The sequence below is a fragment of the Lissotriton helveticus genome, chromosome 12 (assembly GCF_964261635.1).
Source record: "Lissotriton helveticus chromosome 12, aLisHel1.1, whole genome shotgun sequence".
NCBI lineage: Eukaryota > Metazoa > Chordata > Amphibia > Caudata > Salamandridae > Lissotriton > Lissotriton helveticus.
This window is the reverse complement of record NC_136073.1, coordinates 482,153,977-482,226,065: the sequence shown is the minus strand read 5'-3', so window position 1 is coordinate 482,226,065 and position 72,089 is coordinate 482,153,977.

Sequence of the window (72,089 nt, the reverse complement as noted above, 5' to 3'; positions counted from 1 at the left end):
TGTAGTAATATTTTTTTTACTACACATATTTCTTATGACTGTTTTTCGACTCTTACCCGGTGCTTTCTTGGTGACTTGACAAATCTTTTTGTTAGAGGACTGCTGCATTATTCCATGGTCCTGCTGTCTTTGACGTTTTGCAGCCTTTCTTACTCTTTCTTTGCTAGGCATCCTAAAATCTTGAAATAATCTGCAGTTGAATCTGTGGTAAAATATAATAAAAAATGTTATTAACCACTATTACCCAACAGTAAATTAATAACAGTCATCAAAAACTTAACACACTACTTAAGTATATAATATACTGAAGCCTATCTCCAATTTTTCACTGAACAGGACTCATCTCTTCTTAACCTTGGATAAACCTCACCTACTCTGTGTCCCCTGCACATAATTAAATGTAAAGGGGCAGATTTATATTAACTAGCACATCCCCAGGGATGCACCAGTTAACGTGCACCGCTGCTCTGCCACCCACGGTGTGCCGCATTTACAATCAGATAGGACAAAGCTACATCAAAACCCTGCGCCTGCTTGAAGCAGGCATAGATCTTGACGCAGTTAGGCTGAAAGCTAAAGCAACAACTAAGTGTCGTGTGCAGAAGTTACAAAAAAGGAAAAATGGCGTTTAAACCAGTAATGAGACCATGCTAACGTAATACAGAGTAAAAATATCCAGGATCTACATCAGTTTGGGGTTCACGAACCTGGCAGGTACAAGGCACTGAGGCTTTCCACCGTGCATGTCTCATCCCAAAACATATGTGGTTTGTGAATGAAACAATTTCCCAGACCAAATGCTTTGGATTGGCTACTTCTAAAAAATTAAACACCCCTACTATCCCGGAGTTAGAGGAATATGATGGTTGGAGTAATTTTACTCGTTGTCTATTAAAGATTTACAGGCCCTACTCCGTAATTCTTCCTTTAACATTTCCAGTATAAATCCAAAAGGTTGACTGCTTTGGCAACGTGCCTTATCCACGGTTTAATAACGCTGCCTTTTGCTTTATATAAGTTTTCAAATTGTATGAAATATATACCAATAGGTCGTTATTAACCTTTAGGTAGTGGTTTTCTTCATGAAGTCTGGTCGCTTCCATACACATACAGATTTTCAAAGATGATCAAGAACTTTATCTGAATGGAGAGGAATGCACTGAGACGCCAGATCATTCACTAATGTGTAGGCACATACAGTTACACGGTTCATGCAACAAACACCGACCAAATATAGCTTGCGTGTTGCAAGGCACACCAGTTCCTGCTATCATCCCCACGTTCAAGTTCTTGGAAAATGGTAGTTATTTGATGCTCAATAATGAAGATTGTTCTGGGTTAATTAAAAGTATTCATTTTATCGTAACAGTAAATGAACGGGTTATTTGCTGCAGAAATGTTCTATTTCCTCCCACACATGAACATAGGGAGTTTTCAATCTGGCCAAAAATACCAACCTTGGCAGCACATTTCAACGGCATGGCAAGAATAAGAGCTATTTTGTCTCAGAGAGAGGTGGCCTTGAGTTCGGCCCGTGAAACTTTCGTGCTTCACACAGCGAACACCCGTACAGAGGTGCAGACCCTTTTAAATACAGATTCGCCTTTCCATTTCAGCAAGATGGTTCGGACTATCTCTAACGCGTCCTCCACAAAGGGCCTGGCGCACTTTTTTAAAATTGTTACCAGTGGTCTCGTGACTTCATTTGAGAAAATCTTTGGAGTCATCCCTGCTTTCTTACATTCTATTTTTTCCACTCTGCTTCGTGGATTCCCATTTTCACTTGCATTACCAGCGGACGCTCTTGTGCTTTTTTACATTTTTAAATATGGATGTCCCTCCTGTGCAAGCTCCCGCCCTGCAGCTGCTGACACTGTTCCGCAATCGCATGCTAGAATATTATGGCACAATGCCGTTGGCGATATTAAGCACGGCATATGGATTATCTTTTCTATGCTGATGTGATTCCTTCAAATCTAAGACACTAAAGTATCGGCACGCCCTAAACCAACACAAAGAGACCTTCTTAGCAAATAATATATTATGTGTATTAGGGAGGGTGAGATATAAGCAGCCGTGGGCCGTGGAGGGAGTTACGGTGGGGCAGGGATGCGGGGAGGGGGAGGGGCAGGGTGGAGCCCTCTCCACCCTGCCCCTCCCCCTCCCCGCCTCCCTGCCCACCGTAACTCCCTCCACGGCCCGCGGCTGCTTATAAGTGTTGCTAACTCTTATTCATTTACAGCATGTTAACATACTGTCACCATTCGCTTTTTATGTACTATTGACTATGCTGGTAATTTTGCTACTGATAATATGTGTACTTGTATAATCTAAGATACTACGCCTGAGAAGACGGCATTAGTAAATAAACATTTCAAATACACATGTGTTCTTCTTAACTCCATGTTCTCGTTTCTAAGAAATATATAACGACCAACTGTTCATGAGTTCCACGTATCCTGAGGTACTATAAGTTCATATTCTGGATTGTCTAAACATTGAGAGTTTGTTATATCCAATGTGACACTGTACCTAGCTTGCTAAGGGGTTTTGATTACTAAGGTGAGTTTTGGGACACCCTAATTCGCCGAGGTTCCAATCCTCTGTCCACAGTTCTGTGTCAGAACAGAAACCCTGCGACAGGGGCACCCCTCAACCTTACTGGAGCTTCATCACACTTGCGATACAACTCCAGCAATGCGCCAACTTTACGGCACAAATACGTCACGCATCTGTGCTGTTTTTGCCCCATGATGCGCCGCATTGTAAATGCAGCACACCATAGGTGACGGAACAGCGGCACAGAATGACTAACACATCCCTGGTGATGCGCCAGTCATCATAAATCTATCCCTATGCTTCTTATCTTGTTAGAGATAAACCGCCATATGTATCATCAAAGTTTTTTGCATTTCCTAAATAGCGAACTTTAAGGAATAAATAGCGATTCTTTACCATTCCTAGTTTGCGATGACCTATTTGCTAATTACAAATTACCCATTCATTTCCATGCAGCAGGAGGCCCATAGGAATGAAGGTGCAATTTGCGATTAGCAATTACCTCATCGCAAATTACGAATTTTTCCGACGGTGCAGGGGTGTCTCAAGAACACCCTGCTGCACCCCTGAAAAAGAAATTTGGGGTCATATGGCGCACATAAATTTTGAAAACATTCCTTTACCTCAAAAACGATTTTCAACTCATAATTTGAAAACACTGCACATGGGGAAATGACTTAAAATGTCCTTAAGACACATAAAAGCATTTTTTGATTGCCTTTGCAGCATGTTTCAGTCACCTTTAACATGCCTATGTAACGGAAACATTCAAAATCTAAATTTGCCATGCACAGGTGGGAGCATATTTACAAGCAATTTGCTCCACAGACAAACTTCTTACATTGAAATGGGAAAAATAACATCAGAGACTCTCAATTACCTTATAAAGAAGCAGACACCATTATGTCCTTCTCATCAATATTAAAACCATTGCTTTTTCTCAAAAACGATTTACAAGTCATAATTTGAAAAAACTCCACAGCTCCTATGCACATAAAAGCACTGTCAGTACTAATACTTCACATTTTCTCCAATTACAATTTCTCAAAGAAACAAAATCTATTTGTGAAACACTTGAGACAAAGCAACATTTGAAAAACACAACTTTCTTCATAATTTTCTCCTTAAAGCACACTATTTTCTATCTAAATTAAAGAAATCTTTTCTCACCTTAGCAAATACTTTGAGTTTCAAAACAGTCTCAGAAACACACCAATTTGTCTTCAGCAGAGCAAAAGGTATGCACTCCAGAGTCTGCAGCTATCAAAAGCACAGAAATGCTGTAATTCCTCACACATATCTCTCATGTCACCCAATCAAAACTCTTCCCTCACTTTTTTCAAAGCAAAACCCTTCCCCCCTCTGCCCCCTCTCTGCTTTTTCTGCATAGCAACCACCTCTTGCAAGACCTCTCACACAACAATGTTGCAATTGAACTCTGAACTCTCAGTGCACCTGCATATCCAGAGCATTCTTTCATTTAATGATTTTTTCTTCGCCACTCAAAATACATCTTTCAACGAACTCATCCATGCACACTAACTTTCTGTTTTCAGCAATCAAAATCCACCAATCACTCTTACTGCTTCATTAACACAGAAACTCCTCAGTTTTTTTCATTTTACACTCTCATTTTTTCAACTGCCATTTCATTGCCACACTTCATCTGACTGCAGCAGAACCTTCTCTCACCATGTTTTCTGTCTGGATTGTTGGACATAGTTACATCTATTGGGCTCAAACGTACGCTGAAAACAGGAATTTACCTAACCTCAATTTACAAGATGTGGAAATTAAGTGGTTTGGCCACAGAGGATTAAAATGTCACCAATTGATACCATTGGTGAAAACCTTTATGCATTTGCCAAAACCTGACCTGTTAATTGTGCACTGTGGAGGTAATGATTTGGGCACTTTGACTGGGGTAGGTCTGGAAATGCTTTTAAAGGACACCTTTGAGCAATTGATGGCACTTTTTCCTCAGACTGCCTTGGTATATTCAAATATATGCCAAAGACAGAAATGGAGGTGGTCGAACCAATTTTGTCCACAAATTGAGAAGTCGAGGAAGCATGTAAACAAATCTGTTTCAGCTTACATGAGAGACCATGGAATGGGCTCCCTGTACAACAATAACTTGCGTTACTACATGCAAGATATCTACAGAGGAGATGGAGTTCACTTCTCAGATGAGGGCAACAGAGTTTTCACTCTGAATTTAAGAATGTGCATTGGTACCTACTTATAAGTACCTAAATGTACCATAAACCCAAAAGCTCTTTTCAGAGCTACCCTACATCTGATCACTCACAATTATTATTTTACTCTAACTTTTTTCACTAATTTTCAAGAAAGTACGCTCCCCAGAACGCTTCCCGGTTCGCGAACCGGGCGCACTCCACGCAAAAAAACTAAAAAAACGGTATATTTTTTTTTGCCCTGCGAGACCCCTTCAAAGCCTCCACATCAAACCTAGGGGGTCAGGGACGATCTACTATGCCCCCTTATGGTCATTTGCCCCTTCGCTTTGGCCTCCTCTTGTCTCTCGATCCTACCGAGAGACAAGATGGCGGCCGCTACGGACTGTTTGGAATGTTTACAGACGCCGAAAAACCAATCAGCTTCGCAAACCTCCGTAACGCGAAAAGTACGCGAAGCGGAGCGCTGTTACAGATATATATCTTTTTTTGAACGTTAATTTCTCAAAATCCACTGGAGCACATATATTGAGACCTAGCAAAGGCACATCGGGCTACCAGTCCCTACAATTTTGCCAAGTTTCGTGCAAATCCATTCAGCCGTTCGATTATTATTATTTTATTTTTTTTTGCCCCGCGGGGCCCTTTTAAAACCTCCACATCAAACCTAGGGGGTCAGCGAGGATCTACTATTCCCCCTTATGGTCATTTGCCCCTTCGCTTTCGCCTCCTCTTGTCTCTCGATCCTACAGAGAGACAAGATGGCGGCCGCTACGGACTGTTTGGAATGTTGACAGACGCCGGAGAACCAATCAGCTTCGCTTCACAAAGCTCCGTTGCGCGAAAAGTACGCGTCCTGGGACGCTGCCAGGTCCGCTGTTACAGATATATATCTTTTTTTAAACGTTAATTTCTCAAAATCCACTGGAGCACATATATTGAGACCTACAAAAGGCACATCGGGCTACCAGTCCCTACAATTTTGCCAAGTTTCGTGCAAATCCATTCAGCCGTTCGGGCTAAAAGTGAGGCCAACCGCCCTATGGAAATTAACATGGGAAAAACGTGTTTTGGGACCCCCCTTTTTTCTCGGCCCCCCCTTGACGAACCCCCCCAAAATTTTCAGGGGCTGCTCAGAAACAAAATGTGCCATTTTCCTGAAAATTTCAGCCAATTCCGTCCACAAACGCCAAAGTTATTAGACATAGAATTTTCAAAAATCCCATAGAGAAAAAATCCTAACTATATATACCTACTGGCGACCGCCAGTAGGTAATATATATATATATATATATGTTTATATATATATATACATATATATAATTTTTTTCATTCGAGTTGCTCCATTTTGCCGGGGGCCTCCAACGCTGCAGGGCGAGCTCTCAGGCAGGAATGGAGATCCTGATAGTAGTACCAACGAAAAACAAAGCAGAGCCCACAGCTTTGGCATCCTTACAGACTGACACTTTATTTGGTCTGATCGTGTGACAGCTTTAAAACAACTCTTATATCCCTACGCGTTTCGGCACCATGCGCCTTGATCACAGGTGAGTTGGTTTGGTACTTTATAATGTCCCAGTGGTCACATGGTCCTAGTTTCATACCACCATACCCAGAATGCACCATTATTCAGATTTGACAACTTGGCTTATATCTTGTTATGTTTTTGCTAAAATAGCTATCCACATTTGCCAGTGTCCATATTAACATCTTGATGCAGAGTGGAAAATACGAATAAAGAAGCATAGAGCACTTAGCTGCCACAGTATTGTGAATCCTTGTTTGAAAGTGAAAACACAATGCTGCCAGAGGGAGGGCAGCCCCTCCTTTGTCTCCCTTTCTCTAAACTCACACCAAATGCTCATGGAAGTCCTGTGACTGGCGTGGTTTCGAGCGCATCATGCCCCTCCATTTGAATACACTCGAGTTGCTCCATTTTGCCGGGGGCCTCCAACGCTGCAGGGCGGGATGTCAGGAAGGAATGGAGATCCTGATAGTAGTACCAACGAAAAACAAAGCAGAGCCCACAGCTTCGGCATCCTTACAGACTGACACTTTATTTGGTCTGATCGTGTGGCAGCTTTAAAACAACTCTTATATCCCTACGCGTTTTGGCACCATGGTGGCTTGGATGGCAACGCAGGCAGACGCCTATGTCCAAGAGCTCCGCAACCCCGTAACAAACAACGGCAAGCTAAACAGCGAAACTGCCCGGAATCCCAACAGAAAAGGTAGCGGCGGTCGTGGGAACACTTGGGGCACAAGAAGAGATGAAGCAGAACAATAGAGACGGCAGGGCGGAACCGAAAGAAGGCAAAGAGTGCTGGCAGCGGCGAGGTGAACAGCACAGCTAAGATGGCGGCGTAAGCAGGGGGAGATTACGTATAGACCACCACACGCTGCAAAACAATCCTCCAAGCAACGCGCAGAAGGACAAAAGGATGAACAACGCTCTAAGCGGAAGGCAGCACCGGCAGGACAAGACGGGCCACAAAACGGTGATCGATAAGTCCGTGAGCCTAAGGTGCATACAATTCAGAAAAGGAGGTGGTGATGAACAGAGTGTCTGAATTAAGCAGACCACTCTTACCCAGTCCAAAGATCAGGGCTTGATCCATCACCGTTATTTAGCTCACTGCCCCATCCCAGCTCAGAACCTGGCTATATGCAAATTAGTCTGTCCCTGGCCCAGTGCATCATGGGACCAGGGCAGACCAAACTACCAAGCCAATTCTTCACCAGAAAGGAGACAAGCTTCCGGGGACCGGTTTCTGGCATTTCAGCCGGCGTCGGCCGGCTTGCTTGAATCCTTATGGAGCAGTGAGCAAGGGACTCATGTCTGAGTATACCCTGCCACACCTATAGTGGCCAAAAACGATTCAGAAAAGGAGGTGGTGATGAACAGAGTGTCTGAATTAAGCAGATCACTCTTACCCAGTCCAAAGATCAGGGCTTGATCCATCACCGTTATTTAGCTCACTGCCCCATCCCAGCTCAGAACCTGGCTATATGCAAATTAGTCTGTCCCTGGCCCAGTGCATCATGGGAACAGGGCAGACCAAACTACCAAGCCAATTCTTCACCAGAAAGGAGACAAGCTTCCGGGGACCGGTTTCTGGCATTTCAGCCGTCGTCGGCCCGGCTTGCTTGAATCCTGATGGAGCAGTGAGCAAGGGACTCATGTCTGAGTATACCCTGCCACACCTATAGTGGCCAAAAACGATTCAGAAAAGGAGGTGGTGATGAACAGAGTGTCTGAATTAAGCAGACCACTCTTACCCAGTCCAAAGATCAGGGCTTGATCCATCACCGTTATTTAGCTCACTGCCCCATCCCAGCTCAGAACCTGGCTATATGCAAATTAGTCTGTCCCTGGCCCAGTGCATCATGGGAACAGGGCAGGCCAAACTACCAAGCCAATTCTTCACCAGAAAGGAGACAAGCTTCCGGGGACCGGTTTCTGGCATTTCAGCCGTCGTCGGCCCGGCTTGCTTGAATCCTGATGGAGCAGTGAGCAAGGGACTCATGTCTGAGTATACCCTGCCACACCTATAGTGGCCAAAAACGATTCAGAAAAGGAGGTGGTGATGAACAGAGTGTCTGAATTAAGCAGACCACTCTTACCCAGTCCAAAGATCAGGGCTTGATCCATCACCGTTATTTAGCTCACTGCCCCATCCCAGCTCAGAACCTGGCTATATGCAAATTAGTCTGTCCCTGGCCCAGTGCATCATGGGAACAGGGCAGACCAAACTACCAAGCCAATTCTTCACCAGAAAGGAGACAAGCTTCCGGGGACCGGTTTCTGGCATTTCAGACGTCGTCGGCCCGGCTTGCTTGAATCCTGATGGAGCAGTGAGCAAGGGCCGACGATGGCTGAAATGCCAGAAACCGGTCCCCGGAAGCTTGTTTCCTTCCCAGTGTAAGAATTGGCTTGGTAGTTTGGTTTGCCCTGTTCCCATCATGCACTGGGACAGGAACAGACTAATTTGCATATAGCCAGGTTCTGAACTGGGATGGTGCAGTGAGCTAAAAAACGGTGTTGGATCTAGCCCTGATCTCTTGACTGGGTGAGAGTATTCTGCTTAATTCAGAAACTCTGTCCATCACCACCCCTTGTTGTTAAATATTTTGTCCACCCTAAGCGTGGAAGGGTATGCTCAGATGTGAGTCCCTTGCTCATTGCACCATCAGGATTCAAGCAAGCCGGGCCGACGACGGCTGAAATGCCAGAAACCGGTCCCCGGAAGCTTGTTTCCTTCCCAGTGTAAGAATTGGCTTGGTAGTTTGGTTTGCCCTGTTCCCATCATGCACTGGGACAGGAACAGACTAATTTGCATATAGCCAGGTTCTGAACTGGGATGGTGCAGTGAGCTAAAAAACGGTGTTGGATCTAGCCCTGATCTCTTGACTGGGTGAGAGTATTCTGCTTAATTCAGAAACTCTGTCCATCACCACCCCTTGTTGTTAAATATTTTGTCCACCCTAAGCGTGGAAGGGTATACTCAGATGTGAGTCCCTTGCTCATTGCACCATCAGGATTCAAGCAAGCCGGGCCGACGACGGCTGAAATGCCAGAAACCGGTCCCCGGAAGCTTGTTTCCTTCCCAATGTAAGAATTGGCTTGGTAGTTTGGTTTGCCCTGTTCCCATCATGCACTGGGACAGGAACAGACTAATTTGCATATAGCCAGGTTCTGAACTGGGATGGTGCAGTGAGCTAAAAAACGGTGTTGGATCTAGCCCTGATCTCTTGACTGGGTGAGAGTATTCTGCTTAATTCAGAAACTCTGTCCATCACCACCCCTTGTTGTTAAATATTTTGTCCACCCTAAGCGTGGAAGGGTATACTCAGATGTGAGTCCCTTGCTCATTGCACCATCAGGATTCAAGCAAGCCGGGCCGACGACGGCTGAAATGCCAGAAACCGGTCCCCGGAAGCTTGTTTCCTTCCCAGTGTAAGAATTGGCTTGGTAGTTTGGTTTGCCCTGTTCCCATCATGCACTGGGACAGGAACAGACTAATTTGCATATAGCCAGGTTCTGAACTGGGATGGTGCAGTGAGCTAAAAAACGGTGTTGGATCTAGCCCTGATCTTTTGACTGGGTGAGAGTATTCTGCTTAATTCAGAAACTCTGTCCATCACCACCCCTTGTTGTTAAATATTTTGTCCACCCTAAGCGTGGAAGGGTATACTCAGATGTGAGTCCCTTGCTCATTGCACCATCAGGATTCAAGCAAGCCGGGCCGACGACGGCTGAAATGCCAGAAACCGGTCCCCGGAAGCTTGTTTCCTTCCCAATGTAAGAATTGGCTTGGTAGTTTGGTTTGCCCTGTTCCCATCATGCACTGGGACAGGAACAGACTAATTTGCATATAGCCAGGTTCTGAACTGGGATGGTGCAGTGAGCTAAAAAACGGTGTTGGATCTAGCCCTGATCTCTTGACTGGGTGAGAGTATTCTGCTTAATTCATAAACTCTGTCCATCACCACCCCTTGTTGTTAAATAAGGTGCATACAAGGCGCGATACTGAAACCAAACCCCACTAAAAGGACCCAACGTAGCCATCTTGAGTTGGGCGTCACGACAGTGATCCGAAGAAGGAGAGCACAGAGAGGCAGAATAAGCGCTAGGAGTGGCGATCCAAACTCGGAACATCAAAGGTAGAGAACGGCACAAGGAGGTACTAGCGAGCTGGCCAAATCTACTCCGCGGCACAATAATCGAAAGAGACCCCGGAAGGCGGCCATCTTGGGAGGGGCAAGCTCGGCCCAAGCACCTGGGACACACCCACAGCAACACTGGGTGAAGGAGGCTCCAGAAGGAAGCCACAAGTTTTCGTCACGAAGGCTGCAAGACTAGGCGAGCCGGCGCTAAAATTGAACACACAGGAAAGCGGAAGGTGCAGGTAGCGGGTCGTGCTGGAACCACAAGCAGCAGGTGAGCACCCTAGCGAAGCACCAGCTAAGTGACCTGTGCCAACCCACCCAGCGGGTAGGTCCGAGCAAGCCACACAGCAAGCAACAACAGGAAAAAAAAAAAGCGAAACCGAAACTACACCCACTTCGGGAGACGGCCATCTTGAGACCTCACCAGAGGGGGGCCAGCTCCGTGCAAGCACAGCCAGGTCGCAGATTATGCTGGCTACGAGGCGGCGGCAATTAGTGGCATAACACGACAAACCCAGGCGCTCCTCTGGGCAGCCAACCCACTGCATAGACCTAGTAGCAGCATCCGCAACCCGCAATACACGCCGACAACCAAGCAAGCAAGAGACACGCCGCTAAACATAAACCCAAGGCGAAGTCGGCTGGATCGAGCGAGCCGATTCTGGCCCAATACAAACCAAGAGTGTATGACGGCGCGGAGCAGCATAGAACGCAGCCAAACAAGGGGTAAATAGACAAGACAACTAACGTAGAGGAAGCCAAGCGGTGACCATATAAGGCGGACGAAAAGAAGCAGCAGAAAACAAACCTAAGCATAGCCCTCCCAGAAGCGCATGCAGGAAGACCAAACAGGCAGCGGGTCGCTACAAAGCAGGAGCAGCAAACACACAAGACAACACACAGTAGAAGCGCACAAAGGGAGTCCTGGCGTCCAGTAAAACCAGAACAAGAACAATAAGGTGGCCCAGCAGGTTCACTTTCAGCGGAACTACTCTCCCATCTTCTGATATGGATCATCATCTTCCCAGAATAACGGACAGGGCAGATGATACTGCCCAAGCGTGATGGGAAAAAACTTGAGGGTGCACAACAGAGTACTCAGAAGTACATCAGAGCTCTAACATGTGCTGGGGTCCATAATTGCAGGGAAAGGTAACTAACAGCTGTCTGTGGGCAATAATGCTTACCTATAGTGAAAAGACAATCAATACCCAAATCATATGAAAGAACACTTCGCACTTATGTTAAGGCATGTACGAGTCAAAACACATGAAAAAGAATTAGAAGTATTATATGTGGCGTACCTAGTATACCTTGCTGGAACATAGGGGCATATTATCAAGAACGGGCGATAGAGTATCGCCGCTTTTATCGGCAGGAAACTGCCGATAAAGCGGCAATAATGGGCTTGATAATATGCTCTATGAATTCCTATCGAAGCCCATGTTAGATGTGAAGACATCTAACATGGGCTTCGATAGGAATTCATAGAGCATATTATCAAGCCCATTATCGCGGCTTTATCGGCAGTTTCCTGCCGATAAAAGCGGTGATAATGTATCGCCCGTCCTTGATAATATGCCCCATAGACATTTATAAAGATTACATTCACCTCTCTGAATTATAGTAGGGCTGGAAACAGATTGCAAGTGCACTTGTGCACTTCAACTAAAATCCTGCCAAGTACATTCAAATGGCCCACACTTTGAGACTCCACGCAAACTGGCTTTTAAAGGACCACTGTCGTTAAAAAAAAGTCTACGACTGTTTTAATTGTATATGCGTCGTACCACCATAGTGTGATGTTTTACTGTGCTTAGATACATTCGCACAAAAATCCTGCCGCATGAATGATTCAGTTCAATATAGTTCAGCCTGTTCTACTTTCTTCTGTTTATTTACACCCCTCCTCATCACGTGAAAGTTAGGATGCTTGTAAAGGATCGGTTACAGTTTTAGAGTCCATATATATTTTTAAGGTGTTTCATTTTGTCTTTGCAGTAAATAAGAAGCAGTAAATGGCCTTATTGAGTTTCTGGCAAACTGAAAAAATACTACGCACTGTTTTCAGTTTGTGGCAATTTTGAGGAAAACAATCTATCAAGTATCTGAGAAAGTAATTTACTTTACCAAAACATTCTTCACAATCAGCAGAAGCATAACATTTCTATTCTGCCAAGCATTCAAGGAATGACAAACATCAGGGCTGTATGGCTCGTCAGCAAAAATGTACACACTGTAGTGTTGGGAAGGGCCCTAGGCCCGCATGGTGAACAGCAGCAATGATAAGCACACAGACACCAGTTAGGGGTAGTGGGAATGGCCTCGAGCACGTGCGCTCGGTCCCTTTTATTAGCAGCGTCATGTGACACCATGACGTCTGTGGTGGGTGTGTGTAAAGTGGGTTACATCACTCCTGAACACTAGACCGTGTTCATGCTAGGACTCTACATCCCTCCCATTTTTTAATCGCAAAAACCCACATACGGAAATCAACCTGTGGGAAAAACAAACTGTATCAGGATGCAGTAAAGTGTTCAACTTCCGCTGAGTCCCTTTATCCGCCGCTACTTGGAATCACAGATGATGTTCAATCTGCCGCGGGGAACGTCAGTTCACAGTGGCACCGGTTTGGGGGTGCTCGATGGAACCAGTCTATTGACGACTCTGCGACAAGATTGTCCTCACAGTCCTTCTTTTGCTCACTTCCATGGCGACGGGTGCAGTTAGAGTTCTTGTCGTTCGCCGGGGAATGATGCACGATTTCCGGTCTCGGCCTTAGCTTCACTTGTAGTCTGTGTCCTACTTGGCAAAAGGCAGATCCGTTGCAAGGCATCCCTCTCACTAGGATGACCCCTCTCGTCGGTGTTCCCCTGCCACGGGATATCCTTGAGGTCCTCTCTCTCGGATTTGCGTTGGGCTGGATGTGCCACATCAGGTTGCTCCTGCGCCGCCGTCAGTGGGGGTATGTAGCAGACCATGTGCCTCACCTCAGATTCCGCAGCCTCGTCCCGAGGTAGCTGTTGGTTTCTGTCTTTGCTTGCGATGTCTTCGCCCTCCCCGGACCTTTCGGATGGGCGTCGGAGGACCGTCTCTCGTCGCGGGGACTGCGTCCCGGAGGCCTCTGCCCCTGAGTCACCACGGCTGGCATGTGTCCAGTGTCCGTGTGACCCCAAAGGTGGATGTCACAAACGGTCTCGCTTGCTCCTCTCCGCAGATCCTGGGTGTGCGGAAACATCGTCTGTCAGCTGGTCTTCTTTGCCACTGGTGTTCTTCCGGCCTCGTGTTCCTCGCACCGTTGTCCTGGCACTTGACGCCTCCCTTCTCTTCGGGAGTGTGAGTGGTCTTCCTGCACTCCTCTCTCTTTCCTAAGTTGGTTCACTGTGGGGACGTTGCTTCGCCCTGACTTCTCCTTCTACTCTTAACTGTGGCAACAGGCCACATGGATATACTTCCTTCCTTTTCACGCTGGCAGACGTGCCACTCAGATCTCTCCTTTTCTTCCTTCCTTTTCACAGTGGCAGACGTGCCACACAGATCTCTTCTTTTCTTTCTTCCTTTTCGCAGTGGCAGACGTGCCACTCAGATCTCTTCTTTTCTTCCTTCCTTTTCGCGGTGGCAGATGTGCCACACGGATCTCTTCTTTTCTTCCTTCCTTTTCGCGGTGGCAGATGTGCCACACGGATCTCTCCTTTTCTTCCTCCTGCATCGCGACATCACTTGGTCCGATCTTGTGTCTTCTCTCCTGACCTGGGTCCTCCATGCAGTGCGCGCACTCTGCATGTGTACCCCTGGTCTTGTCCCCGTCGGGGACACTTTCTCCTTCTTCCTCAGCAGCCAGAGTTGGAGTCGCGAACCTTCTTTTCTTGATGCTTTCTTTTCTTGATGCTTGTTGGTGACGTTCGGGGGTCCACGTCCGTAGACCTTTTCATGGTTGAACGTCCTGGACCGGTTGGTGGTCCACTTCTGCCGATGCCTGGCAGGTTGCTTTCGGTCGTCCTGTCGGACTTTGCGCTACAACAGTTCCTAGGGGACCTGTTGTGGGTCAGCACTTGATGGGCGATCATTCTGCGGATCGGCTCCTGGGAGGCGCCATGGATCTGTCGCGGGTCGGCACTTGATGGGCGATCGTTCTGCGGATCGGCTCCTTGGAGGCGCCATGTCGTGGGGTCGTCCGCGAAGATTGTTCTGCGCGATGGCGCTGCATACATCCTTCTTTCTGCTTGCGGCGGCTGTGCGTTGCCACGTGGCGCGTTGATTGCGCACTTACTGTTCAGGGTTCTGGGACGCCTGTTGCGTGACGTTGGGTACTTGCTGCTTTGGCTGTCGTCAGGTACTTGATGCTTCGGACCGTTGGCGGGAGTAGTTGATGCTGCGGTGAGCGCCTGTGGCCACAAGGCGTCGCTGCTCTCTCCGTCCTTTGATCGCGGTAGTCTTTTCCCTGGACGTTCTTCCAGTGCTTGGCAGTCTTTTCCTCCAGACGTCAGTGCTTGGATGCCTAGTGAGACGTTCGCGCCTCCTCCCACGTCGCGTTGGAAGTGGCAGCCGCCGACTCCTTGCTGGTGTGTGTGGGTGTCTTCTGCGCTGTTGCGCACTTTCTTGCTGCGGGAGTTCAGATGCTTTCCTTGGGGGCGCTACTCAGTCTGTTGCCCCTTTGCTGCTGCTGATTGAGCTTGCGTTGTGCAATGCTTGCTTTGTCCTTATGGATGCAGATGCACTTGTGCTTTTGGCCACTGGGTGGCAGTAACCTTCACTTTGGCACCAGCCTGCCTTGCCTAATACATTCTTCCCTGGTTGAGCACTCTCTTGTCTGTCCCTCAGTGCACACGGGGAGCTGGAGCTGCTGGGACCTGGTGAGTGTCTCTCATTCTGCATATTGTTCTGTTGGTGCAGAGAGGCACAGGCTCATTGTTTGGGCACATGCTGAGTGAGGCACTGTTATTCTAGATCATGGGGTCCATGCTCACATGCTTGCTGTGTGTGCCGGCACTTCCATGTGTGGTTCCTGGTATGCAGGAGAGCATGTGTGTGAGAGGTGAGGTACTGCTCCGTGTCTGTGCACAGGGGTAAGAGTCTTTAGAGTTTTGGTGTGGCACAGCGTATCGTTGGCGGCGCTGGCCGCTTACAGGCACTTTATTGTCTTGCCGGGGAAACGAGGAGGTGGGGGCACACTCCTGTTGCCGGCGCCTGTCCTGCCTTCACTTTCCTCAGCCCTCCCGGCCCGCGGCAGCTTTCTGCAGTCCTCACGCGGGCAGGGGGGTGTGTGCCGATGCTTCTCTGCTCTGGCGGGGGGGGGGGGGGGAGCGCGTCGCTCCAGTCACTCTTCCCTAGGCGGGGGGTGCTTGAGGCAGGCCGCGGGTAGGCTCCGCCGGCTCTGCCTTTTTAAATGCTGATGAGGCTCCGGTCTCCCGCCGCAGCAGCTTCACATTCCACACGCTGCGCGGCGGAGACCTGCCACGGACGTCGCAGGCCGCGGGTGGGCTCCGTTGGCTCTGCAGTTTCTTTCCTCTCGGGGGTGCCGTCGGCAGGCCGCGGGTGGGCTCCGCTGGCACGGCCTGTACTGTCTTTGTTGGGGAGCCACCGGCGGGCCGCGGGTGGGCTCCGCTGGCGCTGCAGAGTCTTCCTTTGGGGGGGCGCTACCGGCGGGCCGCGGGTGGGCTCCGCTGGCCCGGATCACGTTGCGAGGGGGGTCGGGAGGCGGTTAGCTACTCCGCTCCCTCCCCCTCGTTGTTTTTGGTGATTGCGGGTCCGGCCGCACTTTTTTTCACGCAGTCTGTAGTCTCTGTGCCCCGCCACTTCTAAGCACACACGCGGCGGGGGCGGGGGACGACTCGGGCAGGCCGCGGGTAGGCTCCGCTGGTCCTGCTTACACCTTAGCACAGTTCATGACGGGCACTTCGCCCCTGGGGCTCACCTTCGGCCGGCGGGCCAGATGCTCCGTCGCGGTCGTGGCGGGTAGGCTCCGCCCGGCCCGTGCACCTCTCCGGTGGGGGTTGCAGCCTCGCGGCCGTCGCAGGTGGGCACTGGGCGGTCCGCTCTTGCTTGGTGGCACTCGGTGGTGGCGGTCGACGCGGGTGGGCTCCGGTCGGCTTGCTGTGGGGCTCCCGGTCACTGCGGGGCTCCGACGTGCCCACCGGCTTCTCGGCGCGCTGCGCCCTGCTGCAGGGGATGCCCTCTAGGCGGGCAGCTCTCTTCCCCTTTTTCTTGTTTATTAGCTGTGGGTAGTGGCACGCATGGGCTGCACTACCGGCCTCGTCGCCATTGTAGTGTTGGGAAGGGCCCTAGGCCCGCATGGTGAACAGCAGCAATGATAAGCACACAGACACCAGTTAGGGGTAGTGGGAATGGCCTCGAGCATGTGCGCTCGGTCCCTTTTATTAGCAGCGTCATGTGACACCATGACGTCTGTGGTGGGTGTGTGTAAAGTGGGTTACATCACTCCTGAACACTAGACCGTGTTCATGCTAGGACTCTACACACGCGACACAGCCAACACAGGGGAGAAAACCGGAGATATCTCCCAATCTAGAGACTGTGTCAGTTTCCCATCGTGAAGATGTCATGTACTAGACTTCCTACATACAACGGAGACAGAAGAATACACAGTAAAGGGTGTTGCTTAAGACCGCAAGCATGAAAAACATTGTGCAGTGTTTATAAATTGTTTGAATAAGCTGCTTCAACTACTGAAAAATCTACTTTACATGACTATGGAAGTGTCTTCCCAGTGTGTTCTTGTGGTTTGAGAGTCTGCCTTTTATTGCAGTATTATCCTTCTTCCTGTATCTGGGACTCGTGTGTAACATGCACCCGTCACTTTCTCCTGTAACACACTGTTTTCTACCTCTTACATTTGTTTGTTTCGATACCTGCACAAGTGCCACCAGTGCCTACGTAACGTTTGTTCTTGTGCTGGAGTGTCCTCCACATTTTGCAGTATTATACCTCTATGTTTATTTTGTATGCTTTCTGTAACCTGCACACGTCACTTTTTCCTCCTGCAATACAACGTTTGCTACCTCTTGTATTTTGTTGGCTCACAATTGTCACTTTTGTAATGCACCGTTTGCTACCTCTTATATTTTGTTGGCTCACGATTGTCACTTGTGTAATGCACCGTTTGCTACCTCTTATATTTTGTTGGCTCACGATTGTCATTTTTGTAATGCACCGTTTGCTACCTCTTATATTTTGTTAGCGCACGATGTCATTTTTGCTTCATTTAATGTAACGTTTGCCTTTGTATTTTGCTCACGTGTAATGTTCTCATGTATCAGTTCTGTTCCTATTGTGAAGCGCTCTGACACCTTCGGGTAAAGTCCGCGCTATATAAAAATGCATAAATAAATAAATAAATAAATAAATAAAAAATGATGGTCACAGAGAACGAGTCGGGCGCTGTAATGGCCTTACCAGTATATTGATGGAACACCTCTTGTAAATAGCAGACTTTAAGACTCTGGAAACATATTGCTTAATGTTTGGGCCTCCAAAGATCAAAGACCCAGGCTGCACTCTTGACTCAGGACCCGATTCGCCAATGTATTTGCACACCTAAATTCAATCTAGCAGTGCAAAATGGTCAAAATAAAGGTGAATATTCTCAATGTTTGGACTGATCACAAGTTGCATGGTACTGGGATAATGGGAGAATTGCACCAGTGCCATGCAATTAAGAGTAAGACCCACAGGAATGAGAATTTACAGTCCGGGACCAGTTTTGCCAGGCGTAAAACACCACAGAATTCGCAATTCCTTGGGGTTTTAACGCATACATTTACCACTTGCTCTAAGCAAGTGGTAAATGTATGCATTGACCTGTGGGTGTGGTGGGGTGAACAAGTGGGTGGTGGCAGTTTTGCAGAAAAACAGAGTGAGGCATATTAGCAAGAACCTCGTTAAAATTATCGCTGTTTTTAACGACGATAATGGGCTTGCTAATATGCGTTATAGAATTCCAATAGAAACCCAGGTTAGATGTCCGGCACATCTAACCTGGGCTTCTATTGGAATTCTATAACGCATATTAGCAAGCCCATTATCGCCGTTTGAGCGGCAGTTTCCTGCCGCTAAGACACGATAATTTAAACGAGGTTCTTGCTAATATGCCCCAAGGTTCTTTGCCAGGGTGAATCATTGTATATATCTCCTGTCGAAGAAAGGAGGAATGAGACTTGGTGCTGCACACAAAGCCTCATCCCCTTCTTCCAGCCGGAATTAAAGGCCAGAAAAATCAAGTATGGCTCTCCCACACCTAGAAAAACAGGATGTGGAAAAACCTACCTACTTTGAACCAGGCACATCAAAATTCCTTGCAGAATTTTGCTCTGGCCGACTCATAATCGGGGGTGCAGAGTGACAGAATTAGGATTCATTGGAATCTTTAATATACAATAGTGCGTTAGCAAACGAGAACATTCCGCCAGTAAAGTGACATTTCCGCATTTGCCAGTATAGTTGTGGAGTGGGTTTGAGGTCGGTACCAGATACCTCCATCTGCAACTGGAGAACACCAATAAACTAGTAAGTATTCCTCAGAAATTTGTAGGCAGTTTCCCACCATGGACATACAAACAAACTTGCTCCTTTACTCCTGTCCAGTGTAGGCAAATATGACTTTCTAGCGCGAGGATGGAAGGATAATTCTAGGGAAGGTATTTATCCACAGGGAAAAATACTTTCCTTTTTAGAAAATATGTTACTACTAGTACCAATGCACATTTGCAATCCTTTTGCATATGTTGGAATTTTACCCGAGTAAAACTGCAGTGTGAATGAAGGCTCTCTATGCAGTCCTCTATGTATAGAAGGTCATCAAAAGTCCTGAATGCAACCATCCACCCAATCAAATGACAAAAAATCGTCAGAAATGCAGAGGGCCTCATTTCAAGTTTGGTGGAGCTGGATCACTGTTTGAAATAGGCTATGACCAGTAGCGACTCATGGTGGGAGTGTTGTGGGGTGGTGGGAGGGGGGGGCGGGGGATGTGCAGGGTGGGGGGTAATAAACTCCGGCATACGGCCCACTGGAGGTAAGTACATAAATAAATAAATAAACAAAACAAATTACAGTGCGCACGTTGCAATGCGCCCTGGCCCACCCCTGCCCCGCCGCCCCGCAACACTCCCACTACGAGCTGCTACTGGCTATGCCTCTGCCCCACCAAGTCTCAGATGCCCCTATCTATTTATATGCAGAGAAATCCCTATGTTTACATTGGTGGAGAGATGCTGGCTTCACCAGTGTAAACCTTTATCCCAGGGGTCTGTCCTACAAGGTTCTGCCAGGTCACACTGATGGTCATTGCACCCTGTTAGTCAGTCAGTCAAAATCTTTATTGGGTCAAAATATAAAAAATAAAAGCACATGATAAAACATCATTATTGCTAAAACATAGCACGATAACTGTTAGACATAAAACTTGCAATACAAATAACAAAACAACAAATAAACATTATAACTTAAAAACACAAATACATGCTCTAGTGGTAAAAGCAATATGAACCATATTAGTAAACTATCCCAATGATAGTCATAGGGATAAAGAATTACATTTGAGTACATTATTATCGGGAGGGTTAGATGCAAAGAATACTTCAGTACAGACAAGCAATTTTTAGTTAATTAAAAACTATCAGGTAGATTCATCAAGCAGTTTTGCGAGCGCAAACGGTGCGAATCGCAAAATTCGGCCGTTTGCGCCCGCAAAAATGGCATTTGAGATTCATCAATGGTTCTTGAACTCGCAATTTGAAAAATCGCAAATAATTGCGATTTATCAAATTGCGATCGCATTTAAGGAATCTCAATTTGAGATTCCTTAAATGCTATTCGTGAACTTTTTAAAAATTGCGAAATCGCTATTTTTGGCCGCTATTTACCGCGAAGTCTGACTTCGTGGTAAATAGCGAAAACTTAGAAAAATGCACTTTAGTGCATTTTTTCTAAGTTGTATGTTACACACACACATGTCCTTTGGACATGTGTGTGCGCAACATCAGTCTACATTTACATTTCAGGGGTGCTACAGGGTGTCCTTTGGACACCCCTGGCACCCTTGAAATTACATCCTTATTTGCAATTAGCAAATTGCTAATCGCAAATAAGGAATGACTCCCCATTCATTCCTATGAGCCTTTAGGCCCATAGGAATGAATGGGGAGTCATTCCTTATTTGCGATTAGCAATTTGCTAATCGCAAATAAGGAACCTGTAGAAATCGCAAATAAAATTGCGATTTCTACATGAATCCCGTTTTGCGAGTCTTTAATAGCGATTCCTTAATAATCGCTATTAAGGACTCGCAAAACAGGACAATGATGAATCTGGGGGTATGACTATTAAAATATGCACATTACAACCATGCGAGAATCAATGTTTAGTCATAATCAAGAGACATATTTCCTTCTCTGTTTTAAGGCAGAGGAGATAATGCTTATGACGGAAAAAAATATTGTGGGAGAATATAAACGTTGTAAAAGTGCAACCCTTCTAGATGTGTGTTAAAATTCATGTGAGGTAAAATAGATCGTAACAAACGAGTTCTTATAGTGCAATACAATGTGCAAAAACAGCATAAAGTGCTTTATAGATTGGTTAGAAAATGCGTCACATGGCAACAAGGAAGTGAGGCAACCCAAGTATCTGTCTCGGGGAAAGGCTACTAAAAACTAATTTGTACTTAATCTTAGACAATAAAGGTAAAAACTTAGCTCAAGGTTCTCTATCCAAGATAAGTTCAGTTCCGTACCTGTGGTGGTTGATATTGGCACATATTGGAGAATAGACACCACATCAAGAGACTTTATTATTCTGGCTTTCTCCCTATCGGAAAAGAACCTTTGTTTTACCAGGTCCTTAGCATGGGGGCCAAAACTGCCTGAGGTATTGAAAAGATGGCTTAGACCAAGATCTCCGAAAGTGTTCTCAACATAGGTATAGCCATCGTATTACTTAGGTTAACGCAGTCCTCTAAACCCTTGTTGAAGAAACGCATCTCAGGAGTAGCATACTTTCAACCATAATAAAATGGAAGCTAGACTTACTTCATCCACAAATACCCTAAACCCAGTTCATGGTGTGAGATAAAACTTGTGGTTTTAGGGGTTGCCAGGAGTATCCACAAAAACGTATTTTCAGCTGCCTGCAGAGTACCCAATCCTGCAGATCCTCATACTCCTTCTACATCGATCCCAGCTAGGAGACATGTACTCCTATATAACATGGACATCTCTTTAAGAGGCTTGTGGCCTAGTTCTCTGCTTTTTCACAAAGCTAAAAATCGATTCACAAGATGCCACCATCGTCTGTATTCTCTGAGTGATTAACCTATCCCAAGTCAAGTTGACAACAAACAAAATGCCCTAACAATTAAAGTTATATATCTTGGTAATGGGGGTCTCCCCAATAAAAAAAAACTTTTAGTGCAGGGATTTTTTGGACCGCAGGCCAAATTAAAGAATTATTTATGATTGACCTTTAAATTAAAATTTCTTATAAAATCATTAAAACCATCTGAAAGGACATGTAGTCCATTGGCTGTGCGTGCAATAAGGACCATTTTGTTTGAGTACAAAAGTATGGGAACCAGAAAAGGACCTATTTTGGGGACCTCTTTGACACACGAAACTAAAACTGACTCTCCAGCATTGATATAAAATAAGAGTTAAAATGGTGCCAATATACAACTCTGCCCTCCCCTTGGTGTGACCCGTATGGAATGGGTGCAATCACCAGTTTGAGTACAACGCGCTTTCCTAGTTGAGTCCCAATGGAGGCGCCTTAAAAGATCCAGTAGTGGAGGGTTAATACCTGCTTCTTCCATCAACTCACAAAGTTTTTCCCTGTCTCCTAGGGAAAAGGCACAGGAGAGGTCCATAAAGGCCATATGTATGACCCCTCTTCTGGCCTTGATGTATTTTTCTTGCCGTGGGGTAACTGTCACTCACTTACCCTGCCAATGTCCACTATGTCAGGCATGTTAGGCATAGGAAGGGAAAATTAGAAAAGGCCAGATGTGCAATGTTAGAAATGGGGTTTCTAGTTTGCATTGGTTTGCACCCTGTCCAAGCAGGGACCCTCACTCTAGTCAGGGTAAGGGGTCATAAAGGGTAAGGGGGTAACTCTGCTCACCCCCTTGGTAGCTTGGAACAAGCAGTCAGGCTTTTCTCAGAGGCAATATGTAAAGCATTTGTACCAACACACAGTAACACAGTGAACACACTGCAAATGGAGTTCACACCTGTTTAGAAAAATAGACAATATTTATCTGAATAAAACAAGAACAAACTGATAAAAATCTAACATAAACAAGTCAAACTATCATGTTTCAAAGATTAAGCAAGTTTAGTCCGTAGACATCAATGGATTTGTTCGTTTACGCACAAAGTACCATAGATGTGTTAAAATTCAAAGATGGTGCAAGGCACTGGAGGTGAGGTGCCGAAAAAGCAAAGTGATGCACCCGTTCCTTACTACACGGGAGAGGTGATTCGCTGGTTCCTTACTGCTGGGCGGGCAGGTGATGCATCAGTTCTTTACTGGCAGGGGATGTGATGCATTGGTTCCTTACTGGCAGGGGAGGTGATGCGTTGGTTTCCTGACACACAGCCTTGGTTCCTTACTGTGGTGGGGTGTCGATGAAGAGTCGGTGTAGATGGACGATTCATTGAAAATCCAGATGCGGTGTGTCGATGTGACTCTGGCAATGCAGGCGCACCTACACCATACAAAAATATCTAGGAGTCAAAGGAAAAAGCTTTAAACACAGAAGACCCTATAAACGTGACACAGACAGGGTAGCATGCACCAAATTGGCTGGTAACACCACGTGTTGAGGTGAATTTCAGTGTACGTGATTCCTCTGTAGGGAAACACACAACCAAGGGTAGGTGAACATTTTCCCATCATGCAGGCGCTCCATCAATTTCACAGCCGCGATTCTTCATCTGCGAGCAGGCACTGCATCAGAGTCGCAGTGGGTGCCACGGATGTCGGTGTCATGGTACTGTGGATTCACGCAGCAGCAATTTTTCTGACATGCTGCAACGGTGAGCTGAGGCCTGTGGTGAAAGCCACCGTCGATACTTCTAGCGGGAACCACGATTCGGTGCAGGTAGTGATGATGCTGCGATCTTTTGCAGTGATGCTTTGAGAAAACAGGTGCTGGGAGTCAATGCATGGATTTTTTCTTTAAAATCACCAGGTTACACTTCCATGGGTCCAGGAACTGGATTTGGCACCACTTTGAAAGTCAGGACTATCAGCAGAAGCGCCCAGGCCCTGACATGTGAATACTTTGATGGCCTTGAGACCACTTTACAGGAGGCAAACACGCACAAGCTCTTGAATCACCTCGGAAGCAGGATACAGAAAGCGATGTCCACTCCTTTCACTCCCAGGACAGACGCAGCAAGCAGCAGGCCAGCACAACAAAGCAACAGGAAGAGTGGTAGTCCCTCCGACAACATCCAGCTCTTCTTCCTGGCCGAATGTCCTCAGTCCAGAAGTGTTCTGATTTTGGAGTGTCAGAGATCCAATACGTATACCCTTTTCTGCTTTTGAAGTACGCAAACTTCAAAAGAAAGTCTTTGTAGTGCACAGGACCCTGCCTTTCTCTAACCGGGCTCCAGACCTGGCTCCATGTGAGGACATGTACAGCTCTATTCAGGTGTCCGTGACAACTCCTGCCACCATTCTAGCTCAGGTAGGCCCATCAGCCTAATAATGGGCCATCAGGATATGCAGGGCACACCTAAGCTCCCTTTGTGTTACTGTCTAGAGTGAATGCACAAGAGACCAACTGCCAGACAACCCAAAAAAGGCCCACTTTCTAAAGGTGGCATTTTGAAAAACGCGATTTAAAAACCAACTTCACCAAAAGATGTATTTTTAAAATGTGAGTTCAGAGACCTCAAATGTGAGTGGCACAATCAGAGCTACAGGCCCACTAGTAGCATTTTATTTACAGGCCCTGGGCACACCTGGGGCACTGTACTAGAGACTTAAGAGTAAATCAAATATGCCGATCATGGATAAGCCGATCACCTATACATTTTAGACAGAGATCATATGCACTTTAGCACTGGTTAGCAGTGGTTAAATGTCCAGAGTCTTAAAACCAACAAAAACAAGTGAGAAAAAATAGGAGGATGAAGGCTAAATGTTTGGGAATAACCCTGCAAAAAGGGGCAGGTCCAACATGCAGGGAGAAATCTTCCTGTGAGTCTAAACAGTTGTTTTCTATTTAGAGAGAACAAGCTCCAACTATGGGAGTTTGCTTTTTCTCAACAAAATGTTTACAGAACAGACACCTTAAACCTGATGCCTGCTTGGCAAACCATCAGTCCAGTGAAGGGAGCTGCTGTAGATCTCTTGGCCTCTGCCACCAGCCGTTGCTTCCCCGGCAGGCCAGAAGCCATCTGCTAGGATCTAAATGATCCCCCGAATCTCCCCAGTCTCCTAGAAAGTGCTCATGTACTCCATGTACTTACCTACCTTCTTGCAAAAGCATCTGATTAAGGAATATCAATGTCACATACCCTGGCATTGGTCAGCCAGCTCACAATTGCCACGACCAATAATAATACATAATGGAGGGTACAAAAGAAGTTGCTCCTGATAAATACCTTTCATTGCACCTTTTGAGACTGAATGTATTTCTAGACTGATGGGGTCCTTTTGTGTGAATGCATGTGTCACATGCCGGTTTTAAAGCACAAAGTGATCAATGCTGGCATGGCAGCCTCAGGAGTGTTTCCTGGGTAGAAGTCTATGAGCAAAAGCAGCTGGTATGCACTCTGTAATCTAACTGTTCTTGTACACAATTAAATTATATAATTATTCAACAATTAACAAAATGCGTGCTCTAGGCGAAAAAGGTCCTGCTCGACCTTTTGTACTGAAAATAGAGGAAATATCCAGATATTGATCTGGAAAACCTGGAGCACTGCTCAACACACTCCACTGAGTGTAACTCACTGTATGCGAAATTCAGCTGGGGTGTTACTTAACAATTTATACAATTGAACAAAGTGATCAACAATTCAATAACACATATTGATTGAAGAGTCTTCAGACGAGATATGGATGCTTGGTTCTTTTAATTGTTTGTCGGAATTTGTTGGCTGTCACAAAATCCACAATGTTGGCATCATCAAATCAATTTAAAGCATTCCCAATGCATTTCAGGCTGTGTGTGCCCTTCATGGATGTTCCGAGTGTTAACGTCTTGCCGATACACTTCTTCAGAGCCGATTTCACCGAGAGGTTTTCTTCGCCTAGGCGTTTTTCTACTCCTGGCAGTCCTATGAGTGTTGACGGCTCACTCGACATACTATTCTTCACCCAGCCCCCCTGTATTTGCAGCCCGGGCTGCATCTGTTGACCGAAAATAGCTTCACGCTACAATTTTAAAGACCCCTGATGAAGGGCACACCCAGCCTGAAATGCATTGGGAATGCTTTAAATTGATTTGATGATGCCAACATTGTGGATTTTGTGACAGCCAACAAATTCCGACAAACAATTAAAAGAACCAAGCATCCATATCTCGTCTGAAGACTCTTCAATCAATATGTGTTATTGAATTGTTGATCACTTTGTTCAATTGTATAAATTGTTAAGTAACACCCCAGCTGAATTTCGCATACAGTGAGTTACACTCAGTGGAGTGTGTTGAGCAGTGCTCCAGGTTTTCCTGGGTAAAAGTGACATTTGGGCTGGTGTGTAAGATGAGGTAAGTAAATAAGTCGCCTAGTTCTTGCAAATAGGAGTGACACATGTTTCTCTTAAGGTTTGGTGGGCAGGTGGGCAGTGTTTTCAATCGCTGATGTGACCATTTCTGCCGGGTGGGGCAGTGGCATGCACTTGAGTAGGCCAGTTGTGACAGGATGGTCCAGCTGTGTGGATCGGGGTCCATGCACCTTGTTACCAACCTTATGTTTGGGGGTGTATTGACACAGGCCAGTGCATGCAGTGATCATGGTGGTTCAGTAGACAGGCCAAAATGACATATTATTTAATGTAGCAAATAATGTGCATGCTTTAAGCCCTACACTACATTTTCTAGTGCACTTTCTTTCGATTTATAGTATTCACATTGCTTTTGCTAAATAACAAAAGTCAAAGGTCTCACTTCATATTGCCTTCCTACTGCCGCCACACCCTTCCCTAAGCGCCATTGCCTGAGATCAGCATGGAGGTCTGAAAACTCTGCAAGAACATGTGGAATTTTCGGTCTGTGTCCCTTTTAGGAAGCATCTGTGTGGTACTCCTTTGGAATGCACACGAGTTGGATCAATCAACAGAGACCCAATACGTAAAATGGTGACTAACGAACATGAAAGGCTGAAATGTAATCCCTGCTTCAGCAGCTGATTTAGTTGTGTCAATCTGGGAAAATCGTTTTCTCTTTCTTCGCCTCACTTACCTTACCTGCCAACTTAAGGTTGTATAGAAACAGACTTTGCCCTTTATGAGTAACTATGAAAACTAGAATCTTAGGCTTACATTTATTTTAGACTTAAATTAATTAAATCATTGGAGTTAGTCCTCCGCCCAAAAAATCAGATTTTCAAAGTTCTTCTCTTATTTTTTCAAACCCTCTGGGAAGCAACTTTCTTGCTTAAGGTTAGTGCTAAAGGTTGGGTGTGGAGTATTGAATCAGCCCCTGAAACTAGGACACATGGTAAACAACTCACCATACTATACTATCTCCTAACATAACACATCATTACGTAACATAACCTAATACTACATGACACAACAAAACATAACAAAAATATATCATAATCTGATAATATCAGACCGGTGCCCTGTCGTACGTAGTTTACAGCAGCCTTAAAGTCTCACTCTTTCTCTCAACTTGCTCTGTCGTTCCGGATGTGCAGGCAGTGTGCACAGTAGCGCCTAGAGACTTGGAAATGCAGAATGCGCTATATTAGTGGTAGTTACTGTTTAAATGCGGCCAATCAATCAATCGTAAGTGTCGTCATGATCATACCATTAGACACAAAGCACCATGTTCCCATTTCATGTCACTTATGGAAGGAACTGAAATAGGACGGGCCTGAACCCTGCTTCTGTCAGCACCAGGCCGGCCTCGTCCCTCGCTCCAGAGGGGAATGCGTTCACAAGCGCCCTTTGTCTTCACACTTATCTATCTGCGAGCCACGCTCCCCATCCTGGGAGCCATGCCGTTCTCAGCGAAGTCACATCAAATGAGCCAGAACAACAAACCCCAAGTGAACAGTGATTTATTGTGAATTCGTGACATTTTTATAGTTCTCAAACCAATAACACAAGAAGAAAGAGCAGCCTGTGAGCCCCTGGCAGTGATATGTCTTCAAGGTCGGTGGAGCACAGAAACCTATTGGTTACTGATAACATGACTTCATACACACTCTCCCTCACACAGCTGCTGCGAGGGGGCGGTGAGCAGGTGCCTGATTAAGTTTGTTTAGTTGGTGTTTGAGTTTGGCAAAAAGAATCCTTCCTTTTAATTTTTCTCCCAAAATAATCTTCCACTTGAACACATTGGTCAAACATGGATCAAGTATTCTGTTTATTAAAACAATGTTACAGTTTACAGAGAAATAAACTGCACATGCAGACGGGTCTTGTGTCAGAGATTGGACATGGAGTGTTAATATTCTTTCAAACTTTGAAATAAGGACGCGCTGATTGAATCTGTAACTGCTAAGTAGAATTTAAGTGTGCGTTCTCGGTGCTTTGAATTATTCTGCAGTCATTTTTTCCATACTCTTAGTCATCGATAAAGAGGTTCTTGCTATTACTGTAAATTAAATGCACTTTAAATGATTATCTCTTACATTTGTCATAACAAGAATTTACATTTATGTCTTTCCTGCTCCTTAAGTGGGAATAGAGAAGCCATATAAATGTGCTAATTTATTGTGTACTATTTATTATATGGAGATAGTTTCTTGTCTAATCACAAGTCATTAAAATCAAATATTATTAGCAATAACCAGGGGGAAAAAAGGCTGGTGTTAGAAAAGCTGAAAATGAGCTAATAAAGGAATACGTTTGTTGTTCGGTAGAATGATTATTCCCTTTGAAGTATAATGTTTGGATAGAAACATTACAAAATCTAAGATGACAATATTATATGCCAATATAAACAATCAAATGTCGAATATACAGATTAAAGGTTATCGTCACCCATACAGATTGCATGTGGGCGGCCTTTGAGTCTGTTGTGTATTTTGTCTATCTATCAAAAGTTTAAAAAGGTTATTGCTTGTACTTTATATATGGACTAATGTTCTCCAAACTGTACATTAATAAGGATATTCCACGTGACCAATACTTTCCATGAACATATAGAGGTACGAGTCCAAAGGCAACATGCCTTGAGAAAGGCAAGGTGCTCTAAGATGACTTGCAAAGTACTTTTGTACGTGCAGTTGGGAGTATTGTATCACGTAACAAGTGGGCAGAGTGTTGCTGGCTGGGTAGACGCTGGCACATGAGCCTTGCCCCTTTCTCTCCTGTCTGAGAGAGCATTCAAGTGTTGGCGAAGGCAGCTGTGGTGAACAGACTTCCTTTCTCCCGTGGGGGAGGCCGCAGAAGAGCGAGTCGAGGAGACCTCTCCCCACAGCTGTAGAAAAGCAGGGTCTGTGTCGTCACCATTGAAGTGTAATATGTAACTACAAGCAATCAATGGAGTATTTCTTTTATTACAGGCATGCTGTAATATCATGGCGCATCTGTAATAAGAAAGAGATAGACACTCGTTTTTGAGGAGATGAGCAATTCCCATTAATAAAACTCAGGCACATGCATCAATGTTGGCTTTTGCGCTTTGTTAATTGCGATTTTTAAGGAATCGCAATTAAGGAATCACAAAAGACTATGCATGTAGAAATCGCTTAAAAAATAGTGACTTCTAAACATTCCTTAATTGTGACTTGCAAATTGCGACTCGCAATTAAGGAATACCTCCCCATTCATTAATGAATTGGAAGACATTCTCAATTTGTGATTCCCAATTAGAGAATCGCAAATTGAGAATGCAATTTCAAGGGTGCCAGGGTGTCAAAAGGGCACCCTGTTGCACCCCCCTGAAATTGATCTGTGCACATATGCTGTGCACACACATGCCCTAAGGGCATGTGTGTGCGCTACATGAAACTTTGAAAAATGCACAAGAGTGCATTTTTCAAAGTTTTTGCAAAATACCATGAAGTACAACTTCATGGTAATGTTTACTTTAATGAATTGCATTTAAGGAATCTCAATTTGCGATTCCTTAAATGCAATTGCAATTTAAGTAATCGCAATTTAGAGATTACTTAAATTGCGATTTTTGCATTTTGGATGATGCATCCCAAATGCAAAAATACCGGTTGCAAAGGGGCAGATTCTGAGAATCTGCCCGTTTGCGACCGGTTTTTCTTTTGATGCATGTGGCTGAATTAATTGGTTGTTTCACATGTTCAATCTGAATTGTCCTATGTAATGCTAGAAAGCGGTTCTTTGGATAGTAGAAACAGACAGGAGAGTAAAGAAAAATGTGGCACTTTGAACCTGCAGCACTTTGAGGAACTGGATGTTACTCCATTGCAACATGCACAGCAAATTCAGTGACCCGGTTAAGTGCAGAAGAGCACATGGTTATTGCGAACCATCTACATAAGTCTTCAAGTCCACACTTACATGCCTGAATGGAGACAAACAGCAATTAGTAAACGTGTACCTGGGTTGTTAACACAGCTTTTGGTCCATCTCTTGGCGTCCTTCATTGATACATTGTGTTTGCCGAGATTTCGAGATTATCCATGAAAGTTGGTTGAACATGCTTTTAAAGGAAATCCTCCCAGTGAGGAATGTACTGGAAATAGCACCCCACGGATCAAGCATGCAACTCACCTCAAGGTGGCCAATTAAAGCTAGAAATACAACATTTCTAACTTAGCACTTAACGTTGGTAGGTAGAATTTACTTTGTGTAGATTAAAACAATCTTTAGCCGTAAAACAACAACAGTAGTAAACTGATGAGTCCATACAGGATGAGTCTCTACACAGAAGGATAAACAAATTAATCTTAACTATTTGCTAGAATGTAAAATTAATTAGGACAAATCTATGATTAAAAATATTTGTAAAACTATTTCAAGCCAATAATAATCAATGCAGAGTATTATTAATGCACTTAAATATACACCTAAAACACTGACGAGTATGGACTATTGATGTATTAGTATCAGATTTAATACAGAATGAAATGCCTTTGTATGTCGTAGAAATGTATATGAAATGGTCTTAGTCTTGCACAATGAAGTGGAAGGTATGAAAAGAGTCACTAGAATCCTAACTGAATACAGTCACACATTTGCTGACACATGCTACTGGATCAGAGGGTAGTAAAGCTGGTTCTACTATGTCCCTCCATTGCCCAGGCCTGGCTGCTTGAGCAGAACAGATGAGGACCAATTTGGGTGCCCACGGGATGCAGCAAGTGTGCCCTATCTACCCCCACTAGCTTGTTAGGAATTAGGGTGGAGAAAGAGGGATAGGTATTTGGCAGGGCCATAGAAGTGACCCTAAACTTGCCCCTCGCCATGGTGTGCAGGGCATCTCAGAGACACTTCTGACTACGAACCTGCCCCCCCTTTTTGGGAGGGGCACAGGGCGGTCCACCGATTAGAAGTCTCCATGATTGCGCTTACAGAAGAACCCTCCCGCAAAAAAGACACAACTTATGAATAGCCACTACAGTTTTAAGTTAACCAATGTTCCTAAAGAGTAAATGCTTTGAGAGCAGGGATTCACTATGTAACAGAGTTTTACATTGGTTGAGAGCTAACTATAGGTGCAAGTCTATTATAATGCAGGATATATTGGGCATCCGCAAAAAGTACTTGGAGCCCGGCCTCAGTGACACCGTAGAGATTGCAGTGCGCTCTAGAGAAACCTTAGACAGGTTACTGTCAATTGAAGCAAGCGCTATCCACATTACCAGTACAGGAACCCAACTAGCCTTTTGTAACAGTAAAGGTCATGCTGGTGGGGATAAGGATGGTAAGGGACTGGCCTTTGAGCGAGGTAGATTCACTGTGTTGTCCAGGTTTCCCAGTTGCTTCAATGTTCTCTGTTCCTGCTTCAGACAAACCAGGCATTTGTTGATCCTGGTGGTAATGAGTTTCAAACAGATCCTGAGATTGAACAATTGGGAACCTCCAGTTACTCGCAGATCCTTTCTTGGAATCTTGCTGGGATACGTAATAAGTTGGCTGGTCCCTAATGGGATGATTTTATCGAATCTTTTAATCCTGCCTCTTTCAAGAGACCTGGGCTCTAGAACTGGTATATAGGTCTGGTTTTGTTACTTATTCAGTAAATGGGCTTCCCCCTTCATCCGGTCAGCCTTCTGGGGCCTTTTGATCTGAACTAAAATTTCAATATTGTGGGCTATTGTGCAGCTTGATACTGGGTCACCTGATATTTTTGGGATATCCATAAAGGTTTATAATGGGCTCACAACCTATAGCTCCAATATTTACAACCTTTGTGAGGCCATTAACACGAAATCTCCAATATTAAACATCTTGGAGAAACAGTTTGTGTCTTTGCCTCACAATTCCAAGCTTATTGTGGCACGCACGTTTCAAAACTACTAACGAGCCATTGGATTTTGTCACACTAATCATTGAATGTGAGAATGAGGTCCTGACTATCCCAGAATTCAGCTCACCCCCCATACCATCTGATTATTTTGTAGCAACACAAATGGCATTACTTACCATTGTTCACAGGTCACGTGCTTGCAATGGAAGATCCGTTTCTGATGCGGACAGTGCAGGCACGTTTTGCAGGGGCTCATCTAGGAGCAGAATCAACTATATAACCCTGTCCCTTAGCTTTTGCAGCTGGATGGTGGACTTTTGTGTAATTGAAAGATCAGAGAGCGACCATAATGGGTTGCATTCAACAATGAAAGAGTGGTTTTTAGATGTCTCTGAGTCGGCTAGTGTATATGAGAATGTATTTGTTTCAAATTCCTAGAGAGTCCTTAACTGGCCAAAATTACGCTCTTCCCCACAGTGGCTTCCTTTAATATATGATCCTTTTGGGTTCAGCTCTTTCTCCCTATGAGGATGATTCTTGGACCTGGCCCTTTTGGCAGGTTCACCCCGAAACTTTTTGCTTTTTCCTAGCCTGTTTCTGTGATCTGGTGTTGGTGATTTTAGGCCTCTGCGCACTTTTTTTACTGTGGTACAGTGTAAAGTGTGTGAGCTCTCTGTGTATGTGTGGTGAGTGACCTGCCCTCCCATAGGAATGAATGGGGACTATGTATGCCCATGGTAGTTCCTGATGTGTGGGGAGTGCAGGGTCGAGTTTGGTATGTGCGAACTCGTGAGATTGAATGCTGCGCAATGGTATATGCGGCATGAGTGTGTCTAGCGTAGAAGTGCCACTTCTAGAAGTTGGCATATTTGTGTAATTTGTGCCTGGCGTGTGATTGGCTGGTGAGCCTGGCCCAGAGTGCCTGGGCCTGCTTGTGGATTGACTGTCTGGATTGAGGATGACAGGGGCCGGGGAGCCCCCAGGAGGTTGTCTGAGTCAGCCCGTGGATGAAAGGCTGCATCTGCTGCCAGGGAAGTGGGAGGAGATAGCACCTGGGAGTGAATTAGGCTGTGCCTGCCTGCCACAATGCTGGCTCCACCTCCCCGCTGGGCGACTGTCACCTCTGTCCCTGATACTGAAAGGACTTCCCTATAACCAGTTCTAGCTGGTTCTCACACTGCCTGCACAAAGACTTCAAAGACTTTTCTCTGTATACGAAGGGGCTGTGTCCCCTTCCAAAATGATCTTGTTTTTCGACTTGAATCTGCCAGGTGGCGTGCTGTTGCTTGGGCCCAGGGGAATCCCTGGGCCCTGCCCAGCCCCTGGACACCTGATGGACTTTCCTTCTCTGGGAGCTGCTGTGCTCCACCTTAGGTCCTGGACTGCTGAGGTCCTAGACCCCTGAAGGACTTGCTGGAATTGTGGACCTTTACTTTTCCCTAGCGCTGGGAGTGCTTTGCTCTCACCCCTAGCGCCTGGTAGCGCTCTATTTGCCTTTAGCGCTTGAGAGCGCTTTATTTTTGGTCCTAGCGCTGGTAAGCGCTTTTGTGCACAGCCGGTGCACACCCGGCATTGGCCCGCATTTTGCGTGGGGAGCGACGCGGGAGCCCACTCCGCTATTTTGCCGATTTTCATGCCCCTCAATCGAGTGCCCACCTCGATTTATATTGATATTTGAAACCGGAGCCCACCCGGCATTGCCCCGTGTATCAACGCCGCAGCACCGGGCCGAGAGGAAGCAGCCGCCGACATCACGGAAAGGCCGCGCTGGGATTGGCCCAGCCGACGGAGATTCCCCTTGCGTCATCCTGGGACCGCGCAGGGATTGGCCCGACCTCGAGGGCTTCCCCGTGCTCCTGCCCTGTGAGGAGGAAGACTGCGGCGCTCGCGGGCTCCCATGAGGAGAGGAGAGCCCCGCACCGAAAGAAGGCCGGCCGCAGCAGAGACGGAGCAGCCGAGGCTCCGTAGAAGGCGAAGAGCGAACTTCCTAGAAGCAGCCGGTGAGTGCCATGCCTGGGAGAGGCTCCCGGGGCCCTTGCATCTGTGTTCCGAGTCCAAGGGAAGGACTCCACCATTCTGGGGGCATTTTTTTTTGGTCCGAGTCCCCCAGAGAGGGACTCCAACGGCGGCCATTGTGATTACGAGCCTGAGCGGCTCTAGAGGGGCTCTTGAGTGTCCACATTGTGTTTAAAAGCCTGCGAGGCTCAGACCCGGCCGCAGTTATTCTTCGAGTCCCCAGAGGGAGGCCTCCAACGTGCGGGCCTATTTGTGCGAACCCAGAGAGGCTCGTGGGGGCATATTCGTTGAGCCCTGCGAGGCTCCCAGCCCCTATTTGTTTTAGAGCCCAGTGAAGCTCTTGGGGACAGAAAATTCACAGAGCCAGGTGGCTCCAACGCCCCTCAGCTGACTGAGAGCCTGTGTGGCTCAAACCCCTGCGGCGCAGTTTGTCTAGGGCCAGTGAGAGCCCTTGCCGCAGTTTGAAGTTCCCAGCTGCCCAGCAATTAGTGGGCAGCTGCACCGTTTAGGCGCTTGGGATTGTCCACAGGTGCCCAGCAAGTAGTGGGCACCTGCACCGTTTAGGCCCCTGACATTGAGACACAGGGCGACCTAGCCCCAACAAGGCCAGTTGGCCTAGGGACTGCCACAGGTGGTGGCTTATGTAGGTTTTGCGCAATTGTGTGGTTTTTCCTTGCACCTCTGAATGTTTTAGGCATCATGTGTCTTTGCGCTATTGAGTTGTGTTTTCCTTCCTGGCACCTCTGAATGTTTTTGACGCATCATGTGTCTTGTTATTACACCACCTCCGCCTTGTACAGAACCACCTCTCCTTCAGAAAGCAACTCAAAACTTGGATATTCGATAAGTACTATACCCCCCCTCCCCGAAGCGCCTTGAGACCCTCTGGGCGAGTAGTGCGCTATACAAATCTCTGAAATCTCTGAACTTGAACTTGAATACAGAAGTTATTTTTATATAACCTTGTGTGGAGTTCCTTTTGTGGTGTGCCTAGTATGATTGTTGCTGTTGTGTGCTGGCGCAAATGCTTTACACATTGCCTCCGAGTTTAGCCTCACTGCTCGTGCCAAGCTACCAAGGGGGTGAGCAGGGGTTATCTTGGCGTGTGACTTCCTTGCCCTGACTAGAATGGTGGTTTCTGCCTGGCTTTGGCGTCAGCCTTAGCCTACCAGAAATAGCCAGGTCTAACATTGTTGGTCAGTGGTGCGGATTTAGACTTGTGTTTGCGCAGTGCCACAGCGACAGCTGGCTACATTACACAACTCTGCATTTGTTAGATAGTCACATGTTTTAGATTTTTGTTTGTGATTTTGTTTTTCCTCAAGAGTGTCATTTTCAAATGGTGTTTCCTGCGCTTTTATGTTTAGTGGCAGATGAGAGAAAATGACAAGGCGGGACGCCAGTAGAGGGGGAGGTTCCCATAGATTAGGAATCCTTTGCTGGGTCCAGTGTCCAATCCCTGTTCCTGTTCCTGTGTGGGTAGATGGAAGAGAGGGAGTGTGGAGGAGGAATGGCTTGCTTGGGAGGGTGGTTATCCCCTGAGTGCAGTATGGTAGGATCCAGTGGTGGTAGCTAAAATATGTCCAGTGTGTGAAGTCCCATTCCCAGTTCCCAGAGTATGGTGCCTGGTGCTCAGTAAGATGGGTACAGGTTGAGAGTCAGGGGCAGTGAGGAACTGTCTCACCAGTCTGGAGGGGGAATGTGTGGATGAGTGCTGTGTTGAACTGGAGGAGTTGGTGTGAGTTTTTTTAAGGAGCTTGCACATGAGGTGTACCTCTGGTGGTGTGCAGGAGGTCCTGCAGAGGCACTGGATAAGAAGGTGGATTTCTGGCGGTGTGCTAGATGTCTTGCAGAGACATTAGGGAGTGATTCTAAAAATAGTGGCTTGTGTATCTGATGATCCTGTGTAGGTGAAGAGGTTCATGTGTAACCCAGCTAGGTCCCATTAGGATGGTAGGGGTGAAGGGGCTCACGTCCTGTCTCAGTGGAGGCGGAGTGAGTGTGGGACGGTGTGTCCCACGTTGGCCCGAAACCCTATCTCAGGGCCTGGAGGGTTCCTTAAGGGAGCGCCAGGTCAAGCGGCCTAGGCTGTACTTACAGGTCATTTGAGGAGGATCTTCCTGTGTCTAGAGGACGGGGAGTGTCTGTAACCAGAACTCCGGCGGTCCTGGTGTTGAGGGGTACCGCTCCTAAGTGGAGGGTGCAGAACTTTGGAAGGGGGTGCAGAGGGACGGTGTACTTCTGGCCCAGGTGCAACCTGAGAGTTTAGATCCTAGGTTGGGAGATTAGGAAACTTCCAGGTCAAGAAGGAATCTCTGCCAAGGTAGATCAGCTGAAGAGACTGAGGGGGCTGCCCTTGCTGTGTGATCTGGGGCTCACCTGCAGTTTGTTGTTTCCACTAAGGTAGAGGAAAGGGGATTTTGCTGTGTGCTGTGTCCCCCCACCTGCTTGAAGAAGAACTGTGCTGTGTGCTTTGTACCTCAGAAGTGAAATAGTTTCCAGGTGATAGACCAGTGATGGAGTTAGGTCCTGATCTGGTAGGAGAGTTGTGTTCTGGTGAGTGCTTCCCTGTGAGGGTGCGGAAACCCAGAAGTAGAGGTAGGGTGGGGCATTCTTGGCCGTGACCTCTGGTCAGCCTGAGGGTGTGGTCCCTAGGTTGTTGGATCAGTGGTAGTTGTAGCTACACTGAGAGGGAGAGTGGAGAATGGCTAATGTGTGCCAGGGGTAACTGCCCCCCACTCTGTGGATTGGTTAGGACCTGTGATATTTGGATGGCCTAGGGCCTGGTCCTGGCTGGGGATGACTAGTGTGTACCAGTGGGGTATCCTAGTTGGGTCAGAGAGTTCTTGTTTGGAGGGAACCATGTAGGTTCAGAGTGGTGAAAAACTGGAGGGTGTCCCTGCTGTGCGGGCCCGTGTCCGTGTTTTGTCGCCCAAAGCAGTGAAGCCCATCAGTGGAGTGATTGGTCTACCCTGCGGTTTGGCTGGAAGGGGGTTGTGTTGGACCTGGCCCTTTTGGCAGGTACACCCCGAAACTTTTTGCTTTTTCCTAGCCTGTTTCTGTGACCTGGTGTTGGTGATTTTAGGCCTCTGCGCACTTTTTCACTGTGGTACAGTGTAAAGTGCGTGAGCTCTCTGTGTATGTGTGGTGAGTGACGTGCCCTCCCATAGGAATGAATGGGGAATATGTATGCCCATGGTAGTTCCTGATGTGTGGGGAGTGCAGGGTCGAGTTTGGTATGTGCGAACTCGTGAGATTGAATGCTGCGCAATGGTATATGCGGCATGAGTGTGTCTAGTGTAGAAGTGCCACTTCTAGAAGTTGGCATATTTGTGTAATTTGTGCCTGGCGTGTGATTGGCTGGTGAGACTGGCCCAGAGTGCCTAGGCCTGCTTGTGGATTGACTGTCTGGTTTGAGGATGACAGGGGCTGGGGAGCCCCCAGGAGGTTGTCTGAGTCAGCCTGTGGATGAAAGGCTGCATCTGCTGCCAGGGAAGTGGGAGGAGATAGCACCTGGGAGTGAATGAGGCTGTGCCTGCCTGCCACAATGCTGGCTCCACCTCCCCGCTGGGCGACTGTCACCTCTGTCCCTGATACTGAAAGGACTTCCCTATAACCAGTTCTAGCTGGTTCTCACACTGCCTGCACAAAGACTTCAAAGACTTTTCTCTGTATAAGAAAGGGCTGTGTCCCCTTCCAAAATGTTCTTGTTTTTCGACTTGAATCTGCCAGGGGCGTGATGTTGCTTGGGCCCAGGGGAATCCCTGGGCTCTGCCCAGCCCCTGGACACCTGATGGACTTTCCTTCTCTGGGAGCTGCTGTGCTCCACCTTAGGTCCTGGACTGCTGAGGTCCTAGACCCCTGAAGGACTTTGCTGGAATTGTGGACCTTTACTGTTCCCTAGCGCTGGGAGTGCTTTGCTCTCACCCCTAGCGCCTGGTAGCGCTCTATTTGCCTTTAGCGCTTGAGAGAGCTTTCTTTTTGGTCCTAGTGCTGGGGAGCGCTTTTGTGCACAGCCGGTGCACACCCGGCATTGGCTCGCATTTTGCGCTGGGAGCGGTGCGGGAGCCCACTCCGCTATTTTGCCGATTTTCATGCCCCTCAATCGAGTGCCCACCTCAATTTATATTGATATTTGAAACCGGAGCCCACCCGGCATTGCCCCGTGTATCACCGCCGCAGCACCGGGCCGACTGGAAGCAGCCGCCGACGTCACGGGAAGGCCACGCTGGGATTGGCCCAGCCGGCGGAGATTCCCCTTGCGTCATCCTGGGACCGCGCAGGGATTGGCCCGACCTCGAGGGCTTCCCCGTGCTCCTGCCTTGTGAGGAGGAAGAATGCGGCGCTTGCGGGCACCGAAAGAAGGCCGGCCGCAGCAGAGACGGAGCAGCCGAGGCTCCAGGGAAGGCGGAGAGCGAACTTCCTAGAAGCAGCCGGTGAGTGCGTTGCCTGGGAGAGGCTCCCGGGGCCCTTGCATCTGTGTTCCGAGTCCAAGGGAAGGACTCCAACGTTCCGGGGGCATTTTTGTTTGGTCCGAGTCCCCCAGAGAGGGACTCCAACGGCGGCCATTGTGATTAGGAGCCTGAGAGGCTCTAGAGGGGCTCTTGAGTGTCCACATTGTGTTTAAAAGCCTGCGAGGCTCAGACCCGGCCGCAGTTATTCTTCGAGTCCCCAGAGGGAGGGCTCCAACGTGCGGCGCCTATTTGTGCGAGCCCAGAGAGGCTCGTGGGGTTATATTCGTTGAGCCCTGCGAGGCTCCCAGCCCCTATTGGTTTTAGAGCCCAGTGAGGCTCTTGGGGACAGAGAATTCACAGAGCCAGATGGCTCCAATGCCCCTCAGCTGACTGAGAGCCTGTGTGGCTCAAACCCCTGCGGCGCAGTTTGTCTAGGGCCAGTGAGAGCCCTTGCCGCAGTTTGAAGTTCCCAGCTGCCCAGCAATTAGTGGGCAGCTGCACCGTTTAGGCGCTTGGGATTGTCCACAGGTGCCCAGCAAGTAGTGGGCACCTGCACCGTTTAGGCCCCTGACATTGAGACACAGGGCGACCTAGTCCCAACAAGGCCAGTTGGCCTAGGGACTGCCACAGGTGGTGGCTTATGTAGGTTTTGCGCAATTGTGTGGTCTTTCCTTGCACCTCTGAATGTTTTAGGCATCATGTGTCTTTGCGCTATTGATTTGTGTTTTCCTTCCTGGCACCTCTGAATGTTTTTGACGCATCATGTGTCTTGTTATTAAACCGCTGAATGTTTAGGCGGTATACAACCTTTACAACGAAACTTTTTCAACGAACTACCATTACAACGCAACTTTTACAATGCAAACTATTACAACGCATTGCGCTGGGGGGCGCTCTAGGATAGGGAATAGGTTAATTTACTATCCAATAACCTTCCCTAGTGTCCACGGGGACTGGAGTTGGAATAGTAAATTAAACTATTCAGTATCTAACACCCAAAAGCACTATGCGTTGTAATGGACTGCGATGTAAAAACCTCATTGTAAAGGCAGGCGTTGTAACAGCCTGCGTTGTTACGTCATACATCCGTTTTAGGCATCATGTGTTTTCTTTCCCTGCACCTCTGAATTTATTTTTATGCATCATGTGTTCTTTCTTTCCTTACACCTCTGAATGTTTTATGCATCATGTGTTTACCTTTTTCCCTACACCGCTGAATGTGTTTATGATGCATCATGTGTAATGTGTTCTTGCTTCTACCCCTAAATGTATTTTATTCTTAGGTGGTTGTGTTTTGCCTAGTATAGTTATACTAGAGAGGTTATGTGTCCATGCGTGATCTAGGCCTATGGTTATTAGTATTGCGTAGTGTGTACTTACCTGTTCCCAGTAGTTACTGGATGTGATCTATAATTGTTAATTTGTGCTACAGTGATTTTATATCCTTTTATTCTAATTTCTGACAGTATTTCTATTTCTAAGAGTGTTGATTCTGACAGTGGCCCATGTGGCCCTGTCTTGTAAATAATCCCTTGTGAATATTGCTCGTGCCAGTTGGCACAATGTACATCTGTGATTTCTATCTGATGTGATTTTGACAATACAGAAGTTATTTTTATATAACCTTGTGTGGAGTTCCTTTTGTGGTGTGCCTAGTATGATTGTTGCTGTTGTGTGCTGGCGCAAATGCTTTACACATTGCCTCCGAGTTTAGCCTCACTGCTCGTGCCAAGCTACCAAGGGGGTGAGCAGGGGTTATCTTGGCGTGTGACTTCCTTCCCCTGACTAGAATGGTGGTTTCTGCCTGGCTTTGGCGTCAGCCTTAGCCTACCAGAAATAGCCAGGTCTAACAATGATGCTTTGTATGCAATCCCTATTGTTAACATTCATAGTCATCTGTTTGATTCTCTAAGTCATCTTTTAGAGGTCTAGGTGGAAGCTGACACTTTTAGGGAAGTCCTCCCCAAGCCTTTTCCTTGGTTTACCAGGGAATGCAGAGATGCAAAAACCCTCCTTAATCTGCAAATATTTAAACAAGAAATGGGCCAGAAGTTTATAGGCCAGTCTTAAATTTTCAAATGATTTATTACCTATATCATTATATAAATCGCCCAAGCACTTTACTCCATAGTTCACCCAAATGTTACCCGCTTGATCCTGAAACACCTCAGGAAAAGTGGGATTCCCCCACAATGGGTAGTTTTTTATGGAATATCGGTAGATTGCACCTAGTGGACATTGCTTGCCAAATATATACAATATCCTTAACAATCTTAAATTTCACCCTTTTAAAATAGTTTGGATCTCTAATTCCATATAAAAATGTATCCCTCTGGTTCCCCAGCATGAACGCGAACACAGAATCAGTATGATCTAGACCAAGCAAACTACGAAAACGGCCCGTAAAAGCAGCCCAGAAATAGACTTTGAAATCTGGGAAGCCCAGCCCACCTTAATCATATGTAGCTTTAAGCAGCTCAACCACCCTCCTCGTTTTTTTTATATCAAATAAAGCTACTAAGAACCCCCTCTAGTGTTTTAAAAAACATGTTGGGGACTTTAAAAAGAATAGAACGAAACAAAAATAGGAATTTAGGCAAGATTTTTATTTTGATCAAGTTACATCTGCCTAGCAGGCCTATAGGGAGCCAGTGCCAAATTTTTGAAAATTTAATAGTTACAGGTATTAGGCTATGTTAAGGACTCAGTCCATTCTGTTAGCTTACAACTCCAGCAAACACATATTACTTGCATGCTGTATTACTCTCCGGCTAGAATAGCTAAATGGGCCCAGGGAAATATGACGGGGGATAAGATAAAATGGCCAAAATGTGGACTATATGCTGCTAACTTAAAACATATGTTAATGGAATGTCCAAATTTAAGTGGGTATTGGAAGAAAATCAAGCAAATACTCTACTCTAAAATAAGATTGGATCATCCACTTACGTATCTTGAAATTATGCTGGGATATAAAGATGGCAATCCAGCAGTAGCGCGTCTCTTTAAGATTCTGATGGCTGCAGCTAGCCTGGCTTTTGCCAGGGTATGGGTCTCTGCTACACCACCGGTGGCAGAGGATTGGTGGGCGATTATTAGAGATACTTATGGTTTAGAGGCAGCTCTGGCAAACGCAAGTGGTATCAGATCGCTTGTCAAATTAGAGGCGCTGTGTAGACCATTGGCCCTGGATGGACTAAGGTACTTGATTCTGGCTAAATATGAAATAAGAAGTATTTCCCCTAAAACATTTTTCTTATATATGCTATGTCACTGTAAGGTTTCCTTTTTTTTTTCTTCCTTTTTTTTCTCACTATTTTCTTGCTTATCTATTAATATATCTGTTTCTCTGTATTCATTTATTTGCTTATGCCAAATGTATGAATATGCCCTATCTGATGAAAATAAAAAAACTAATAAAAAAAAGAAAGGTGTGCTTGCAGCGAGTAAAAGAACTGGCTGATACTAACTGGCAGGACTTGCTCAAGTCCTCCCAAAGGAATGATATGTCTTCCTTCTAGCAGCTAATCGCCCATGGTAGTCTGGAAGGGCGCACTCCAACCTTCCACCATATATCCAAAAGCAGGGAGTGGTTCAGCACTTTTCTAATCTTTAGTCTATTTTTTCGTTCTGACAGAATGTCTTGTGTTTTCGATCCATGTACCACGTCTAATGGTACTCTTGCTGAGCCTGACCAGGATTTTTTCTCACTGGATGATACCAGAGAATTGATAATGTCCTTGAAGCCTTGTAAAGCGCCAAGCCTCGATCTAATTTCAGGGAACTTGTACTGCTCGGAAATAGAAATGTGGGAACTGTACATTAACTTCCTGTCTAATGATATTATTGGTGCTTCCTTCCCTGATACTTGGAGAGATGCTGTAATTGTTCCTATCTATTAAAAGGGAGCAAGATCCGACCCACATAACCAGAGGCCCATAAGTTTAATGTACATCCTCCAGAAGATGTTTTTCTGGCAGGTCTTGGGCAAATTGCAGCAGTGGGTTTGTGATGGTAACATTCTTTTCCCCTATCACGGCTGGATTCAGCCTGGAATTTCCATATAGTACACATAATTTGATGGACAAGCTTGTTTTGCACATATTTAATATTACATTGAGTGTGTATTAATGAAATTTTCCAGCATTTTAAATTAAAGTGCATAATTTTATATGAATCTGAATAGTACCTCTTGGTGACATTGGTCTAATTTTGGATGAATGGCTGTATGGTTTTTAATTCATTTACTCAAAGGGAAACTGTTTCATTTTGACTGGTTGTCATCATCATCATCATCATATTCTTTATACGGCATTTTTCATTAACACCATCAAAGTACAGTATAAAAAATACAAACATGTATAATTAAAAAAAAACATCAAAAGAGATACAGTTCTATTTGTACACAAATCATATGAGAGACAAACATTCGCCCCTCCACCTTTCTATCAAAATTGTGAGAGGCTTTGCTCAGCAGATTCCTCTAGTGTCTCTTAATTTAGCTGATGCTCTTAAAAAGTTTATCATACAGAATAAAGTCAGGGGGTCTCGGCCCGTTTGTAAAAATACGAGAGCTTCTTTCACGTGTCTAAGATTGGCCTTTTTAAGCAAACATATTAAAAAACGACGCCTGGGCATTAAATAAAATGGGCATGTTAATACAAAATGAAGGGTATCCTGCGGAGATCGATGATCGCAGCCGCAGGGCACTTTTGACTCAACTGAGTTAGTAAAACCCGTCGGCTCGGCCAATAAATGATGTAAAAGGTTGAGCCTAAAACGGTAAATAAAAATCTATCCTGGGCATTATGCATAAGGGAAAGATAGGGCTCCAGACCACTGCAGGACCTCACTACAGCAAGTGCCTTTACTGACTGTTTATTTCTAGCCTTCACGTCTCGTGCTATGGCTTTGTGTTTGAAAAGCATCTCCTTTACTCTGAGCTGATCCAGTTTAATTATACAGGATGGCGTCAGAAAAAGATCCTCACACCCGATGCTTTCCAAGCCATCCTTCACATACTTGAGCCATGGGATGGACATTCCCTTCTCCCTCCCCAGGCAGTCACAAATTACCTGTTTTGTCAGACTGGCTTCTGGGTTGACCCAAATCTTTAGCCAAGCAACGAGGGGCCTACTCCTCACCCTATCCTCTAAGTACTCACAGCCCAGTTCTTTATGTAGAATGTGGGAGGATACACACTGGGGGACTTTGAGGAGCCTTCTCAGGTATTTATTTTCCTCTATTTGCAATTTAGATGCCTCCACCATCCCCCACAGTTCTGCCCCATATGCCACTTTTGAATAACAGATCGAGTTATATAGGGTCAACATTTGCTCAGGGGACCATCGCCCCAATCTGCGACCAAAATTCATTATTGCCCCTGAGCTTGATACTAACTTATTACGGCGTTCCTCAATCAGTGATTTAAAATGTAGGCCCCTATCAAATAAAATTCCCAGGTATGAAAAGGGCTGTACCTTCGCTAAGTTCACTGTGCCTATTTTGTAGTTAACATTTTTTCCCAGATTTTTAGGCCCCACCTCCATAACATACAATTTAGTCATGTTGGCAGATAAATCTAAGCTGTACATGAAATCTACAAACCCGTCTATCAGACGCTGCAGTCCAAGTGGGGTACGTGCCAGCAAGACCACATCGTCTGCGTAAAGCAGGACAGGTATTGGTCAGCTTCCTATTCTGGGTGAGTCCACTTTTAGTTCAGTTAAAAATTGTTCTAGGCCATTAATATATAGAGGGAACAAAAAGGGGGCCAAAATGCACCCCTGCCTGATCCCACTGGTACACTTGAAGGACTCGGTGTTCCCTCCATCCAAATTGTATCTCACTTTTGCAGATGTGTTCCAGTGAAGGGCTCTCAAAATCTTGATAAGCCCAGCATCTACCCCTAAATTAGACTTCATGGCCCACAACTTCTCCCTGTTCACACAGTCAAAGGCTGCTGCCAGGTCCATGAATGCCAAATAAACCTTTTCCTTATTAGCAACTATTTATTTTGTCACCAATAGATATATATTTAGGCATTGGTCGGTCGTGGATCTGCAGGCCCGAAAACCATATTGGACATCAGTAAGAATGTGGTGTTCCTCTTCCCAACTCATGAGGCGATTAAGGACAACCCTGCCCAAAAAAATACCGCAAGTAATAGTACTTGCGGTATTTTTTTTGCGGAGTGATGGTATGCGGCGTATTTGTGTGCGGAATAACGTCACATATTCAGCGGTTACATCTATCAAAGAGATAGGGCAATAACACTGGGGGTTATCCCTATTCCCCTTTTTAAAAATGGGCACAAATGTGGCCGTTGACCATGAACGGGGTAGCCCAGAAACTATGGCCGCATTTATCACTCTTGTTAATACTGGGCCCCACAGTTCCACTTTACTCAAAAAGAGGTCCGACGGGATCCCATCCGGGCCTGGGGCTTTATTTCAGGTCAGGCCCTTGATGCCCCCCGCAATCTCCTCTAGTGTAAATTCTGTCATCTCTATCCCCCCCCCCCCCATTCGTGCTCTTCAATCTCGGTGGTCCCCCTATTATATAATCCTCTAAAGTGTTCCACCCACTAATCAGGGAGCACATTAGATGCTATTTGTGGGCTATTTCCATCTTGAAAGCAAGGGCTGTTGACTATCGACCAAAAAGTGGAAAGATCTCTTCTTTCTGCCGCTCCTCCAAGATCGTCCCACGTTTGGGTTTGGAGCGCGTTCTTCCGGCGCTTTACTGCCTGTTTATAAGTTAGTCTACAGTGCATAACCCTTTGATTGTCTCTTGGATTGTATTTGAGAGCGGCTCTTAGATTCTTTTGGGCTAGAGAGCACCCTCTATCAAACCATTTGGGCTCGATCTTTTTCTTTCCCCGTCCCGTCGTATGCATTATGCTATCTACTAGCCGCCCTATCTCTTCAAATGCCTCGACGAGCGGGGGCCCATTGACCTCTAGGTTTAAGCACACCTCTAGGCGCTGTTACCCCTCTTCCAAAAGTGATTTATAAAAACTATCTCCATTAAGTTTGGACCATTTTAGGCGCAACCTTGGTCCGTAACCGTCTCCCTAATACCTTTTGCCCCCCTCCTTATTACCTTAAATGTAAATGTAAATGTAGAGGAATTTATATAGCGCAAATCACCAAGCGGTTTCTAAGCGCTTGCTTAGGGAACCCGTCCTGGTATTCCCCTGTGAGATAACCCCAGCAGGGTATCCGCAGGGTGAAAGCCAGGCATCCCGCCGCGAGGGGCCGTTGTGGAGATTAAGCAAGCTATTGCCCAGAGTCGCAGAGTGTGAACCCGTGAATCGAGTAGGCACCGGAGCGAGAATTGTCGAGTTCATGGACATTTTAGGACTCAAGACCCCGCCGAGCCGGGAATTGAACCCTGGTCCCGGGCTGACCTCTGCTTCCAGGTCTGCCTCCTCTAACCAGTGAGCCACACTTCTCCACCTTACTAACCCTTGACACTGCCACCGTCACTGTTAGTGGGTTATGATCACTGAAACCACTACAATCAATGCTAAAACCCAAAATTAGCTGTTTTAACATTTGGGATACAAGTATATAATCAATATATGAACTATGGCCTCTCCCTATGAAAGTAGGGTTAATCTGCTTATTAGGATTAATGGGTAACAAATCCATTGAGTGTTCCATATTGTAACTTTTCAGCACCCTACTTAATTCCCTTCCTTCCACCGTATGATCAAAACGTGCTCCCTCTTCTACATTACAAGATGTCTAGTCTTTCGTGAATGGTATCAGGTTCGGACACAAATGACAGTTAAAATCCCCTGCTATTAGAATCAATGGGGCCGTAGCACCATGATCCCGCTCTCTCTGTGACCCCAGTCTTTCCTCCAGCTCACCAGCTCTACATCCTCCTGCATTATAAAAGTTGACTAGAGTTAAGTTGAGGTCCTTACTTTTGAACTGTACCGCTATCATACAGTCCGATTTCCAATTTAACTCCTTCCAGACCCCATCCAAACTCAAGTGAACCCATATTAGGAGACCACCCTTTGCTCTGCCTGCCGTGGATCTACCCGCTGGGACACCAAAGGATTTAAACCTGACCAAATTGAAATTAGTCGGTTCCACTTCCCAGGTTTCCTGGACACAGATTATATTAAATCTGGTGATGTATTCCAACCACTCAGTGTTTTGGAATTTGGCTGATAGACCCGCCACGTTCCAGGAGACTAATTCAAGGGTGCTCCAGTGACCACTGGTGGCGGGTCCAGCGGTCATGATGGGCTCACTGGATGTTTGGGTATCTGTAGGTCTAACTTGAGGTAAGTTACATGGTGCCACATGGTTCGTATTTTGGTGTACTCCTTTTAGGGGTTCCCCTGCTTGTGTTCTTAGCTGTGGGTCCCTTTCCTTACCTATTTTATCCTTGGGTAGTCAATCTAATTCACTGAGATGTTTGCCCCAGCCCAATGGCGCATATTTATTAAACAGCGGGAGAGCATACCCTTCCCTCATTTGAACTGCCCGACTCCCGTGTGTATATGCTCCCTGAGCATCATTACCCGGGTACTCGCTCCTCTCTCTGTGTATTCTTCCCCGCCCTCTGTTTGGCTGCACTGTCTACCCCTTATGGTCTTCCCAATGCCCTCCAATGGACCCAATATTTTCAGGTTTGTAGAAATAACTTAGATCTTGTGCCTGTAAGTTTGATCGCATGCCTATCTGGGGACCACGGGTGACATGCTGTGCTACCTTAGGGTCTTTGAAGTTCACAACAATACAATCCCCTAATGTGTTTTTCTCCCTGTTTCCCACCCATTTCACACTCCTTACGAAGAGAATCTTACAGTGGGCCCCTCGGGGCAAGGTTGTCAATTTGGCGCCCTGTCCCTTTGGTTAAGGGGGGCCCATCTCCTATTGTTTAATTATCTTACACAATGTGCTGTATGGTCATTAATACACTGGATTATACATTTCTGTTGTAGGATAGTTATCAATCGTATGGTCCTACTCAGTGTGCTAATCCAAGGTACATCTAACTAAATACAGAATGCATTGATTAATAAAACCATGCTAGAATAACTGTTAGGTCACAATGTGAATGGCTTAGGTGTTTAAGAGGCTGATGGTGTATTGACACTTCGCCCGTTTCGGCGGGAATGCCTTCATCAGGAAGCTATCACATCATTCACTAAAGTATTGACTCAGAAGCCAATGACGTGTGAAGGTGGGGTGTCTATACACAAAGCAATGCTTTCAAGAATACGCTATCCCTCAATGTTACATCCGAAGTGCAGAAATTGAGGAAATGCAAAATCCATCTCTATCCCTCAGGGCTCCACTAGGGTATGTGAACAACAATGAGCACTGGTTACTCCGGATTCGGGAAAAATGTCAGCAAACAGCAGCCCTAGCTATTATGGCCGGAATAATGCACATATTTGTATGCCTGTGTTTGGAAGACAAAGGGTTTCCTTTAGTGTGGCTGAATATCCAAACACAGCGGGGAGGACTGCATGCTACTGTTAATAACGTACATTGGCATCGGCGTCTCTCCTCGCAATCACATGGACAGGAACCTGACTACTCCATGGCTGTCACACATCGAGGAATGGCTTTATGCCCTGAGACTGAAAGTTATGCAGACTGAACGGCTCGTTGTGAGGATTCCTTTGCCCTTGCTGTTTTAACGCCGCTACAGGAGTAGCTGTCAAGACCTTTCCCAACCTGTTTGACTTCCAGCGTGAGGAGGAGACCAACTGCCCGGCCGCAGAGGAGGTGAGAGGCGCGGCCCCGGGACTGCGAGGACCAGCATCCACCACCACCAGCTGGGTCCTCTTCCCGTGTGAAGCCGCGCCCTCTCCCAGTGCCGCGCCCCTTCCAAAAAACGCTCTTTACTCCTCGCGGCCCCCGCCACGCGGGAGCCGCTCGTTGTGAGGATTCCTTTGCCCTTGCTGTTTTAACGCCGCTACAGGAGTAGCTGTCAAGACCTTTCCCAACCTGTTTGACTTCCAGCGTGAGGAGGAGACCAACTGCCCGGCCGCAGAGGAGGTGAGAGGCGCGGCCCCGGGACTGCGAGGACCAGCATCCACCACCACCAGCTGGATCCTCTTCCCGTGTGAGCCGCGCCCCCTCCCAGTGCCGCGCCCCCTCTCCCACAAACAGGACTTTAAGCAAGGCTACTAACGCGCATCGCGGGACGCGCGCGGGTCGCAGCCCGGGGCGAAGCCCGGGCCAAGGGCGGGCCCGTTGTTGCCCGTTAGTGACCGGTAGAGCCCGGTCCGGGCCACCCCCCTTGGTCCTCTCAGCTACAAACTCTCTCCATCCCAGAGCCCACAGGTTTGCTTCATATGTTAATCATGCCTACTAAAACCAGAAGCACCACAAAAAACAAATCCAAAACCGCCCTGGCTGTAGCCCAATTAACTGGGCCGATAGACCAATTTATCTCACGGACCACCAAGGTAATAGATCATAGTATCTCTCTCCTTGAACGAAGAGTGTCATTGGACCTCATGAACGCAAAACGCTCGTCCTTGGGCCTTTTAGCAACTGCAGCTTCCCCTATCCAGCAATTACTACCTATTTCTTCCCTTCCCGTGAGTGTGACTAATGCTGGCATCAACACAGTCCCTTGCACTGTTGATTTATCTGTAACTCAGTCTGAGTCCGAATCTCCATCATCAGACGACCTAGAGGCAACTCCTGACTTATTAGCCTGTCAAACACTCGAAGGGGCTGACACTAATATAGATATTTATCTTCGAGGAGTAAGGGAAGGAGCCATTCCCAAACAAGGTAGCACTGTGGTACTTTAAATTCTGGACTCATGTAATAAACTTTGTCGTAGCATGACGATTTTTATATCAAAAGACCGAGAATGGCTAGTACACTATGTACAAGCATTTTCGTTATGTTCCAGTAACAATTTCACCTCGAAATTGTCATTTTCGTTTCGAACCCTTGGCATCCATTTTGTGTACAGCAGCCATGTTGTGTGTTGCCCTTTGCATAGGCTATAACACACAGCTAAATTCGATCCCAAAAAGCCACGTACACCTTGATTGACTTTTTCCTGACCTGGACCAGGTGAAACCATTGCCCCAGGCCGAGCCTGTTTGGTCAGTTCCTCTCCCAGTGGCCGAGCAAGATAACATCAAGGCCCAACATGCCATAAACCTTTTCATCACATACACACCCTGCCTATCTTACTTCCATCTGTCCCTGTTCCTGCCTCCACGAGCTATTTATGCCATGGGCTGTGATCTTACTGTTTTGGGGTTATCCGGCCTTGTCAGCTAAAGAATGTATTCATTATGTGGACATTGTTTATGGCCTGGACTTATCTTGAAAGTGGGTTTTGCATCTGTGTGCACGTTCTGGGAATGTATTTCAAATATGTGCCTAAGGCATAAAAAACTGTATAAAAGGACTGTGCGGAGTCCATGAAGGCAGGCTATCTCATTCAGTCGCTTTTAGGCGTGGCTGGGCGACGTAGCCTCACTGTTGTATGTAATAAAGATGTCTTTTCATATTTCAGATTCTCTGTCAATTCCTTTGCTGCTTTTTGAATGGACTACCTATTGGTAAGACCCCTGAGTAGGAGTATGTGGAGTTTATAGAACCACAAATGGCGCCCAACTCGCGGCTCGATCGTCCAGTGGCTATCTGAGGAGTAACTGTGTCAGAGGATGGAAAACTGCTGGGGAAGGCAAGACAGAAATCTACAAAAAAGGTACTCTGTGCACAGAGGTTCTGGGGGATTCTCTGTCTTTGCGGCTCAGTATGTTTTTGATTTTTCTGACTCAGAATCTCCAAAAGATGCCACTCTTGATTGAGAAACCCTTTCTTTTTGGCGTAAGTGTTTTTTTAAGAAAAGAGACTGTTAGTGCAGTTGGGAATTGGCAGTTAGAATTTGGACAACTATTTGTTTGCTATAGCTTTGATAGATTTGTATAGGTTTGGATATGCGAATTGTAATTTGTGTAGGCGGATATGAAGAGACTTTTCTCCATCTGCTCCAGTTGAAGTATTTGTGGGTCGCGCCCATTCCTTAGTTTTGTGGGTCGCGCCCACTCCTTAGTTCTTTGGTATTTTGGTAAGTATTTGTGGGTCGCGCCCATTACGTAGTACTTTGGTATTGCGCTTAAGATTATTTGAACATTGCAATTTTCAATAACCAAGGGTCTTGTAAATTTACGAGTGTATCGATAGAGATAACCCCTTGAAGTTTAGAAGCTAGATTAGTGGGATATAGGATGCCTGATCTTAGCATTTTTGGAGATTTGTGTTGGCCAACTTTGGTATACGTTTGAATTTGCCGGCTTCCATTAGGGAATATCTAAATAGGTTTAGATATACAAACATATTTCTTCCTTGGTGATTTTTGTATCCCCAGGGAATTAAAATATGACATAATGCAAAACAAGGATCCTTTGCTCTGGGCAATTTTACATGCAAAACGATTTTTGGTGTTCTGCCACCTAAAGCTAGTGTATTGAGTGTATTTTTGGTTTCTTGCACATACAGTGGTCTGTTGCGCTGTTTATGCAGTCTTTTTTAACACTATTGAGAAGTGTTTCTTGTAAATATGGTTACAGCTACAATGGTTGGGTTTTGAGTACAGTCTGGGCTGTCCTGTTTCCGTCCTATGTATTGACCTGTGGGTTCCATGTGTGTTTAAATGTGGTTTTTGCCGTTACTGTAACTTCTGTTGTGAATAGCGTTGGCGCGAATTTATGAAACAAAATGCCTAAAAGCGCTGTATTGTGTGTCCTGAATGTTTCAACACTTTCTGTCTCTGTTTGAAATGAGCTCATGTGTGTATTAAGAGTTTTGATGTTTTTCAGTTTGTTGAGTGAAATGTTGGATTAATTTATATGAGGTCGAAAATTACATGAACATGAAGCAGTTTACCATGCGACATGCTAAAATCGCTATATGTTGCTATTTAATGTATAAATTAAGCAAAACGCATATGTGCAAAATGTTAAAGGATTGAAATTAGATAAAGTTAAAATTCGTATTTACTAGGAATATGAAAGGCCTCAAAAATAAATTGTGTGTTTTATAGAGAAACGAACTTATAACATTTTTTGTACCTACATGCATTAGTATATGCCCGCATACAAAACTGCCGTTACACGCTTAAAAAGGATAAAATTAGGAAAAACATTCAATGGATATAAATAAGGCCCCAAAAGGAAAAACGAAATTGTCTATTTTTGCAAAAATAAATACATTTACAGCATTTTTTCTTAAATTGCACTGTATTAGATGTTTACAGGCAAGTCTTTCAGCTGCAGTACATTTGATAGGAATGTTCATTCAGCCAGCACTTTCCCAGTTAAAGATGGGTGGAACTTTGCATAACCGTCCATTTAAATGAAAGTGGCGCAGAAATGTGATGCAGGAAAATGTCATGTTTAAAGTTAGGTTTTTGTGCTTCGGCGCATAAATGAACTCGTCTAAAATTATAGGCAAGGGATGCAACTTACCTTTATATGTGGAATTCTCATAAAAAGATAATTGGTTTCTTTGAAAGAAAAATTATTCAATATGAAAAAAATTATCTGAAAAAAAATAAGTGCTTTTTAATATCGTTTTTTGATATTTATAAAGCTTAGTACTCATGCTATGACTCCCTAGCATTACAATTTGATTTAAGTTATGTGTTACTGAATAATTAGGTAATTTGCATGTTGGTTTTCGCTTGGCGCAGGCGTAAAAGACTTTTTTTTTCTAGGATTTACATGAGAGATGCCCAATGTTCAACCTCTGTCATGTGTAAAGGACATTCTGAGGATGATTAATATGTAAAGCAATCATAGGATATTAACTTTTAAGTTCCCTGAATGCCAAAGTCGAAAATGGGTAAATTAGACTATTTAAAGAGGCATTCTTGCCATTAGAGTAACTTTTACAGTGTCTTAAGCTTTAGTAAATACATACATTTAGGTATCATATAAGTTTGCCAGTTATTCTTATTTGGGGTGCTATGCTGCCTCAGTGAGCCAATGTGAATGATGCACAGGTTTTGTTTTGTATCAGGATTGAAGGTTCTAGCCTTGGCAGGGCCTACTTGGACATTCATGTTTAGGGTTGGTGAAAAGGGGTATCTTTGCATAGGGTGGTAACAAGCAGTTGTTTTAAGCTGGTATGTTGTGTTGTTGTGCTCAGCAAATTCTTCACAGTGAATGTTTTAAAAATTCTAAGAATAAATGACTTTTAACGCTTTAAAGAAGTTATTTATAACATGTAGTTTTTCAATAGGGTTGATTATTGGAGGGTTAAAAAGAGTGGGACAGTTTTTGCATTTGTCAGCTCCAGGGACGAATAGGAGGATGGTCAAAGAACGCACGAAGTATGTCAGGCAGAGTTTGACCTGAAGGTCAGTGAGGTGGGGGTTAGGAGTAAGTGAAACGAGATGTTCTGCTGAGGGCCTTTCGGACCTCAGGGCATTCTGGCGCAGGGGATGTAGAGTGTCTGTGAATGAGTTCTGCTTTTTGAGAAGTTGGAATTAGTATGTTTTTGGAAGATGGTTAATTACAGTTGGTATTTTGTATGTTATGGCAAGTCAGCAGTATGTTGAAAAGAGATGTTTTTTTTTTATAACTTCTTTGCAAGGAAATGTTCGTGGGGTTCCTACTGGTCGATACTGTAAGTTTTATTTGACAGTTCAATCTCCAGTGCTGGTGATGATCTGTCAAAAGGGTGGGAGTAAGTGAAAGTGCAAATTTTGCGATTAAATGAAAGTATAATTTTGGTGCAATTTTGATTTTTGATTCTAAACCTGACAAATTAAGCAGGCCTGCATTGATGGGTTTTGGGCTGCGTGAATACATGCGTCACTGCTTATGTTATTGTGATTTGTCCATGCCTTTTTGTGCTTGCTATACTGCATGTATATTTGATGGCTTGGTATATGTTGGCTGTGTTTTATGTTGCTACTTAAGAAATTATTACAAGTTTGCCTTTATTGCAAGGAGGCATGTATGACGATATGTGTCACTTTTACAATAATTGGGTAAAATTTGTATTGACACTAAATTTCACAGACATGATGTTTGCATGCTGTTGACACGAATAGACAACACCTCACCAGTGTAAGTCAAAATTTGGCCATAATAGTATTGAAGTAAAATAAAAGAGATATACATGAGTCATGATATTGCCCTCTCCCTTATGGACCAGGTAATTCTAAATTTATGTATCCTTGATTGGACCTAAGGATGAAATTATGGATTTGTGGCTCTTGTTAAAGGTGACCTAAACTTTTCATTTTTTTCCCTGCAGAAGGAACTGGACCATTAACTGACATTACCGTATATGGTGTAAGGGCGTGGTAGAGTCCAAATTTCTGCACTATTTGTGACTTTTGCGTCCATGCTTTTTGGTATTATGTCACAAACTTGACTATCACCCAAGAATTTTTGTTCTTCCTATAGATTTTTCTTTTGTTGTTTCTCCCCTGACCGATGTCGCATCATGCTTAGTTATTGGGGATTTTAGTTGTGTCCTATTTCCATTTCCCTTTTTCATATTCCTTTCACCAGTCAGCCCATTTATTACTATGGGTGTATTGTTTATGCGCACACTTTTAGACTAAAGTGATGTATCAGGGATCCCCCATGTTATGTAAAATGTTTTTTCAGACTGATTGTCGGGGTAGTGACAGGCTGGTTAACCGACCCAATGTTATAGTAAGACACGTTTTCCATCTCAATAGGAGATATCTTAAGTTTACCTTTTTAACATGACGAATCTTCAATGTCTATTTTAATTCCTCAGTTCTCTTTTATTCCTGCTGCTTTAATTTGTGGTGGGATCAGATGTGTTTTAATCATGCAAATAGCGGGACTCTCCAGTTCTGGTCTTGTTGTCTGCACATTTGATCATTAGCCTTTGTATTGCATAGTGCACTTAATGCACATTTTTAAAGGGATTTTTCTTCATGTCCTTGATATTCTGTATTATGTCATTTCTCTATTTGAGATGTTCTAGATAAGGAATTTAGAACACCTAGGCTTAATCATTGAGGAATATATGTATTTGCACCATTAGACAATGCCACCATATGTAAAAACATCCATTTAGATAGAATTTTCATGTAGTTATTTACCCTTAGATGATGAAGGATATGCTCTGACACGGAAACCCAATTGAAAAGCCCAGAGACACCGTTTGCCTACTGCCTTTATGTTTGAAATTGCTTTTTGGAAATGAAAGTGCATTCTAGACCAACATTGTCCCATGGCGTGTGGCCACTCCCTTGCAGATTGCAGGCCACCTGCTTGCAGTCCCCTTGTCAAAACCCATGAACTGTTTTTGTGCTTGATTTGAAGGAAACTAACAGTTGTCACATTTCCTATATCACTAGGTTCTGCGGGAATCTTCCAGAGTCAAAGGAAGAGTGATACCCTGCAGACCTGTGATCGAGACTAAGCACACTCTCCATCAGTGACAGATGAAAGACAGACTTCTTGGCTCTACAATTCCTGCAACCAAGTAGTGTGACAGCAATCATCAGCGTGACAGCGATCATCAGCGTGCCCCCAATGGTACCTCCCAAGCAAGCCATTTGTTTCATCAGAAGGCGTTGTAAACAGAAAATGAAAAGAGGAGCTGGTTTCAAAGATGCGAAGGATCCCTGTTGTTGATGGCAGGGCTGTCATCCAGTTTGTTCAGTTTGTTCAACTGTCATGTGCTTGAACCTCTGACAGCGCGCGGTCCCCTGATCCCCTTGGCCTGAGTTTTTGGCCCCCCACACACCTCTTTTCCCTTTGCTCCAATGGAAAGGCAGTGCACCCAAGGATCCACGTTTGGAAAAAGGCACTACATTCTGGTGCCCATGAGAGAGCAGCTTGAGCGTCCTCTGACACTCTGATGAGTGTTGGAGTCTGAAAGTGCTGTTGATCTTGCTGGGTTGTTTCTCAGTAGTGCTTGGATCTGCATGAAATGCTTTGTGCCCTTGATCAATGAAGGGTGCATCATCTGTAGTATCTGCCACGAAGAAGAGACACTGGTGCACTGCCTTGAGACATTGAGACTTTGTAATTGAGCTATGAGTGTTTGCCAGGAGGGCACTCCAACGGACACTGAGTCATGTAGAGCCTGAATGAAGAGGCCCAACGCGAAGAAGACACTGGAAGCGGATTTGATGGACAAACGAAGCCTACCAGCAGAGGCTTTGACGGACTCTGGGTATTTTCTGTGAGCTTGTATAAGAATTGGAGTTTGGAAACTAATTTTTGCAGCTTTGCTAGCATTATTTTAAAGTACTATTCCCTTGAGTAGAAGCAGAATAACGTCCATTTTCTGTGAAAGAGTATTCCCTTTTCACCTCAGAGCATTAATGAGAGTCACCACTGTTTCACTTGAACATATAATGAATTACAGAAATGCATAAGAAGACCTAAAATGTACTAGATAATTTTAGGATGTACGTTTGCTTAGGGTTGTGGAAAATTATGATTCATTTGTAATAGCGGTCACTACTTTGTTCTTATGTTCCTAATGACGTGTTTTCTAGTGTGTTTTAAGCAGGCATTGTCTTTTATGGGTGGGATTGTTTTTGCTGCCCAAATCACATCTGCACCCACCTCCCAAACCTATGTCTTTTCCTACTTCTACTTCTTTTCATCTTTCCAGATGTTACCCGAACACGGATAGTTAGGAGATCAGAGTTTACTGATAAATCCCTTTTGTACCGTTTTCATCAGTTAGTAGTTGAACATCACTTATTGTTGGGTGTGTGGTCTTGTACCACATACTACAGATAGAGGCACTCCCTATTTTTGTCCTGCCATATATGGCCTTTGTGCTACTGCGTGTGTAGGGAGACCTGTCCCGAGAGAGTCGCTAGGTAATAGGATTACGCTTCAGTAACATCTTGAGGATTTTTATAAAATATAGATCTGGACCCAGACTAGCGTGAGTATAGGTTATTGCCTATGTAAGGGCAAAAGGTGCGTCTGTGGTACTTTAAATTCTGGACTCATGTAATAAACTTTGTCGTAGCATGACGATTTTTATATCAAAAGACCGAGAATGGCTAGTACACTATGTACAAGCATTTTCGTTATGTTCCAGTAACAATTTCACCTCGAAATTGTCATTTTCGTTTCGAACCCTTGGCATCCATTTTGTGTACAGCAGCCATGTTGTGTGTTGCCCTTTACATAGGCTATAACACACAGCTAAATTCGATCCCAAAAAGCCACGTACACCTTGATTGACTTTTTCCTGACCTGGACCAGGTGAAACCATTGCCCCAGGCCGAGCCTGTTTGGTCAGTTCCTCTCCCAGTGGCCGAGCAAGATAACATCAAGGCCCAACATGCCATAAACCTTTTCATCACATACACACCCTGCCTATCTTACTTCCATCTGTCCCTGTTCCTGCCTCCACGAGCTATTTATGCCATGGGCTGTGATCTTACTGTTTTGGGGTTATCCGGCCTTGTCAGCTAAAGAATGTATTCATTATGTGGACATTGTTTATGGCCTGGACTTATCTTGAAAGTGGGTTTTGCATCTGTGTGCACGTTCTGGGAATGTATTTCAAATATGTGCCTAAGGCATAAAAAACTGTATAAAAGGACTGTGCGGAGTCCATGAAGGCAGGCTATCTCATTCAGTCGCTTTTAGGCGTGGCTGGGCGACGTAGCCTCACTGTTGTATGTAATAAAGATGTCTTTTCATATTTCAGATTCTCTGTCAATTCCTTTGCTGCTTTTTGAATGGACTACCTATTGGTAAGACCCCTGAGTAGGAGTATGTGGATTTTATAGAACCACAGCACGAACCCCCTTGACAACGCTGTAGACTCGATCACCATCCCTACAGGCCACGAGAGGGACCCTGGGAGGGAGCAACCTAACCAGTTAACACAACTCACACAACAAACAACGATAACTCCAATAGAAACCAACCTCTCACTCCCTATCACCCTCACTGAGGATATAGATAACCCCTGCAAAATCTGTAAAACCACATCTCACATGCTAACCTCAATTAAAGATCTTCTATCTCAGCAGCTAAAGCCTATACAATTAAGCATACGGAATCTGGAAGCCCAATTGGCAATTTTATCTTCCGCACATCCCAATACAAACCCACATCTTGTTAAGCAAGGGTTGAGAAACGTTACTCAGCCCTCAAAAACACCTCTCCTCTCACAATCACCTGTAGTAATAAAACAACCAAACCCGATCATCCCACCTTCTCACAATCCTAAACAAAATGTCCCAATGCAAAATTTACAAAACGCAACGCTCAGGGCACAAAAGGCCAAAATAACCACGGAGCTCCCTCAACATACGCCTAGTATAGGCTTGATAAAATCAGGAATAACAGGGATTACACCAGGGAATGCAACCGCAAGCCCAATTACACCCAAACCGACGTCCACACCTTCCAAAACAACGGTCCTACCTCAGCTTCTATCTAAAAAGACCCCAAAAAAGGCACCAGGAGTCAGGCGTCCAGTCTATCTGCCGCCAGAGGCTACCCCATACACAATCATCCTCACTGGTGTACCTGAATTAACGGTAGGTATGTCAGAAACTGCCTGGTCACTCAAAAATAAGGTCATGCAGTGGCTAAGTATTAATAGGCCACTAGAACTCCATCATTCCGGAGGGATCTCTTCAGTTCGTAGAGTAGCATGGGTAGGTGAAGCACCTAAGTCGATTCGTGGAGACTGTATTATAGTAACATGCAGAGATCCTTCTACCGTGGAGCACATCTGCTCATGGCCCTCACTGGAGAAAAAAGGTGTAATAGATGCCCAACACCTTTCTTTCTTCTATTCGCCAACAAATTTACATCAATATGTCCCACCCTGGAACTGGCACCATCCTCAAGAAGACCACTGGAAACAGGTGGGTTATACCTATGACCATGGAACGAGAAATAGACCTAGAGACTGGCAAAGGCAGCCCTGGCAAAGCAGACCCTATCACCCACAGGAGGGTTGACAGGGTTTTCCAATACGAAATCGCTTTGACTGCCTAGAGATGGTGGATTGACCGTTTAGGTCTCAACCAAAGATCCAAATTATTAACACCACTCCCTCACTAACAAATTTTAGGCAGCAGCTACTCTTACCTAAATCCAGTAGCCAAGCTAAACAAATTCCGCCTATCTACACAAACACTAAATCAGCGTCCATGGCAGATACCACCCATACCTCAATTAATGACACGACAGTTAGACCTTCCGTCTTTCCTAGGGTTAGGACTGATCCAAATTTCCATCAACAAAACGATCTGAGAGATCACGTTGACCCTTCTCTGAGTTTGACAGTGAACCCGACAGTGAGTTCTTTTAGGGACCCCCTTGTTCCGTACGCATCCCTTGATCCCAACAAACTGAATCTTTCCATTATATTCTGGAACGTAGCAGGACTATCCTCCAAAATAACATCAGATGCATGGTCTGTTACAGTAAGGGAACATCAAATAATCTGCCTCCAAGAAACATGGTGCACGATCCCAAAACATCTAACGGGATACAAAACTTTTTTCACCCCAGCAGTACAGGGACCCATGGGTAGGCCTAAGGGGGTCTTACGATTTACATCGCTAATACTCTCCCTTGTATATCCACAAAATTGTTAAAAGAATCTCAGACATACCAAATCATCCAGACAAATTTTACTAATGACTCCACCTATACTCTCATCAACTATTACAATAACGCTGGTATATCGGACTGTCTGTCAACCCTAGCAGAGATTGCCACATTCTTTACAACCCTGCAAAATGACTCTAATCAAAGCACAGTACACCTAATATGGGGCGGTGATTTTAACCTCCCTCTGTGCCCTAACCATAAAAGAGGAATTTGTGGGTTGCAAAATGAACATGGCAGTCCCATGCCCCACTTCGCCCACTCGATATGTGGAAACAAATTAAACGAGATCATATTCTCTTTAGACTTGGACTTTGCAAACGAACTACTAGACCCACAGCAAGACTTTTTGCCAACTTTTCACGGAAGAGGCTTCCTAACAACCATAGACTACATATTATCCTCCCACTCACTGAAGGGGCAACTAACAGACTTTGCAACTGGGACAAATGTAATGAGCGACCACTATCCACTCACTGTAAGAATCACTACAAAATTGGTAAATGCTCACCCTGTAAAATTAAGTCTTTTAAATCAGCATTCGCTTACTATGAATAAACTGAATGGCTACACGGTCAAATGGGCCAAGATTGACCCGGTAGAGACGACACATAGGATCCTTGAAAAATCCAACCATTGGATACTGGAATGCACGTCCTTAGAGACGACACCACAAACAATCGTTAGTAGCTTTCACAATATCCAAGAGACAATAAGTAAAGAACTCTTCGTCAAACTAAAGAACAATAAGCCCTCAACCACGAGATGGTTCGACGTAGCCTGTCGGAAGGACCTTTCAACCCTAAAAGAAGCCTTGCATAGACCTATAAGAGACCAAGTGGAAATTTCCAACCTAAGAAAATCATATAACTTAGCCAGGAGGGAACGTAAAAAACAAATCAAGCATGACCTATGGTCACAACTGCATGACAGCAGCCTAAGGAAGGACAGTGCCCTATTTTGGCAAGTTATAAGATCTCCATTTTTGGCCGACAGCACTGAAGGCCAACACCTAGACGTGGCAGTAACTGAAGATGACTGGGTCACCCATTTTTCCAAAACTTTTGGTCCATCCTCCGAAGTCACGGCAGATATCGGTTCAGAGGCAAGCGAAGTCCATATATCGACAAACAACTCCTACCCGATAAACATTCAATTCCAACTTAGTGAAGTTGTTAAAGCAATCAAGGCATCGAAATCAGGCAAAGCCCCGGGCCCCGATGGAGTTCCAATGGACATCTTCCTCCATAACATAGAATTTTGGTCACCGATAATCACCCGGGTTATGTCAGCAGTAACCTCGGTTGGGCACTTTCAGTCATGGTCGACATCAACTCTCTTACTCATCTTTAAAAAAGGCGACCGCAACGACCCAGCCTGTTACAGGCCAATTTCCCTTCTGGATTCCATGGGAAAAATTGCAGGTCGAGTGCTCCTGGACCGTCTACAATCTTGGGCCCAGGAAAACAACATCATAACCGATCTGCAATACGGTTTCCAGAAGGGGCTTGGGACCGTGGAACAGGCTCTCAATCTAGCCCTCCTGACCGGGAAATATGTCGGCGCCAAAGGAGGTAACATCTTCCTCGTCTATGTCGACCTTAGCGCGGCATTTGACTGCGTCCAACATGGGAAACTCTGGGAAATACTCAGCAATCTTGGAGTGGACCCTCCATTAATAGTTTTCCTACGAGAACTCTATTCAAATGCCTCGGGGCGAGTAAGATTTGGTACCAGCGGTGAGTTGTCCCGCTCTTTTCCAATTACAGAGGGAGTAAGACAGGGTTGTGTACTGGCTCCCTTCCTGTTCAACCTTTACACCAATGGACTAGAGCAGGCCATGCTGAAAGGGAGCCAGGATCTACCCCAGATAAACCACCGTCCGATACCCAAACTGTTATATGCCGATGATTCAGTCATCTTAGCCCGTACTTTGAATCAACTTCAGATCCAAATAGACAAATACGGCAGCTTCATGGACTCACTTGGCCTCAAAATAAACATAAAGAAAACTTTTACTATGTACATTGGCCCCAGGGTCAAAAACCATAGACCGATAACTGTGGACAAGACAAAATTGGAAAAAACCTCAATTTACCCCTATCTGGGAATTCTGGTGGATGACACGTTAACCTGGCGTCAAGCCATTGCCGCCAGAAACCTTCATTTTCGACGTGCAACATCGGCCCTGATCTCTTTTTCGAGAAAATTGGGGAAACCCGCGCCACCCGAACTCTTGAAAATATATTACGCCAAGTGCCATAGTGTGGCCACCTACGGAGCAGGCGTATGGGGATATGGCCATATAGACCACCTTCAAGTAACTGAGAATGGCTTTATTAAATACGTTCTAGCCCTTCCGCAAAGTTCCCAGATCCTCGCTTCGCACTGTGAGCTCGGTATGGAATATATTTCTGACACTATTCGCTCTCAACCCATCCTACTGTGGCAACGTATATGGACCAGACCTGAATGTCACTTAACACGCTCCCTCATCACAGACTGTTTAGCCTTATCTAACTGGCATAAGATTCCATGGTTGACTTATGTACGGAACTTTTTCAACGACCTTGGTTGCAACTCTTACTTTGAAGATCCTGCTACAATCGAAGACATCTCCAGGAAACGCCTAAAATCATTGTGTTTGACACACCTGAGAGAGCTCCGAAATCAAGTTGAGATCATAAAACCTTCAAACGAACAAATCTGTGCAATACAACCTATCCAAGGCATGCAACTATATCTGTCCTACTTTTTGTCTAATCATGAGAAATTCTTACTAACAAGATTTCGTTTCAATACTTTTTTTCGGTTAGTCTCTTTTCCGGAACCTCAAAACTGGTCTCGTAACCTGATGAACTGTCCGTGTGGTGGAATCTCCCCACAGTCAACGATCCACGTTACATTGTTTTGCAAATATTACAAACTTCCACGCAAAACATGGATCATTCCGCTACTTCGAACCAGTGGCCATAGACAGTGCTACTCTGCATTTCTTTTTTGCAGTTTTTAAACACACCACATGAAGCTAAATTCATAGTGACTTTTCTTAAAGCAACCATCACATTACGCCAAAAACTTTTAAATTAATCAGAAACACTTAAATAGTAAACCTTTGTTAAGTATGTTCCTTAAACTTGTATATTTTTTTTAACTTATGTTAGTGATGAAAATTTTTCTATGTACTTTTTATGATTATACAATTGATAATCGAATACAAGTTATTGAACTGAACTGAACTGAAAGCTATGCAGACTGTACTGCTTTTAATCAGCTCCTCAGCCAAAGCCAAAGTGAAGAAAGCTTTCTGGGAGTATATAAAAGTTGAGTATGGGCATCAGTCTTTTGTATGAGCAGATTTCTGTGTGCGGACGACACGAATAAAAAACATTTGTGTCTCCCATTTTGGTGCGTTGTTCTCTTTCTGTGGCACTAAATACATCTGTAACTGGCTCCCCAGTGTTGGGGGCTCATACTATTAAATGGGTAATTTCCCCATATTGTTATGCACTGCTCATTTAATTCCAAATTGCTCTCGCAATCTTATCATATGGTTATGATCATATTGTCATCATGATCTTTATTATTTGTTGGATGTTTATTCCCTCCTATGTTGCAAGACACCTGTAAATAATACAGATAATCATCATATTGCAAGCATTGAATACTGTGATACTATATACAGTAATGTGAGGCAGCTGCACCAAGATGAGTAAGGAATACAAACATTTAAAACGTTTAGAGCCATTGATGCATTAAAATACCATGGCAGGTATTTGGAGGCACTACAGCCCGCACACCCTCACAAAATCCAACCTTGTGAGGTTTTTAGGGTTCTCACAATATCTTAAATACCATGGATTCAAATGCCATGGAACCCACAATAGTCCCCTAATCTGAGCCACTGAGACAGGTATATGAACAATGTGAATCACTTACTTCCACTCAGAAAATTAAGCTACTAATAACAGCTCAGATCTCCGTGTTAAAGTACAGGGTACAAATTAGACATTTTTAGGGGAATCAGACCCGAATTACCGACTTCCCTGGACGTGGTTAAATAAGACAGGGATTCATGCTTTCCATACCCATACTGGACCACCCATCACATCAATTATCTTGCATCTGTGCTGTGTCTAGTCACACCGCTATGAGCACACTACCGGCCTCACTAGCAACATCCTACTTCTCTCCTCCTGTCTGCCTTTCATCCACACACATATCACATAGGCAGGCCCCAGCCTCAAACTGAAAATACAAAGCATGCAGGCTCCAGCTTGCAACGTTGAAGCATTGGGATCAGGGAAAAGTGATGCAAGACCTCACTGGTGGTTAGGGCGTTCTACATGTGTTAAGAATAACCATAGGAAAATCACGTGTACTAAAAAAGCAGGCTCTAAATTAAAAAAGGGAAATACTTGTTATTATTGCTTAGTGGACCCTCCGGATCCTGTTCATAATGAGCAAAGTTTTACACCATCGTAACTACTGCGAATCGTGGCATTGGAAACTCCAGGGATGGGGAAACAAAAGGCCCATTTGCTGGTCTACCTATAATTAAGGCTCCCTGTTTTTCGTTACTACTGATTTTTACAGATAAATGCAGACAGAAAACCATTTATTTTCCTGTCTGTATTTTTTTTTTTTATGTGGATAAAAACGGAAATTGGGTTGTTTTTGAGTGAATCTAAATGCTGGCAATCATGACTGCCAGGCCAATAGTTTTGCGGATTGACAGGCAAGGGGAATTAAACAAATATAGGGATTTTAATTAAGAGCCCTAAACAGCAGTAGATTTGCACAACCTTGATACTAAAATGTATATATTTTCTTCAAGTGCATATTTCACCACCTGAGTGGGAATATATCTCTAAAAAGTGTCAGGCGTTCAAGGAACGAGTGTACATTAGCTGGTTAAATAAATGCAGAAATATACACATTTCAGCTTCATTTTTCCACAAAACCTAAAATAAATATGGATAAATACAGGTAAAATTAGCAAAAAACTAATATGTATAAATACAGATGGAAATTGCAAAAATATAAATATCATAGAACCGGGAGCCCTACTTATAATTATGTCTTAATTTCAGTGAAGCAATACCCACGAAAAGAGAAGCGGTCTGTAGAGCACACCACCACCAGTTACTGCATAGATTGCACATTGTTTTTTAGAATGGCAGGTGCTTCAGGGAAAATATGGCCATCTGTAAAGCTTAGTTGTTCTTATCTGTGGAAGAGGTTGAGCTCCTTGTGAAACTCTCTATGCCTCTGTGGGTAAATAACAGAAGTACAAGCAATAACAAATGCAGAAACAGATAAGAGAGTGCACATTCACTGGACAGCCTGATTGCTGCACAACTCAAGGCTTGGTGTGAGAAAATGGGTTATTACATGGGAGGATAGGATTCTTACACACGTAATACGTCTCAAAGGCTTGTTAGGTAAAAATACACAGATTCAGTCATTTAAACCTGGTAGCTATGGCACAAGTCCAATAGGCTTAACTTAGAAAAATATGTAAAGTATTTAGCAATGCTAAAACAGTCAAAACATAAGTCAATAAAAGAAAGGGGGTCATGGAGAGGGATGCCTGACCAGTACGGAGGTGTAGTCGATGGAAAGAAAATTGAGTTTGCAGTGGTAAAATTGTGGGTTTCATATAAATCAGGATCACACACCCACCATAGTGCATAGGTTAAAAGGAACCAGTGTGCAAACAATTTTATTTTCATTAAAGTAAGTGACTTCTAAAGAAAAAAGGCTATGGTTGGGAATAGAACTCTCTAGGATATGCACGCATGTGCAGTAGGTCTGGTCTGGTTGAAAACAGAAATTTATGAAAAAACAAATTGGACAATGTACATTGTGACTTGTTCTGAACTGAAGATACATAATTAGCATGTAAACTGTACTTTTGCTTTGTTTACATAGCTGCCACAGCACTTATGTGATGAAAATAACCTTTGGGGGCTAGTCAATGCAGGAACATGCCAGCCCTAACTTTTTACATGTTCCGCTTGCAAAAACCAAACACACTACGTTCTGGGCTGCAAGGCCTACTGCGTTCTGGGCTGCAAGGCCTACTAATTGACATATATACAATTTAAAGGTAGGCTTCCTAGCAGTCAAAAAGTGGTTATGTTATTTTGACAGTCCTAGCTGCATGTTTAAAGGCTGCAGCAGTCAGGCTACACATGTCTGGCTGAAGTCATGCTTTCCAAGCCGGTTTGGTGGATGGCACAATATGTGATCCACCGGTGGCATTGACCTTTTCATACCTCTAGTTTATTTCCTGCACAACATACTATTGTCTTTATTGAATGTTAAATATGTGACTTGAGAATCAGTCAATTTAACCATGTTGCAGGGGCAGAGCACATACACTGAGGAATATGGCTAATACCTGCTGAGTGCAGGGACAAATTTATATAGTAAGTGAATGATGTGCATCATATAACACTATAAAAGTTTTTGAAAACTAAAACACAAGTGTTATAAAGTGGGTTTTTAGTTGGCAGAGGTATGCACCCTGTCCAAATAGGGACAACAATCCTAGTCAGGATAAGTTGGATACACAATGAGAGATGACCTGTGGTCACCCTCTGGTGGCTTGACACAGAGCAGTCAGGCTTATCTAAAGAGGCAATGTGTAAAGTATTTTTGCAACACACACACACAGTAACACAATTAAAATACCACCAAAAGACTCCATGAAGGTTAGAAAAATAGAGAATATTTATCAAAGTAAATCAAGAACAAATGATAAAAAACCTCATAGTAGAACCAGAGGTATGAATTTTTTAAAGAATTAACCAAAAATACTGCTTAGAAGTCAATAGCGATAAAAACTTACTTGAGGTCGCACTAGACTGGGGTAAATCTAAAGTTCAGGCTCACCACGATGGAGGGAAGGCCAGCTACAGGACTCAAACAGCTCCCGCTGACAAAGTACCTTGGATGGAGCAGGGCGTCACTGTCGAGAATAGGATCCGTCGGTTTCGATTCATGCAGTCGGGTCTCTGCGTCGAAGTTGAGCCTTGCAGTTGGGACCTCCAGTTGGCACTACTTTGTCATCGAACCTCGCAGTCAGGTCCTGCATTGTCATTGATCCATGCAGGGATGCTTTCGGATCGGCAATGTGTCGGCATCAAAGGGCACTGTATTGGTTCTGATCAGCGCAGTGGTGATGATACATTGATTTTGTAGCAACACAGCTAATAAAACCCACTTCTGAGGCCCAGAACTGGAGGAGGCACCTCAGGCAAGGGTAAGACTCACAGATGGCAGAGTTCACCAGTGCCAGCAGAGTTGCAAGAAGTCTTTTATAACTCTGAGACTTCAGGAAACAGGAAGCAATCCAGCAAGCCCTTGGAGTCTCCCTGGGTTCAATTGAAATGAGTCCAGACCATGTGTTCAGAAAGGTGGAGATCAGCAGGCAGCTGGGCAGCACAGAACAGCAGTGAAGCAGTTTCTTAGAACAGTCAGTCAAGCAGAGTGGCAAACCTTGTAGCAAAGCAGTCCTTACTCCTGACATAGTTCTTCACAGATACAGTAGTGTACTGTCTTGGTAGGGTCAGAGCCTCAGGACTTATACCCAGTTGTGCCTTTGAAGTGGGGGTGACTGCAAAGCAAGCCCCTGAAGTGCACATGTACCCCTTTCATCCCAGTCCTGGCTCCAGACTATCAGTAGGGGGTAATCAGCCCTTTGTGTGGGACATAGGACACTGCCTATTCAGGTGTAAGTGTGAGCTTCTCCTCCCTCTTCCTCTTCCAGCACTGGAAAAGCTACCACAATATAGATGAATAATGATGAGTGCTCTGTCACAACCACCCTTTCTGTGTTTGTGTCTGTCTAGATGGAATGCACAAAGTGTAGCTACTATCACCCATCCCAGACATGCATTGGATACAGGCTCAAGGCACACAAAGCAGTAAGAGCAGAGAAATATCCACTTTCTAAAAGTGGCATTTTTAAAACAGTAATGTTGAATCCAACTTTAGTAGCTCAAGAAGATTTATCATTACCATTCCAAAGATATGAAACTTGATTCTGCCACTCCTTTCTACTCAGGAATTAGTGTTAAAATTGAACAATATGATGTCCATGTACACCATAACATATGTACGTATAAAAACAAACTTGCATCTCTGCTGTTGAATTTACCCGATGTGGCCTCCCCCTCAGCCCGAATCAGAAATACTTGATTAGGTGGCCCTGCAACCTAGGCCTGACCCAAATTGACACATCATGGGTGGGAGGAACATCTAATCCTTAGACAGAACGCATAGACAGGAGAACCCAGATCTATCCCACAGATAGACAGGTACACAACAATGGTCTCAGGAGATTGGCCTCAATAAAAGACGCTTGGCCAGAGGGGCAGACATTCTGAAAAACAACCCATAAATTCATATGCCACATGAAGTTAGGAACACACAGCCAATTAGGGCACAGCATGCACCTTACAAGCAGTGATCACCTGCTCCTCATACTGTACCTCTGGACACATACCCACTGGCCTTGCAGTATGTTCACAAAAGGACGAGGCCCACCTGTGCTTCTCATCAAACCCCTGGTTTATGGCCCTGAGACTAAGCCTAAATGTGTGTAGTTAGTGGAATGCATAAACCGTTTAATGATGTTTCATATCAAGTACAGTATGATGGCCAAAACCAATTTGCTTCAAGACAATCTTTTGACCACCACTCTGTTGCCTGATCTCCAGGCCGCTGCGTGTAATTAAACAACTGTTCCTGCTTTGGTAAATACCTCTTTTCTTTAATTTTTTCAAAGATAAATTCATATTCGAGCAGCAACCGCTTAAAGGAATTTTCAATGCTAGCCTATGAGGGGAGCAGGCTTCCCTGTAGTGAAAAACACATTTTGCTGTATGTCACCAACAGGACATGTAAAACTTAAAAGTAAATTTCCGAGCTTTTACTTAGACAGCCCATGCCCATAGGGCTGCCTAGCGCTTACCTTAGAGGGTGACAGATGTATAATAAAAGGGGAGTTTTAGTCTTGGCAAGTGATCTTAAACACCAAGTCAAAGTGGTAGTGAACTGCACAAACAGGCCTTGCAATGGCAGACCTGAGAGAGGTTTGAAGGGCAGTGCTACTTGTGTGGGCGGCACAACCAGTACTGAAGGCCTACCAGTAGCAGATACATTACAGGCCCTTGCTACATGGTATACAGCTTTACAAGGGACCAATGAGTAAACTAACTATGCTAATTGGGTATGCACCAATTTCACCATATTTATGGGAGAAGCATGTGCACGTTAGCACTGGTCAGCAGTGGTAAAGTGCTCAAAGTCCCAAGACCAAAGAAATAGCAAAAGAGGAGGTAGGCAGGCAAAACATTTGGGTGAAGACTACTCTAAGGATGACAGGTCTAACAACAAGTTAAAGGTTCTGTTTGGCTGAGAACTCAAGCTTAAAAAGGAACTTGAAATTCACCATTGTGGTAGAAAACACGTACCATAACTCATTCCGCCTACTATGCTCAATATCCTTTTTGCCAATGATAGAGAACACAAAAGCTGACTACCAGGAGCAGAACTGTTATTTCCATGTAGATTGAAGAGCGTATCTTAGACTGTTTATAACTTTGAACCCATAGATGGGCCTGGACCAAATTTAGAAACTGCAGGAAAGTGGGTTTCTGTACCAGTACCCCCACCCACTTTTTGCCTGAATCAGGCACAAGCAGTGGTTTTGTATAGGCTGTCTGGCGCCACTTAGAAATTCTCACATTCAATTAACTCCAAACGTTATATATAACGGTGCTATAAGCTAGAAGGTACCACTTTGATCCTTCCCAAAAGTAGGCATAAGCCTCCAAACAAATTGTAATACTCCTTAGCACACGTCTATCATAGTAATTATAAGTGTTTCCACATTTTTGAGACAATCACAGTGCTTAGATGATATTAGTACATCAATATGTGTTTATTCTTGATCACTTTGAAGTTTTCCACACAGCCGACACGTGTTTCGTCGCAACCGGGATAATACCCCACGACTTTTTCAAGGCTATTTCCAGAATTGTTCTTTTTTAGTCAGTATGCGGTGATAATTCCAACCCGCATAAAGGTTCTACGGGGGTCTTCTGTTTTTCAATATTCAGCATATGTTGTCCACAAAGGCTCCAAATCTTGGTTTATATAGGAGGGCTTTCGCCCGTGTCTCCTCGTTCGTAAAGGCTCCCCGTTTACAATCAGCGTGAGCGGACACGCTGATTGTAAACGGGGAGCCTTTACGAACGAGGAGACACGGGCGAAAGCCCTCCTATATAAACCAAGATTTGGAGCCTTTGTGGACAACATATGCTGAATATTGAAAAACAGAAGACCCCCGTAGAACCCCTATGCGGGTTGGAATTATCACCGCATACTGACTAAAAAAGAACAATTCTGGAAATAGCCTTGAAAATGTCGTGGGGTATTATCCCGGTTGCGACGAAACACGTGTCGGCTGTGTGGAAAACTTCAAAGTGAACAAGAATAAACACATATTGATGTACTAATATCATCTACGCACTGTGATTGTCTCAAAAATGTGGAAACACTTATAATTACTATGATAGACCTGTGCTAAGGAGTATTACCACTTTTTGCCTGGCTTGTGATGCAACTTTGACTGAATCTGCACTGGGTTCCTGCTAATCAGGTTCCCAGTGCCTGTGTTCTTTCCCAAAACTGTACCTTTGTTTCCCCAATTGGCACATCTCTGGTCCACATATAAACCCCTTGTAAAAGTTACCAGTGGTATCAAGGGCATTGTGACCATAGAGGGTCTTTAAGGGCTGCAGCATGCATTATGCCAGCCTAAGAGACCCCTCACCAAACACATGCATACCGCCACTGCAGCGTGCATGTTGTGGTGCAGCTAAAAGTGAAGAGTTGACCTGGCACATAGGTAAGCCATGCCTACAGCAGGCCTTACAGCCCTAAGGCAGGGTCCTCTTATGAGGGCATAACTGCATGAGCAGATATGCCCCTACAGTGCCTAGGTCCATTCTTAGGCATTATAGGAGCCCAGTGAAGCCATACTAAGTACATGGGCTAGGAGCGTGTCAATACGAGTTCCACAGCTCCATGACGCGCTTCAAGTGAATCCCAAGATGTTTTCATCTCAAAATAATGAGCCCACACTGATGCCAAAGTTGGATTCATTAATAAATGCACTGAGAGGGCACCTCAGCGGTGCCCCATGAAAACCTAACAAACCGCTAGTGTGTGGCTGACTGGTCTGCACCAGCCTGCCCCTAACCAGGCATGTTTCTGACCCCCTGAGGTGGAAGCCTTGTGCTCTTGTTGGTCAGAAACAAAGCCCGCTCTGGGAGGAGGTGCTTCACACCTACCCCCAAGCAGGAGCAGCATTCAAGGCTGGAGAGCCTCAAAGAGTTCCTGCTCTTTGTTATGCTAGCCAGGGCCTCTCCAGCTAGTGGAGATGCCTACCCCTTGACCAATCCTACTTTGGTGGCAAGGTCGGCAGGAAGACTAGTGAGCTGAAGAGGTTTGTCCCCTCTCAGCCAGGACCACCCCTAAGATGGCCTAAGCTGAAGTGACCCCGTCCTTTTAAAATCCTCCATATTGGTTGTTAGGATTTCAGCCAATAGGATTAGAGGTATACCCCCTCCCAAAAGGGAGTGGGCATACAAAGGGTGTAGTCACCCTAAAGGAAAGTAGCTCATTTGCTACTACCTCCCAGGCACTGTAATGCCTCTAAATTAAGTATATATCCTTGGTTTTCCTGGCAACTTAAAGAAGAAGAAGGACGAAGATCCGTACTAGCAGTGAAGACTCCAGCTGACAGCTGATTGGCCCCAGCCCTACGGGCTTTCTGCAGCCCTTGAAGAAACCTGCTCCAAAAAGCGACTCATCCTGTGGGCTCAGCGACCTCCATGACCCTGGGAGGACTTCCTGCCTTACCCAAAGACCAGCGGCCTTGTCCTCAAGGAAACCAACAAGAGCTACAGTGCCCTGCCGAACTTCCCAACCAGAGCTCTGGGCCTACCTCTGCTCTGGATGTCTCCGGCCCGAGTCGAAGTGGCCCACTGATCCCACGAAGATTCCCCAGCACTCCTGAGCTCAAGTTAATTCCAGAGTGACCTCTCTCGGACTCCAGCCCAACACCTGCAGCCTCAATACGAAGGACCCCCCCAACCGCAACTGGCTCTAGTATGCGTTTTCTGACCTCCAAATACACTCCTGCATCTTCAGCCCCCTGGCCTTGGGGAGCTCCACCAACGGTGTCCCTGAATTCATCAGCATCCCGACTTACCTCCAGAGCCACCGGTTTCCTACGTCCAGCTTTCTGGTCCGCGCCTGCATCCTTTGTTCGAAATCTTCATTCTCAATTTATTTCTACTAGGCACCCGATACTGTGTTGGCACCCTGCACCCGGCCTCCTCTGTGCCACTGGGGCGGTGTGTTTGGTGCTGTCTTGTTGCCCCCCAGTGCTGGGCTTAACCCCCAAAGATTGACACCCAACACTGCTTTTACTTATCTTCAACCAGCACGTCTTTGAGTGCCCCCAGTCTCTATTGATTAACATTGGGCACCAGTGACCGAATTTCACCTCTGCACCTGGCCGCCCCAGTCTCTACTTTTACCTGACATTTGCCAAGTGTTGGTCCTAAAACCAGAAGTCTGGAAGTGTAAGTCATGTACTCACCTGTGAAATTGCATGATTGTTTTCCTTCCAAATGTTAACATTGAACTGTTTGAAAAATGCAGTTTCCACCTTTTGTACTGAAAACCTGTGATATTACAAAATGTATTTTACTGCAACAAAGTATCTTTGGTTCTAAGTAATAAACATACAAAAGTAATATTTTAACCCACAATTGTTCTTGGATTTAGTCATTGAGTGTGTGTAACCATTTCTTGCCTAAGTGTGTACAACAAATTCTGAACAGCCCTATGATAAGCCTAACTGCTCGCCCACACGCCCACAAAAGAGAGTATTGGTG